A 53549-nucleotide genomic window follows, 5' to 3' on the forward strand; every position below is an offset into this window, starting at 1 on the left:
GTGGGAGATTGGTGGTGAGTTTTCCTTCTGCTCCCCGCGCAGTGGGGTGTGGTAGCTTGTCAAGCAAAAGCATTGTTTTCTATTGTTTAAGACTGTGGGTCCCGTAGTGCATCCCAGGACCCCATTTTAGCCACAAGACCAGGCACTCAAGGTGCATCCCTCTGATGGTTGCCCCGCACTCACGGAGGCGGCGGCCCTTGGCGGAGGCGGCGACTCCGGTAGAGTGGCGAGGGTGCGACAGGGGAAATGGCTCAGGGCAAGGGTGGGGCGCCGGCACTCCCCAGTAGGCTCGTCGGCGCGGCTGCAGCAGGGGAACGGTGCGCACCCAGTGGCTTTGGCTGCTTGGAGGGAGATGCGACATTGGAGCCCCCAGCAGACCTAACGTGGCAAGGTAAGGGAGCGGCTTTGCAATGGCGCCCCCACCCCTTCCTTCACCCGGTAGTCTCTGTTTCTGGTGAGAGTCCAAGAGGCCTCTTTCCTCTTTCTGAAGATGGGTCCCCTTCACACGTGGTCTGGGTACTTCTCAAACTTCCGCTTTTGCTTTTTGTTCTTGCAGCAACATCTGTAAGTCCTCTAGTCCTGTGAACGAGTCCTTTAGGAGAGGAATGTCCGTTGCCTACACCCCTAGTGTCTGGGCATAAGCCTTGTTGGTTTTTGAAGCCAGGCACTTTGTGGGCTCCATTTCCAGCGCAGGTGCTCGGGGCTGGGAGTCTGATGTGGGGCACAACCCATAGGTCTCCAGTAGGAGCTGCACTTTGTGAAATCCCTCCAGCACACGCCACTCATGTTCCCATGTCTATCTCCCCATTTGCCGTGGAGCACTTGCATCACTGCTTAGGTAATGGTGGGGTCACCCTCCCAAGGTGAGGCTCAGTCTCCCCTGCATTTACCTCTGCATTTATTCATAGTGGGGCTACAGCAGCTCTGTGGCAGCAGCTCTTTGTAGCCCCACTGTGAATAAATTCTTCAGCCCCAAGGCAGCATACATGCTCTGCTCCCCCTCCTCTAGGCTGTTGATGTGTGCCAGTATTGGTTGGATCTTGAGTGGCATGAGAAATAATTGCCGGCCCCACCTCCAGGTTTGGAGCATAGCTTGAGGCATAACCGGAGGTAGACATTTAACATCGACTCCGGAAATATTACCTCTATTTTGCTACTCAGCAGAGCCTGATCTGGACCATGGTGTCCACAGACAGGGGCTAACTGCATATGGCCTCAGGGCTATTGTCAGTCTCTGGATTATTAGCTGTTTTACACTTCAGCCTCATTCTTTAACAGATTCCCTTCATGTATGATGAACATGGCACCGGTGGACATCTGTAGTTGGTCCAAAATTGTTTTTATGCATTCCTCAGAGCTTTTCCTTCCCTAGTGCAGAACAAAGGGAAAACTTACAGAGTCCCTCATCCTGGAAATCTTTCTTTTACCATCAAACTCTGGCAACCATTAAGACATTAATATCTACTGAGATTTTTCTTTGTTTACTTCCTAGCCCCATTTACCTGGTGTTCCTGATAAAACTCCTGAGCCTAGACTGAGGCCACAGGGCCATGTTGAGTCCAGGTGGGAGAATGAGCATCACTGTGCTACTACTCTGTGATACCCCCTCTGACAGACCACCAGCATCATTTTTAATTTGGATGGTCATTCCCATCAGTGCAACCCGATAAGACATGAAGAGCCAGGGTCACTAGTTTAGCTGAGGATACAGGACAGTAGACAGCTTGGCAGCATGGCTGCCTCAGGTGAGTTCTCAGTGATGTTTGTCTTCACCGAGGTACAGGAGGTACTTTTATTCCTGTTATCTCAGCCTTTTAAGAAGCCAGAGTAAGTTAAGTGTGTGAAATACCGAACGTTACGAATGCCTAGAGCTCCAAAGCCTTGTGAAAGCTCAAGAGCACACCTTTCAGAGGCTAAAGGGTACACAGTTGTTAATAAGAGTCACAAATCCCCGTGAAAAATGAGGCCTCTGCTTACTAACTGGCGTTTACAGTCTGTTGAAAGCCTTTCTAGTCCAAGCGTACGTTACACATGAGGCCATTTTTGCTGTTAGTAAGATGGCCTTGCGAGGCGTCTGACTTTCCACTTATTGTAACTCAGTCAGTTTCCCAGAAACAAAAACAAAACGAAACACAATTTACTAGGATCAGAGTAAACCAATATTACGTTTACAGGAAGAAAGCCCAGGCCGATGCTGACCCTATGTTCCCAGGTATCTCACCTAACTGCCAGTCTTTTCCTTTGACCTCATCTTAGGTCTCATTCCCATCCCCTGCTCTCCATTTTCTTCATTTTCTAGTTCTGAAAGTTATCATGTCTCCCCGGGCAAGTGTGTGTGCATCTTACTAATCTTCCAAGTTCCACACTGGATCCATCCAACATTCCACAGCCCAGAGGCAGAGTTAATTGTGTTCGCGCTCTTCTGTGAGGGGAAAGCATGGATAATTACTCTTTACTCCTGGAGAACAGTCCCTAAATGTTACATAATTTGTGCCATATGTCATGGTCACTGCAGGCTCTCCTGATACTAAAGGCCTAGCAGTTTTCTGCAGACCAGAAACACTGATGTTTTGAAACTAGACAAGCTGAGAGGATTCCACGAACAGGTCATTTCCTCTGCCTATACAGTTTTTCTCTCCCTCATTTCCTTCATCTTCTTCGGCTTTCTATTCGACCCTTATGTTTTCAAGATGGAATCGTTGGGCAATCCTTTCTCTGCCCCAATTCTTTGATTTTGCAACATGTAAACCTTTCTAGTAGTAGAATCTTTCATATCATCTGGTGCATATATTTATTAATTTATTGCTAATATTGTGGTAATGCCCAGTTCACAATGGTTTAAGCCATCTGTTTAGACTCATCTTTGTGTTTATGGCTATTAATGCAGTTGCTAGGATATAAATCATCATCAGTGATTGGTTGATTGATCTTGCCTAATATTTTGAGACTCTTTTTCCCATGACCGATATTTATTCCATCTATCTTTCTGTATTTTAAGATGAGTTACTTGTATAATGCAGTGGGTATATTTATACTATGCGCCTCTTCACTATGCAATTACATGCATCCATTTTGGCTGTTATCAACATCCTTGGCAAATATCCAGGCGAAGGTAAAATCTCGTCATTTACAAACACAAGACTTCCCAGAATCTCCCAGCTGGTCTGGATTTGGATGCTTATATACCCCTATGTCTCTGGGTATTCGTTGGACACCTAAAGTTACTTCTATTTGTTTTTGACTAACTCAGTGATGTAGGAAGAGACCTATATCAGGTTCACCCAAAATCTGTGTATTGAAGATAAGCGATCTTTGTATGTCACTTGATATCTCTATTTACACATCTGATAAAGGCTTTACTTTTGTCATGTGCACAAATGCACTGTCCCACATTATGTCATGATAAATAGAGAAATCATTGAAGACGTACAGGAAGTAATGGCAATGGTTACACTGTAAGTAAGTGAGTCGGAGCGGGTCTCTCTGAGAAAGGACCCTGAAAGCAGAGTTAACTGAAGAGTGAGAGTGAGTCCTGTTGCTACCAGGACAGCATTGCCGGCTGACAGAAGAGCAGGTGTAATGCCCAGACAAGACAGGTTAGTGCGATTAACATCTAGTGTGTGTTTTGGACATGGGAAAGAGAAAGCAGGACAGATGGTGGGTCACACAAGGATCTTGGTAGAAAAGGCTTCAGGTCATCCTTTTGTTTGGTAAGAGTAGAGAAAAAGCAATCGTTGCACAGATAAGAATGAAATTTGTGATGTCATCCGGACCAGAGTCACGCTTTTGAAATAATTACGAGTCATCCTTTTTACCAGGTCACCAAGCTCCTTTCCTGGGTTCTTCACCTTTTCTCTTTTCCCTTCAGGATTTGGTCTTGGCCCACCTTGAAGTCTACACAATTAGTATCATTTTGTTCCTGAGTGTCTAACTCTGCCCCTTCTTAACCTTTCCAACTAGGCAAGGATCTGTGAGCAAGAGGACAGGGAGGAGCAGGGGAGCGGCTGAGATGGCTACAGGAATCCTGGTGAACATACAGGAGGAGGTGACCTGTCCCATCTGCCTGGAGCTCCTGACAGAACCCTTGAGCCTAGACTGTGGCCACAGCTTCTGCCAAGCCTGCATCACTGCAAACAGCAAGAAATTTGTGATTGGGCAAGGAGCAAGCTGCTGCCCCGTGTGCAGAGTCAGTTGCCAGCCTGAAAACCTTCGGCCTAATCGGCATCTGGCCAACATTGCAAAGAGGCTAAGGGAGATCGGGTTGAGCCCAGAGGAAGGGCAGAACAGAGATCTCTGTGTGCGTCATGGAGAGAAACTCCTGCTCTTCTGTAAGGAGGATGGGAAGTTTATTTGCTGGCTCTGTGAGCGGTCTCAGGAGCATCGTGGTCACCACGCATTCCTGGTGGAGGAGGTTGCCCAGGAGTACCAGGTAAGAACCAAGATGGAGGAAAGACAGGGCCGGAAATGGAACTTGATGGGAAATTTTGTATTTGCTTCTGATTACCCTGACAACTAGCCCTGAGGTGTCAAGGTAATCAGAGACAAATGCAAAATTACTTATCCCTGAGGCCTGTGATCACTTTTCTGTTATGATGATGGTTTGGAAGAGGAGTCACAGTCTAGAAATGCTTTAACTACATGGATAAGGGTGAGGGGATGAATGGCAATGCTAGCTTTCCCATCCCTGTCTCCATGGCTTTTTATTCTGCCTCTTACAAAACTGGCTTTTGTTATTATTATTAGTTACAATCAGATTAGTAATTACAGATTTCGGTCGATCCCAAATTCAGCCTCAAGGCCACCACCGTTTTATCAGCTACTCCCTCTTCTTATTCTTGTGCCTAGAGCAAGAAGTCCCAGAATAGGTAAGGTGCGTGTGCCCTCCCTGTAGTGTGACCTCCTTGCTCCAAGCACCAGGCATCCTGCCAGGACTGCAGGCTTCTTTCACAACACTTTTCTTTCTATTCTCACCTTCGGTTAAGGGTGGAAAATTTTCCAGTAAACCAGCATTAAGGATTTACTTCTGATTCTGTTAACCAGGGTGTGGCAATCTGCTTGCTTGATTGATGTTAACCAAATCTGCTAATGGTCATCTTCTGCTTCTGTAATCTGTTTACTTGTTCTAGGCTTTATAAACTGCCTCTTTTGGGAGCTCGGGGCTGATTCTCTAGTGGTGCGAGTCAGTCGCCGGCTGGCTATTAAAGGCTCGTAATTAATCTCGATTGGCTCCGTGGGTCTCAGATTTGAACACACCATAACACTTCCAAGGCTGAGAACTATATCTATACCTTCCACCCAGTTACAAAAGTAGAAGCTTAGTGTGCTTAAGCCTAGGCTGTTATCTAGAAGATGGTTTTGTACTTTGTGCTAATGTGGATGTGTGGGGTCCAAGCAAAGCTGTCATTTCCTCTTCGAACAGGGGTCACTGGGGAGCTGGGTGGATTGAGATGTAAGTTCCTTGCAGCAGGATCAGTGTTCTTACGGGAAAAACAGAATGCGTTTTCTTTTTAAGAGGAAATGGTGACTCTGTTACCTAAGTATAAAGAACACATTCACCACCTCTGGTTTTCTTCCAAGTCATAGATTCTAATTGCTCTTCTCATGGTTTCCATAAACTCTAGATTCTTCAGGTATCAGCCTGATTTCTTCCCTAGGATCCTCTATTCTGATGATGAGAAAGCCCATAGCTTGACTCTAATGTTATTCCTCTCTCTCAGGAGACGCTCCAGGCAGCTATGGAGAGGTTGATGAAGGAGCAGCAGGAAGCTGAGAAATTCAAAGCTCAAATCAGAGAAGAGAGAACTTCCTGGAAGGTAGGAGGAGACACTTGCTGAGGGAGTTAGAAATCTGATCAGGACCATGGGTGTTGCTCACAAGCAGTCCTTTTCTCCTTGTTCCCTGACAGTCAATATGTCCAAAGTCATTGATTAGTTGCCTTCTTTTTCCATTCTCTGATATGGGTGTGGCTAAAAAAAAAAAAAACCTGTCAGAAATGAACACAGATATTTGGAGGAAAGCATTGTCAGACTCTAGTGAGGATAGCTAGCGAATTCTGTGCACCATTCCTGCCATGATTTGGAGCCTCAAACTCTTCCAGAGGAAGACAGCTGGCAATGGCACATGGTTCTGTCCTCGGTGTTCAGTAGTAATTAGAAGGTGGATGTGGGGTTCAGGAAAAACGCAGGTGGGCAAGACTGTCCTGGGCAGCTGTGTGAAAGCTGCGCCATACCCAGGTGTCCCACCTTGGCTCAGGGTTGGTCTCAATAGCACAGCTGAGGCTATTCTTTTGTAATGTGATGGAGAGAAAATATTAGGACAAGTCAGCTTCCCCAAGAATCGCTCCCCTGCTTCCTTCTCCCTTCCCTGTGAGAACTTCCACATCAAATACTACTTTTTCTGACTCCCAGTCTCTGCCTGATCACCTGAGTCCCTCTCTCTTTCTCATTCCTGAAGAATCAAATAGAATATGAGATACAAAGTGTCCAGAATGCATTTAAAACACTGAGAGGTACCCTGGACAGTGAGGAGCAGGAGGAGGTGCAAAAGCTGAAGAAGGAGGAGGGAGAGGCTCTACATTACCTGGCAGAGGCTGAGAACGAACTGGTCCAGCAGAGTCAGTTGGTGAGAGATCTCATCTCAGATCTGGAGCGTCGGTTACAGGGGTCAACAATGGAGATGCTGCAGGTAAGACTTTGGACGAAGCCCCAGCGTCCGAGATTTGAGGGAAATAAAAGTCTTTCTTCTCTGCTGTGTTGCTGTGTTCTTTCCGGTGGTGACACTGAGGTGTCTTTGTCCTTGCAACAGCACTTCACTGCATCTATTTCGGAGGTTACAGGGGTAATTGAATGCATGAATAACAAGGCAAAATCTCATTTTTATTAATTTATCAAGTGTAGTGCCAACATTTGACAGTGATAAGGAGATCCACTGTGTCTACTCATATTCTATAGGCCCCTGTTCTCTGTGATCTAGTGTTCAGCATTTATTATATACCCTTACAGTATCCATGAAAGGAGCACGTGATTCCTTTGTCTGAGGTTTCACATGTGCCTTGTGACTCAGGATGAGAGGGGGAGCTTTGGGTGAGGGCCTGTAAGAGGGTGGGGGACGAACTTCCAGGCCACTGGTCCTACAGGTCATTTGTCTTGGCACCTTGACGTTATCTGCACTGTTATAGGATTCTCGAACAGAGAGGCCAGACACTGAGGTTAGAAGAATCTGCCAGCAGATTCCTATCCAAAGGCTGAGCTCTAATGGTAACATAATAAGCAGTTTTTACACAGTCTTGTTATTCCTACCAGCTGCAGAGATAAGAACAGTAGTTGGATAGTAAGCTATGAATCAACAGATGTGAGTTGGAGAGTCCCTGAGTTGGGCAAGGTAGTTATGAGAAAACATGTTAGCTAGAGAGTCCTGGAGGCAGGCAGAGGGCAGTCAGGAATGGACTTTAACTGGCTGAGTAGTTCATTTCCTTTGCATTTTTTCAGATTCCTTCTGTCCACTCTCAATCAGACCACTGATTCCTAGAGCTGTCATACAGATTACTAGGTATTTTATTTATTTGATTGGGCACCATCTACCCCCCATCTTTTCCTACCAAGTCTATTTGGTTTTGTATTTGGTCATTGGGAATAAACACAATGCTGAATCTTTTCTTATTTTCCCTGAATTTGTTGTGCTACAAATGGAAAGTGAGACTGAAGCAGCTCTTGTACAATCACTTAGCGTATACTGGGATTCAGGCTGTTTTTAATAAGGCTTGAATACTTGATGAATTTGCATGCAGTTATTTTGTTTAGCTTTTAGTGATGAGCTACAGGATTGAGAAATTTCAGTTCAAGTTGCTCAGAGAGGCTCCTCCATTTTGCAACAAAATCTAGCTTTTCTACTCTGAGTTACAGTTAGAGCCAGCAAAGTCAGAGAAGATGAAAGCAAAGCATGACTTATGTTTGAGACTGATGAGGAGTTAAGGACTGAGAAACCAGTCACAGAATGGTCATGTGGTGAACTTCCTACCTGTGAAAGGCTATGAAAATAACACTTTGGACGTCTGTTTATTGGGATGCAGATAGGTAAAGGAGCAAATTACCTGTTTTGAATAAACTCTAGGTTAATGTCTGAATGCCTACAAGTAAGCTAAACTCTTGGATACAAACTCCAGATTCAAAATCTGTAGGACTGGAAGAGATGTCTGGTTTTTGTGACTCGCTCATATATTGGCAATAAAAAAGCAAAGTCACGCAGCATTTTAAGGAAATGATGGCCTATGATTGTCCCATTTCTGAGGCAATATGTATACTTGAATATGCAACCTGAAAAACTGTACCTGTTGGGAAGGTATAGTCACATAATTGATACTGTCTACAATTTTCCTCTCGGGCGGGGTCTTGGGCCATTACTGACAAAAATAGATCTGGGGCAGTCATGTGAGTCAATCAGGAAACACTTTGATTTTGTTTTTTTTCTTCTTCAAATTGTTTTAACTTGTTATAATATATGCGGTGGGCTCCCAGTCTTTACCCTCCACAACTTTGCCAACTGGGAGTTGAAATGACAGTCTTCCTGTTATCTGGACTATTTGGGGGCAATGATCATTTTATCATGTATCTATTGGTTGCTGGGCTTATCACAAGGATCTGATAAGAATGGAAGCGATAGAAATGTATTTGAAAGTAGATTTGTATATTAGAGGAGAGTTTACATCTTCTACCCTTGAAAGGGCTCTGGTCCATTTCTTCTTTTAGCACCTTTATAGAGAGATAATCTCCCACAATTTATTCATTTAATTCATAACATTCCATGGCACTTCTTATTATATTACATTAATAAATGTTTTAAACAGTCGTGGCAAAACAATAACAAAAAATTTTACCTTTTAGCCATTTTAAAGTATATACTTCAGGGACATTCATCACATCCCAGTGATGTGCAAAAATCACCACTACCTATTTCTAAAATGTTTTCATCACTCCAGACAGAAACTGTAACCATTAAGCCATAACTACCCATTTCCTATTGCTCCGCCCCCACCCCAGACCCCTATTCCTAGTAACTGCTAATCTACTTTCTATCTTTATGAGTTTGCCTATTCTAGGTACCTTTACAACATAAGTGGAATCACACCACATTGGTTCCCTTGTGTCTGGCCTGTTCTGTTTAGCATATTTTCAAGGTTCATCCATGTTGTTACCTGTATCCCAATTTCATTCCTTTTTATGGCTGCATAACGTTCCATATACATATATGGAACGTTTTGCTTCTTTTTTCATATGTTGGTAGACACAGGCTACTTCCACCTTTTGGCTGTAGTGAATAATGTTGCAATGAACATTGGCATAAAAGTATCTGTTTGAGTCTGCTTTCAGTTCCTTTGTGTATATACCTCAGAATGGAATTGCTGGAATGTAATGGTAACTGTTGAGCTTTCTGTGAATCCACCAAACTGTTTTTCTTAGCTTCATTTTACATTCATACCAAGAATGCAGGATGGTTCCAGTTCTTTCATATACTCACCCACACTTGTTATTATTCAAGAGGTGGTTTTGTTTTACTTTGTTTTATTTTTTGCTTTTGCCATCCTTAAGGGTGTGAAGTAATATCTCATTGTGGTTTTGATTTGCATTTCTATAATGACCAGTAATGTTGACCACCTTTTCATGTGTTTATTGGCCATTTGTATATCTTCAGAGACATGGTTATTCAAATCCTTTCCTCGTTTTTAATATTATTGTAGCCAATATATTATAGTGAGCCATTTTTTAAAAAATAATTTGAAAAGAAGTGTGATGAGATGGCAGTCAGTTAAGGGATGGGCAGTATAGGATAGTTGTTTGTCCAACCTCAATTCAATTACTTTTTTTTTTTTTTTGGTAGTAATCTCTTGAATCACCCTTTGAGGAACCATCCCTACCTTAGTTCATATAGTTGGTTAGGGTTGGTAAAATCAGTAGCATCAGGGGTGTATACGTCTCTCAAAACTAGGTTTACTAGGGATGCAGTAATATATTTTAAGGTGTGCACCTGGCCCAATTTGGGGCAATGATTTAATATCTGAGACTTTTATTGTTATGACTAGAAGGAGAAATTCTCTTTTCTGCTAGCTAATATGTTAAGGATTATAATTTAAACCAGGATATTCAAGTTGATGTCATGTAGAGTTTGAAAAAAAAAGTCTATGCGGCAGGTAGAAAACAGAATTTTGAGAAAAAAGAATAGATTTTGATGACAAGATTTTTAACTTAAAACATGTTTATGACAAAAGCTATACCTGCCCTGTGGATTTTTTTTTTTTTAATTTAAGCCTGTATTCATTAGGTTTTTGTCATATACATAACAACAAAAAAAGCCTAGTACGGAGAGTAAAACTTTTTCTGATGATGTAGAACCAACAAGTGGTCAAGTCTTTTGTTGGTATAAAGGGGTGAGACTAGAGAGATGTATTCCAAATATATTTGTACATTTCTGTTAAAAAATTAGGCAAATAATATTATGATGAGGAAAAGAAGATGGCTAAAAAAATTGAGGTTATACATTTGACTGGCTTAATTCAATACTAGAATTCAGGGTAAGATGTAGTTTGAAGACAGTGATGGAGTGGGTATTGAATAGCGTTCTGGACAGTGAATGTGAATAGTTGAGAAACAGTAAATTTCATTTTAAGCTTTCTCTGCTTCCGGTTCCTGCTGCTTGTTTTATACTTCACAAATTATGCGGTCCCCTACCGGTAGTGTGTAGGAGGGGTATAGAGTGATTAGAGGATGGCCAGAGAAACACTTGTTTGAAGTTCTAGTTTGCTTATTCCTGCACCAAAAAAAAAGTATACTTCTTTGGGACTATAATTTAATTATTCACCTTTGATTCCCCAGAGTCTGGAATGATGTCTGACAAACAGATTTCAACATTATTTGATTTTAGAATAAATACAAGCATAAAAAATTAAGGAGGTCTTCTCATGAGTGTCTATTAAAGAAATAGTAGGTCTCTTCCCTTTCTTTGGATTAAAGTCCATTTCCAGATCCTTGAAGCATCTTTCTCGCATCCTCACATGAGTCCACTAGGATGGTCGTTCTGGGTCTTACCTCTACATTTTCTCACCCATACTCTGACTATCTATGTGTTCACAGCATATCAAGGGGTGCTGGCATGTGAGGAAGAAGATGAGTAAAAGTCTGTAAGTTGTGAGGGCTGAGGGCCCCTTTGAGGTTCACCGACCACTTTTGGGATGTGCAGTTAAATTTGAATTTTGGATAAATGACTCTTTTATTATTATTATTATTTTTTTTATTTATTAGTAGAAGAGTATCTTAAATATTGCACAGTTCGTGTTTATTCTAAAACATATTTGTTATTTATCCTAAATTAAATTTTAACTTGCCGTTTTTATTTTCTAAATCTGGCAACCTTGTGCTTGACTCATGTTTTCTCTCTTCTCCCCAGGATGTGATTAACGTTATAGGAAGGTATGTATATGAGACCAGGTTTGGTTTTTTTTTATTTGAAAACAGAATTATAGCTTTAAGAGTAATCTTAGAATCAATCAGAAGTTTTTAAAAAATCACAAACCTGGGACAGTTGCTTATTACATTGTTTCCAATGACTAATCACAGATGAAACTTTAATAATAGGGAGTTTGAGTAGTGGAAGTTGGTCAATAGAAGCATTACTAATAAGGGTTTGCAGTATCAGAACCTCATGATGTTGCTCTTTCTAGTCAAACTTTAGTGTCTGTCTTAGCTCTTGATTCTGTACTTCATAAGTACTTGTCTTATCACAGGGAGGATCTCATTTTCTTAACTACCAGGCCCCCAAATTTTCCATAAGGGTAGACCTTTGCTTTAAAATTTTTTTTTTTTTTCTTGAGGATAGAAGAAATAAGGTATTTCTAAGTGGGGTTTCAAAAAAAATAAGAATAGACTCCAGTTTCAGGGAATAGTGGTTTTGGTCCTGGTGCTAAAAATTAATCTCTGCTTACACGCTTTAGCATCTTGTAGGAAAAAGGCTTCCTTTGTCTAGAGTTACCTACCCACTCGGCAGCATGAGGTGTTTGTAAGCACATGAAATTCAGACCACTATTAATTTGGACATCATAATTCTCCTTTCCCAAATGTTTGTCATGTTTCTTCCAGAGATCATGACCTCATATGTTATTCTAGGCATCTGTACTGGGATAACTGTCTTTGGACATCCTCCAGACTTCCAGTACTCCCACATTTGATAACCTAAAGGTCTCAGTAGCCAGGTTCTAGAGTCTCGCTACTGATCATCCAGCCTCTCCCTCCTGGAGGCACCACTGAGATGACTTTGACTTGACATATCAAATACTTTTTTAGACATATCGAACAGCTTTTAAGAGTACTATTGTTTCATCTAATATTGTATTATTTTTAAGCAGTTGAGAGCACAGGTTAATTTTTCTGTTTTAGAAAGAAGAACACGAGCTTCTTTGAGCAGGACTTCCCAAGGTCACACAGAGGGTAAATAGAAAGGTAGATGGGAGGACATTTTTTCAGGCTGCAGTGCTGGGGCTCTCACTTCTCCCTTCCTCAGGCTCTTCAGTGAAGAGGATTTGGGTGCATCGATGGCATGAAAGGTGAGGGAGACAGTGGTTTCAGAGAGACACAAGTTCAGAAGTGTGGATGATCAATTTTTGTCTTTCTAGATGTGAGAGCTGGACCTTGAAGAAGCCAAAAATTGTTTCCAAGAAACCGAAGAGTGCATTCCGATTTCCAGACCTGAGTGGGTTGCTGCAAGGGTTTAAAGGTAAGGAGAGCCAGGGGAGGGGTGTGGGTGTGGGGTTCTTATAGTATCAGAGAAAAGCGAGGAGTGGATATTCTTTCTAGATGAGGACCAAAGAGAGGCGGTAGGCTTGACAGGGAGAGGTCGATACCCTGTGCTGAAGATGTGATCAGCTATAAGTGGGAATGGCCTGGTGTCCTCTAGCTAACCAGTTGATATCCTCACAGGGCTCCCCTACCCTGTCGCCATTCAAGAGAAAGGATAGGTATTAGTGTTTCCTCCTTTGCCTCTAACAACATCATTGAAACTTTTGTCGTTTCAGAGCTGACAGAAGTCCAGAGCTACTGGGGTAAGAATAAGTTGCAGGGTTTTCAAATCACCATGTTCTGATCCCTTTTCCGGAGTGTGGTTACTTTTAGGTCCCATGATTTTAGTTCCCTCCCAAACATACATATACATGACAGTTCTTAAGTGATCTGCTCAACTCTAACCCATCAAATTAAGTTGTTATCAGTCTCCAGTATTCCTCTTCAAAAATGTCACAAGACACACAAGCCCTCTATAATTCACCTGAGTGTGTAATTTTTCCTACAGTGGACATAATGCTGGATCTAGAGAACTCTCTTTCGAATGTTGTCATATCTGCGGATCAGAGACAGGTGAAAGCTCGATGCTGTTCTATGATGAAGACTGCATGTACCTTTTCTACTTTGGATGTCTTCGGCTGCCAAAATTTCTCCTCAGGGAAATATTACTGGGAAGTAGATGTGTCTTGGAAGATTACTTGGTTCCTGGGAGTATGCAGGAAAGCAAATAACTACTTTGGAGAAAATAGCTCTGGGTTTGTTTTTAGCCCAAATGTAAATTGTCGTCGCCCATTATTTAGTTATGCCTCACCTGTAAATCCTTACTCACCGTCGAAGATTGGTACTGGCCCAAATATAAAACATTCTTTGAGGCCTGATATCCCAGATGTAGATCGTTACAGACCTCAAAATGGTTACTGGGTTGTAGGGTTATGGAATAAATCTGAGTACATTGCCTTTGAGGACGCTTCCACTTCTCATCCTAAAATCTTGACTCTTTTCATGGCTGTTCCTCCATGTCGAGTTGGGGTTTTCCTAGACTATGAAGCAGGCACTGTCTCATTTTTTAATGTCACAAACCATGGGTCTCTCATTTACAGGTTCTCTAAATGTCAGTTTTCTCAGACTGCTTTCCCATATTTCAACCCTGGGAATTGCCCAACTCCCATGACTTTATGCCAGCCAAATTCCTGAACCTTCTCATTCTTTTACCCACTTCTTCTCATGCCCCTTGCCGTGGTATCATCTCCTGCACCTGAGCTGATCTCTACACTCAGAACATCTCTTCCTTGCTGTCTTCATTCTTTAGAACTTTCACTCACCTTTGGGATGTGTTCTGCTTCTGGTTTAAGTTAGAAGAGAAGCTTATTTACCCATTTACCTTTTCTATTGTATCTCAGTGAAAGATGTCTAATCCTTCCTATAGACAGAACAGTGTTGGTATAACATCTTTGCCATCTCATTTCTCTGTGTTTTCCTTTATTGCTGATTAAAGAGACATGGCAAAGCCTGTCTGCCACCATCCATTATCCTGGGACAATTCATGTCACCCTCACCCCTCAGCACCAAATAAAGGAGTCTCTGAGTGTATGTCTGTTTGTTGCCCAGAATACAGCAGGTTTATCAGAGTCAAGTAAAGGAAATAATAGACTATATATATATGTATCCAGAGTGAAGAGTGTGTGTTCTGAGTGTTTGAGTTCAAATCCTCTCTCTTCTCCTAGAAGGTGTGTGATGGTGAATAAAATCTGGGTTTCTTTTCATAAAATACAAGTTCTGTTTTTAAACTGCACCTAACTCACCCTTAAGATCGTTGTGTAAAACTAACTTTCACTCAACGTAAAGAATCTATTTCAGAGTGCTGTACAATATAATAAATATTTGTTGTCACGATTATTGAAAAGTGTAAGTGGTGTCAGTGTCCTGTGCGACAGCTTTGCATCCTTCAGAAGAACGGTAAAAAATTCTACTGAAATCTCATTTTTCAAATGCCAGGCTCTGCTGTCAAGACCACTCCAGTTTCAGTCTTTCGTAGAAGTTTTTACACAGAGTCTGGGACTGTTTTAAGGCCCTTGATTGGGAATGGGCCCGAAAATTGCAAAGTAGGAGTTTCTGAGCATTGTCCAGCAAGGAAGCCACGTCTTAGGAACAGCTGTTCTTATCAGGGACAGCCCCTTAGTGCTGAGGCCTTTTCCCTGTGGTAAAACACTGGAGTATACCATGGTATATACCACCCTATGCACTCTTCTTTAAGTTTTTTCTTTTCTTTAATTTTCTTCTCTTTAAGTCAGTTTCAAATCTATGACAAGGACTAGACTTACCCAGAAGAGCAAAGGAAGAAACTTTTCTTAGAGAAGCATATATTATAAATTCGAGCAGATCACTGCACAGAGCTCTTATCAAGATATCAAGGGGGAATAACTTGTCCTACTGGGTGCCAAGTGGGTGGGGTAGAGATTACTAATGATAGTATTTGTGATAACACTGGGCTCCCCACTGCAGTCTCCCTACTGGCTTCCACTTACGCATTTTCATTTCCTCACAAGGTGTAGTCACCTAGTTCCTGCCTCCAGGAAATTCTAGGATTTCCCAAGAAATCCTAAGAAAGGAAGCCCTGGAGAAGGAGCCTATGGAGTTCCATGAGCCACACACCCAGGCTGCTGGACCAGTTCTGCTCACAGAGCCATGCCTACCCTGCTCAGAGCTGAAAGACTTATTTTGAGATAGAAAAAGAGGAAAGTCACAAGAGTTCTTTGATTCTTAATAATTTAACACTTCAAGGGTAATAACACAGAATTTCGAAGGCTCCCAATATAAATTTCTAGCACACTGTCCTCTCTGGGATTGGGGACCTTGCGGTTGTGACAGCTGCCCTGCTTTATAACTTATTTTGTATTTACTAGTCCTACAAGATTTCCAAGTTCAACATAGGGATCTATTACACTTCCTTTAAAATTACTAACCTTGCTCATCTTCTCCTTGGACCGTATCTGCCAATTAGAAACTGATTTCTACTGAGAGATGGGAGGAGGAGAACATAGGAAGAATTTTCATGAAGAGAATCTCTGCAGCTTTTCATAAAACAAAAACTAGTGCTAATAATCTGAAAAGATATTAGAAGTGGCATGACAACAAGATTCTGAGACCCATGAGAAAAAGGAGTTAAAGCAGTGGCGCCTCTTTATGTAGCCACCTCTCCTCCTGTTAAAGATATAGGTGCACCCCAGTCTACTGACGCACTCGGATGGTACATACAGGCAAAGCTCTCTCTCTGTATTTTTCACTCTGGCTTCTCCTTATCTGACCTGCTCTTACTGGATTAAGGTTGACTTTGTGCATTATCACCTCTACGACCTCCTTTTTTCCTTTCCCTGTCCCAAGTCCTTTTTAGGCACACATCTTTTGAAATCGCACTGGTCACCTGAGTCATACCGTTCTCACAATTCTCTGTGCCACTTAACACAGATTATAGAATTGTTTAATACTCTAATAGTGAACGTTTTCCAGGAAAACAAAACAAAACAAAATGTTATATATATCCTTCATATATATGAAGATGTATTACGAGGAATTGGCCGGTGTGATTACAGAGGTTGACTAGTTCAGGACTTGCCTTCTATAAACTGGAGTTCCAGGAAAGCTGGTAGTGTAACTTAGTCCAAGTTCAACAGCTTGCGAACCAGGTGGTAGATGGTGGTCAATGCTAGTCCAGGTAGGCATGCAGGAAGCACAAGGAACACGTTTTTCTTCTGCCTCTGTTCTACTCAGGCCCTCAAGAGATGGGATGATGCCTAAAAACATTGGGAAGGACAACCTGTTTTACTGAGTGCACAGATTCAAATGTTAATGTCTTCTGCAAACAAAACCCTCACATTCACACCCAGAACTGTGGTTTATTCTGGACTCCTTGTGGCCAGTGCAGTTGAAACATATAATGAACCATCGCAATTACTTTCCAGTTTTATTTTTATTATATGAAGACTGTAGAGATTTTGTTATACAGTATCAGATGACATTGCCAACAAGTGACGCTTCATGTAGTTTCACCTTTGCAGCCCTATATCGGAAATTTAGGAAAAATGTCATTTTGTCCGTACTGGCTCCAAGTTCTGAAAGTCAGCATCCGGCTGCTAGCAGTCTGTGATAGGTCCTCTGACTGAGCAGTGGAGGTAATTCAGATTAGGATAACCATTCCCTCCGAGAGAGAATGGTTATCCTAATCTGAATTACTTCAACTGCTATTTTCTTACTGTATTTTTTAAAGATTATTTGTGATGGTTGCTGTTCTGGTTAGGATAGACTCATCATTTCGTGGTCTACTTCAGATTAAAACTAACTTGATTCCAGTGAAATACTAAATCTTGCTTCCAACTTCGCTTTATATTCTTCCAGCAACAACACAGTGATGCTTTAAATATGGGCACCTGATCCAATGCAGACAAATACTTTGTGCAGGCTTCAGAGTGTTTTGATATAACTGGGAAGAGAAGTTCTCTTTACTTCTAGAGTTGATATGAGGAGATTCATGTTTCCTTCCTGAACTAAGTATACAGTCAATATAGATGGAACGAATAGAATTTGGAGAATGACATAGACCAGATCATGATGACAGTGTTTGAGCTTCAGAATTAAGCTTCGATTAAAATTATACCTGTTCCCCAAATTCCTTTTCTCTATTTAATCTAGTTTTAATTGCTAATTTTCATATACAACTAAAAGCTTTGATACAGAGAGCAAAGCAATTGCTTTGTGTCTGTAGACCTAGCGGTTGTCCTGGTTTTTGGTATCATGGAGGAAGTAAGTCTGAGTTAAAGAACACCAAATACATTGTTATATATCTGTGCAAACAAATACATTTTTATGACAAGGAAGATCAGATGACTAGAAACTGATAACAATATGGACTAAACTGGCTTGGTAGAGACTGGAATGTAGATAAATGCTGCAGTTTTTAGGACAATGACCAAATGGATATTGGTAACATTATGGACAATGGGGTATAAGGGAGGAGACGACTTGGTCAGTAAAGAATAAGGTGCCTTAGAGACATCCTAAGTCACTGGTTCCTGTGGCTTTTTTACTAAGGAATATGTTAACTTGAATTCAAGGGAGAAAATTAAGTAAAAATAAAAAGCTTGGAAATCAATTGCACAAATGTATGTGTTGAATTTAAGGGAGTGAATGAGGTTGGTTACTTAGTGTATAAAATGAGGAGAGTTTTGAGGAATGCCTACAGTAATACATTTTGACTGTACCCTCAGCAGAAACTACATAAACTTCTTGAAGAATATTTTGATTACTCACTCATCTTTGATCCTCCAAACATTGGCACAATGCTTGACAAGTAATAGTCTATTACTTCACATTTATTCTGAATAAATGGACAAACCATTAAGTATTCAAATAATCTCATGAGGAACTCTATAAAGTGGGGGGAAATATTATGGGCCTCCTGTTTTCTTCATAAATATAGCCTGTCTTCGGGTACTCAAAGCTTCATGCTTTCAAGGGGTAAAAGCTATTTCTACCTTTTAGGAAACCTGACAACCTCACATTGAATGATTGGGCTGGGTCTTGTCTTTACTTTTTGGCTCTCATATTGGGACCATCTCTATTCCCACCACATCAGGAGGTGGTGGGATGTGATGAAGCTTTGTAAGTGCAGAGGGCTTATTGTTTCTTGACTTGTGTTTTTTTCTTTTCTTTCTAAGATGTGAATGACATCATAGAAAGGTATGTGTGAGAGACCAAAGATGGTCCTTCTATGCTGTGAAAAGTGATTTAAAGCCAATCCAGGTGTTTGGAGGTTAATTAGAATAAAATATCTCTCAGGGCAGAAAAATTTGGGTGTAGTTTTATCTTAAATTTCTCTTCACGAATAATGGTTTGTGTGTTCTATAAGAATGAACTTGATTCTAGGGATTTTGAGTGGGCAGAATGTGCAGTTTGGGTTAGTAGCAGTTAGGAATAAGGTGTTATACCTTGTACCTTCATACATTTTATTCATCCTGCATGCCTATATCGAACTCAGGTTACTGTATTTCATAGCTGCTTTATCTGTTATGAGTAGGTCAATGTAAAGGCAACATTCTTGTACTTAAATTTGCATATTTACTTGGCTGCATCAACCTATTCAGACACGTGAAATTCAGACCACACTTAGTCTGATGCTCATTATGTCTTCTTTTCCAAGCATTATAATTTTTCCCAGTGATTTTAAAATCTCAGATGTTATTCTGAGGGCCTTTCTACTGAGAAGCAGATTTGAAAGGTTTTGGTCCTCTTCAGATAGTATACCCACACTTGATGAGTCTCAAACAACAAGGGGCCAGGTTCTACAACCACACTTTCAAGTCATAACCAGGGAATACACATCCATACAGTGACTTTTCCACAAATTAATTTGTTTTGAGAAATCAAAGTTTTGCATTGAAAAAATTCATTTCATATAATTTAATATGATTTCTACGAGGTAGAGAGAGAGAGGTTAGTTATTTCATTTTGGAAGAAATAAACTGCTTCCTGAGAGGTCGAAGGCTTCCCAAGGACAGACAGAGGGTAAATGAGAAGGTGGACAGGAGAACATTTCTTCTGGCTTCAAGGTTAGGAGTCTATTCTCTCATTTCTTGCAGTCTCCAGAGAAGTAGGTTCAAATGTTTCAATAGGATGAATAAATAGGAAGTTAGTAGTTTTGGACAGACAAAATGTCACAGAGATATGTGTCATTTTCTGTTATCCTTAGGAGTAAGACTTTGAAGAAGCCAAAAACCTTTTTCAATAAACGAAAGAGAGTGTTCCAAGTTCTTGATTTGAGAGAGATTCTGCAAACGTTTAATGGTGAGGAGTGTTATGTGGGTGACTGTGAGATTCTTGTAATGGTGGGTGCACAATAGGGAGGAGAGTTTAGTTTCTAGATGTGAATAGAGGAGACAAAGGAGGATGGAGATCATGTGCTAATAACATGGTCATATGTGAAGGGAATTGTCGAGGTGTCTGGTTCATCTCTCATTCTTCCATCTACTACCACATGTCCCCAGTCCTTCCTCTCATCTGGAGAGGAAATAGATTTTAATGCTGACTCTTTTGTTTATGTTTAATATTGTGGATTTTTTTCATTTTAGAGATGACAGATGCGTGATGCTACTAGTGTAAGGAGAAATCACAATATCATGAAGCCACCCTATTCTCACCTTCTTTCAGAATTTTGCTTTTTTTTTTTTAACCAGGTCTCATTGCTTAACTCTTGTTTTCCCTCCCAGCACACACATACACACATATATTATGTTTCTGCAGTGTTATACCTCTCCCCAAGAACAGAACTAAGTTCTTCCCATTTCCCACACACATTGTTCTCAAGGTTCTTCTTCAGTGTCACAAATAAAGTTACATCATATCCCTCACCCAATCCCATGATTTTTCTATAGTTCACGCGATCTTGGATCTTCCCAAGAATAGTCCAAATGTTGCTATTTCTACACATCAGAGACAAGTGAGATATGTGTTAGTTTGCAATACAAATTACTACATCAGAACAGCAATTATAACGATTATGGCGTCCTGAGATCACCCATTATCACATCAAGAAAACATTACTGGGAGGTAGATGTATCAATGAAAGGTGACTGGATCCTGGGGATATGTGGTAAAAAAAATGTCCTGACTCCAATATGATGGGTTATATTAGACAAGGTAAGAGTTATCAACATGGTTTCTTGAGATATCAATGTAAATATTGTTACTGGGTCATAGGATTACAGAATCAGTTGGAATATAATGCTTTCAAGGATTCTTCCTCCCCAGTCCCTCGATGTTAACTCTCTCCCTGAATGCTCCTCCCTGTTGTGTTGGGGTTTTCATAGACCATAAGGCTGGCACTGTCTCATTTTTCAATGTCACAAGCCATGGGTTTCTCATTTATAAATTCTCTTCGTGTTCCTTTTCTCAGGAAGTTTTTCCGTATTTCAATCCTATGAAATGTGCTGCTCCCATGACACTGTCTTCTCCAAACTCTTAACCTCTTACACACTCACCCACTTCTGTGTGTGCCTCCGACCTTGGGTACATCTAATACACTGGGTTATCTGCACCATTCTACCATATTTTCTTTGCTGCCCTCCTTTATTCCATTTGAATGTCCTTCATTTTATCAACAGGGTGTACAATTTGCCTTTGTCACATTTTTCCTAATATCCTGTTTGCATTAGTAGAGAATCTTAATTCATCCTTTTTCATACACCCAGGGAAAGTGACTCATGCTTTAGAATGAAAAACCAGTATTAAAGAATCACCTCTCCCAAAGTTTTACAATCTCATGTCCTCTGACTGAAAAGATGAAGGAAAGCTTTTCAACTAGTTTTGTATATTATTGAAGACCTTGTAAAGGAGTCATTCGCTACAAAATTTGTCGTTAGGGAAGTGTCTGTTTACCCATGATGATCCTTATTCATCAAGGAGTGAAGGAGAAAATTTCATAAATAATATGTACTAAGTGGAAGTTTTGTGTCCACAGTGTCTGAGTTCAAATCTTGTCTCTCCAAATATCTACAGTGTAACCCTGGATAACACTTGAATGCTGACTTTATTTTCTTAAAATAATCCTGGTATAAAAACTGCAGCTCTGTTAGGATTATGGTGAGAAGGTAAATGTCATTAAATATGAAACATCTAAGTGTCACAACTTAAAAATAAATATTTGCTCTACTAGTTACTGAAAATAGAAGCTCTCTGTTCAGTGTCTCGTGAAAGAGGTTTTTGTGCTCTCGGGAGTACTAGGGTCATTTTACTGAAGTGTCATTTTTCAAATCTCATACCGTGTGCTGCTAGTCAGGGCTCCTGCAGCTCTGCCAGTGATAGATGAGCGTGTGTGTGAGACAGAATTTTATTGTAATTCTGGTGTTGCTGCATATTGACCTTAATCAAGTAAACTCAGTTCTACAGGATTCAGTTTCTCATTTGTAAAAAGAAAAAAGAAATTTACCAGATGGAGTAGTATGAAAAGTAAACAACAGAATGTTTTTAATAATTTCTGTCATTTTTTGCACATAAGCAATAATTCAGTATGTTGTCTGTTCATTTTTTGGCTTTCTCTCACTGTGAGTACAATAAATAATTTTGAGAATACATATTAATTTACTTTCAACATTATTACTCTTGCTTTGTTTTAAGAAATAACTTGGAAGAAGTACAGTTTTTTAAATTTTAGCTAATTGGAAAATAAATGTTTCTGTACAGCTGTCTAGTCTTCTTTTTTTTTACTACAATAATTCTATTTTATTGAAATGGAATTTAAATATTAGCTCTGTTTTCCCAGCATTTAAAAGTTATTTTTCATAAGGATATAATAAGAGTCAAAATCACAACTGTGAGATTTCTTAACAATGGTATTGGTAAGCGTTTGTTGCCCAGGTCAGTCTTACCTTTGCAGTGAAACGAGAGTTCTCAGGAACAAAGAAAAAAGTCTCTTCTCATGAGATAGGAGGGGCATTATTTCTGCAATGCATGCTCATTCAGGGCTTGGTAGGATCTCCATGTCTTTTTGCATTTTTATTCCTACCTCTTCTCCAATCAAGTTCAGAGCTAGAAAAAAAGAAGTGTGCTGTTTGTGCTGTTTTGTCAAGTTCCCAACTGCCCCCATCTTGGATGAATTTTGATGAGACAAGGAATACAGGGTGGATTTTCCCAATGTCTCTGTGTATATGCACATTTATATCTTAGCACTCATCCATGGAAACGAGGGAAATATGAATTTTCCCTTTGACCTCTGCCTTCCAGTTGCCCCTCCCCCATCCCATCCTCTGCCCCATTGCTAGGATGACTGAGGCTCTGAGTCACTAGTAATGTCCATTCTTGAATTATTGAAAAAAATGACTTTCCAGGGACAGTCATGTCTTTGTTTGCTGGAATACCCAATCCTCCAGTTCAGTATGAAATACCTCATTACAAGGAAGACCTGAATCGTTATATACAATAGAAGAATCTATACGACAAGGGCCGTCTGCCTTTTAACAGAGGCTCCTGCCTCCAAAAATAAAACCTTCTGTTGAAAAGAATATGAAATTTTCAGTTGCTCCTAGTTACACATTCTCTTACCTACAAGCTGCCAGAGACAGTTTCCTGGACTTAAAAAAGTCCCGTGGTCACCAAGTATAGATTTGCTCTCTGCAAATCAATTCTAGGCCTTTCTCCTCCACATCACCTGAACTTTTTGAGTAGCAATCGCCATCTTGTGTTTCTCGGACCCTGGGACTGCTTGACCATCAATGAAGCAGATTTGTATTCACAGTAGGAAATTCGGGTGAGTTCAGGAGAATCTCTGAGCATAAGGAACATTTAACCTGTAAGACCATCTGAGGACAATGTATGGGTATTTAGGGCCATCACTTAATGGTGATCAGAAGGCTTTTCATTTGAGAACCTGAGATCTTAATTGAAATAATATATTACCTGCATTCGTTCCTATGGGATCTCAACAAGCTTTCATTTTGCTTAATGATATTGTGCCATCTTCATTCTGACTGCTAATTTCTTCATGCTATCTTAGCACTCAGAGCCTACCTTTATTTCCCTCTGCTATGTGCCCACTCAGCTCAGGTAACTCATTTAATTCTCTAGGGTGGGAATGTAGCAATTATTCTCAATGTTGCTTTTCTGTAAGTCTGTACAGGTTCATTCCTAGATTCTATAAGAGTTTTCCAGAGAAAATCAATGAGAAGTGTGTGTAGATGGATGGATGAATCAATAGATACATGGTTGGTAGGTAGATAAATAAATAGCGTTTCCTCCTTTGCCTCTAACAACATCATTGAAATTTTTGTCATTTCAGAGCTGACAGAAGTCCAGAGCTACTGGGGTAAGAAGTTACAGGGTTTTCAAATCATCATGTTCTGATCCCTTTTCAGAAGTATGGTTACTATTAGGTCCCATGATCTTAGTTTCATGTGTCCCCCCAAACATGCACATATACAACAGTTCTTAAGTGTCTGGCCCTCATCTCTGACCCATCAACCCCAGTTCCTCCCAATCAATCCTCAATATTCCTCAATGTCACAAGACACTTAGGCCCTCTATAATTCACCTGAGTGTGCAGTTTTTTTCTGCAGTGGACGTGATGCTGTATCCAAGTCAATGCTATTTTGAATGTGATCATTCTCCAGATTAGAGGGAAGTGACAATTGTGCATACTTTTATTATTAAGAATATATATCCATGTAACTTTTTTGCTCTTGATGTCTTGGGCTGCCAAAATTTCTCTTTGAGGACATACTACTGGGAAGCAGATGTGACTGGGAAGATTGCCTGAATCCTAGGGTGTATAGTAAAACAAGTAATCTCAATGGAAAAAAAAGCTCAGGGTTTGTTTTTGACCCAATTGTAAATTATCCAAATGTTTACTTCAATGCGTACCTGAAAATGGCTACTGGGATGTCTTAGAAGGCAGGAGAAGACACTTCTGAACACTATAAATATTCCTCCACTACATTTCCAGCACCTAAAGATATTCCCTTGTGGGGAAAGGGAGCTGAGAGGTTTGATAGTGGTCATTTTAGAAATGAACACAGATACTTTGTCTTTAGTCTATGAGTCTTATTATTTAATAAGAATGAAACTTTCTCTCACTTTAATAGAAAAATGGGACAAAACATTTGTTTTCAGGCTCTGGGAAAATGAATGTGGGATTGTGGTTCCTGAAACACTAGTGACATCTTTGTGGATTAGAAAAAATAAAATTAAAGATGGATTATGGTTCAGGGAGTTCATAAATCCATTGACATTGTAAGTTGCAGATTTAGAAGAAGAAAGTGGCAGCCTAGAAAAAAATTAACTGTTTCTTTTTTATGTTTTAAATTGCCTTTTTAATGTTTTCAATCTCTTTGTTGTAGTTCTCACTGTGATAATCCTATTCTCCTAAGTTTATTAAGCATCTTTACAACTAGTGTTGTGAACTTTGCATCTGGTCACTACTTACAGCCAAAAATGGTGGATACAATTCTGGATCAAAAACATAAACTAAACACACAGATGTGCGTACACCTGGATCAAAAACATAAACTAAACACACAGATGTGCGTACACCGTCCCCGCCCCCCCCCCCCCCAAACTGCTGTCAACCACCTTCCAGAATTGAAATTTATGGAAAGGGATTTTTGCCCAGAGATGTGAAAGGATATAGATACATTCTGTAATCGGGAGCTGAACTCATCTTCCTTCTGTCTCAGTAACTGGATCTGTAATATCCATGAAATCATCACTGGGTCAGGATCCGAAGCCGCCACACTAAGCTTTGGTTCAGGACAGAGAGTCTAGGAGAATAGGATGAGGTAACTGGAGGGAGAAACACAGGAAGAAACTTAAAGAGAGAAGTAAGTGGGGTTTCCATTCCGAGTGATGCTGCAAACCACCAGGATATATGGAAATGTATCTGTATATATCGATATAGCTTCAATATGTAAAATATTAACTAAGAAGCAAGATGACATTAACAAAACAAAATGAGACATTTAAATGCATCTATTATGACTAGCATCTAGAGATTAAAATGAGTCAAGAATAGTGAGTTTCACACACATAACTTAAAAATTATGAAACTTGGTGTAGTAAGCAGAATAATGGCCACCCAAATGCTGTCCTCATCATAAACCCCCATGATTATGTGAGGTTACATGGCAAAGGTAATTATGTTTCAGATAACTATCAGACTCAGTAGGCCTGAAAATAGAGAGATCGTCCTGGATTACCAGGGTGGCCCAAATATAATCACAGGGATTCTTAAAAGTAGAAGAAGAAGGCAGAAGAGCAGAGTCAGGGAAATGTGAGCATGGAAGAAAGGTAGAAGTAACATTGTTGGCTTTGAAGATGGAGAAAGGGGCTTCTAGATGCTGGAGAATACAAAGAAAGAGATTCTTTTCTAGAGTTTCTGGAACAAAAATAGCCTTCTTAATATGATTTTAGCCCAGTGAGACTTATGCTGGACTTCTGAACTACAAAACTGTAAGATAATAAATTTGTGATATTTTAAGCCATGGAATCTATGGTGATTTATGATAATCGCTATAGAAAACCAATATTCTGCATTCAACAAAAAATAGTATTTTTACTTTTTTTGAGTTATTATTGACATATGACATTATATTAGTTTCAGGTGTACACCTTAATGATCCAATATTTGTGTACATTGCAAAATGTGTATAGTAAGTCTAATTAATATCCACCAAATACATAGTTAGAAAATTTTTCTTGTGATGAAAACTGTTAAGATCTACTCTCTTAACAACTTTCAAATATGCAATACAGTATTAACTACAGCCACCATGCTGTACATTACATCCTTATGACTTATTTGTTTTATAACTGGAAGTTTGTACCTTTTGACCACTTTCACCCATTTTGTGTACCTCCCAGGCACCACCTCTAGCAACCATCCATCTATTTTTTGTATCTAAAGGTTGGTGTTTTGTTTTATTTTGTTTTTAAATTCCACATGTAAGTATGATCATATTGCATTTGTATTTCTCTGACTTATTTCACTTACTATAATGTCCTCAGGGTCCATCTATATTGTCACAAATAACAAGATTTTATTATTTTTATGGCTTAATAATATTTTGTTTTATATTTATAACATGTTTTCTTCATTCATGAATGAAAACTTAGGTTTTTTTCATATCTTGCTTATTGTAAATAATGCTACAATAAACATGGGGAGCCATATATCTTTTAAGTTAGTGTTTTAACCAATTATTGAGGATACTAAAAGAAAGCTTAGATCATGTTTATGATATAAATATACAATATAAACATATCAAGTATCTCCATATTAACATAAATTTAATATAAAAATAAAAACCATGTGTGTACGTGTGTGTGTGTGTGTGTGTGTGTGTGTGTGTGTGTGTGTGTTGGGAAAATGCTTATGAACCTTATACGGAAATGCAAAGTGGAAAGAATAGCTAAAAAAATTTTAAAGAAAAAGTTGGAGATCTTACTTTCCAATATCAAGACTAGAAAATTTTGATTGTATTTTATAGTATTAGTACAAGTTTATACAAATAGACTAATTAAAGAATACCTCAAATACAAGAATGTACTTAGGCCTCTGAGAATTTATCTCTACTGACTGTGTCTGAATAGTTAATAGACTCTCCTTGGGACTCAATCTCTACAGTCTACTAAAATCACCAAGCTACTTTCCATCTCAAGGGAAAGGAGTTAATATGGTTGATTTCATTCCTTGTCTGGAAGTGGGAAAAGGAGGGTCCCGTATGATCTGAGTTCTGTCTCCTGGGTATACAGGAAATGCGTAAATGTTTTCATTTCGCCTCTTACAGAACTTCTCTCAGCTTAAAACTTTACTTGTTTCCTTTTAAATAGATACTTCCCATTAATTCTATAGAGCAAGAAAAAGACCAGTTTGGTGAGTTGAAAACTACAATCAATTAGGGAAGAGGAAAACCTTACACTGGCTCTGTGATTTTATCCGATAAGGTAGCCTTGCATTTACCCAGTGTCCAAGGGCACTAGGATTGTGTCCTTGAATGTGTGGCCCTGGGTGGAAGGAGTTATTCTGACAGTAATGATTCCATAATTTGACAGATGCTAGCAGAAAACTATTGATTTCAAATGTAGACCAACTAAAGTGACCAGTTATACAGCAGGGGATTCAGCAGGAAAGAAGCATTTTGGATAGAAGAACTGAAGTCTAAATAGGTTTTGACTGCAGCAGAAGACCTTGGTTTAGATGTTTTCTCTTGAGTACCCCCTTCTCTTTCAGTTTTAATGATTAGTGTTTCATTTTTCTCCCCTTTAAATTTACTCCCCATGATCCTAAAGAAATGTGCTTCTTGTCAGGTGGCAGTGAGACTGCAAGAGACTGAGTGGCAATCTAGCCTAAATTATAGAGAGATTTTGGGGATTCTCAGTCTACCTGCTTTTCATACCACAGAAGATGATGTCACCATCTTTTAAAGAAGGATTTCATGAGCTCTGTTGTTATCGTTAGTCTAATAAGATCAGTGTCTCTGGGATTTTAGTCTGCATCAAACTTGGAGAAGTAACTTAGAATATTCATTCTTTTAGGCGTGGGGGTAAGGATTGCCTTTACACAGTGAGAGCTAGTTCCACTTTCTGGATAGACGTTTTGTTCACTTTGTCTAATTAAGGACTCTGGCAATGTCAAAACCATCCCCTAAATGAGAAAAGCTCACTATTTAAAGTTGTGATTGGGATTCTGGGAAAGATGTTACAAAATCCTATGTCTTAATCCATTCTTCCCTCCTTTTGTACAAAACTACAGATTCCCGCCAAACACAATAATATAAAGTTGTTATGACTTATCCAACAAAATCTGCTTTTGTTCCTCAAAAGCTGTTGGGATGACTTTGTAAATTTATTGGCAAGGGTAAGAACTAAACCTTTCCAAAACTGTACTGAGGATGGCTCAAGTTATGCTGGGCCTCACCAATTGCTATGCTTCCTGGTATCACTGTTGCTGATTTCCTTTCAAATATAGCTAAAATAAAATATAGTTCAACAACAACAAAAATACTTTATAAAATAGATCATACAATGGAGTTAAATTTCAAAGGATATTTTCAATACAAAAAGATACCTCCAAAAGCAGACTCTATTTAGTACAAAGCTAGAAATTCCCAAAAACCGATTCCAAGTACTGCAGACCACAAATGAAAACATTGTGGTGAACTCAGTTGTTCTTTATTTCATCTCTAAGAGGTGAGAATCAACTCTGCTTAACTTTGTCTAAGCCAAATAACATTGATTGTTATCTGTTATGGAGACAGTGCCAGTCTGACTGATGTTTAGAGCTGTCTTTTTTACTAATATTAGGAAACAGAGATCCTGCAAGGTTTAGAGTATAACCCTTGAAGAAGTAAATCATCCTGGGAGCTCACTGCTCTCTGCCCAAGTCAGAGGAATGCTTCTTTCTTGTTCCTGTGCATTTTCTGTTAAATGTGTTCTCTTATATTCACATCCCAGTAAGCATCCATCCTAATCTGAACTGCATTTTAACCCCTGTGTAACAAAACCCACAGCACTGGAATATCTTTTTTTTGTTCCCTTTCTTTTTGATTATTTTTTTCTACTGCTTCATTGAAACTCTTCAGCTTGTTTTATAAAATTCATTGCCTGAACCATGATATTTGCTCTATAAAGGTCAGTTACTCCCTCATTTACTATTTTTATTCTCTTTTTCTCTCTCTCGCTCTCTCTCTTGCTCTTTCTCTCCTTCTCTCTTTCTCGCCTTCCTTCCCTCATACACACCTCCTTTCTTGTCTTCACACACATTTTTTTTCCCATTTTGACAGGGCTCCTATTTTATATAAACTGCATTAAGACAGGGACACAGTTATTTAGGTTTAATCATATGAAATTTGCTTAGCCAAAAAAAAAAAACAATTTCCTATGATTTATTAAGAAATGTATAATATATAAAGAAATGAAGGACCAATGGCAAAATAAAAGGGCAATGGCAAGTTAATTCCATAGGTGCTAGCTCATCCAGGAGACAGGAGGTGCTTTTCACGTAGGAACCCTGAATATGACAGTTGCAGTCTTCGACCAAGTGCAGCACCAGTGTAGAACTGTTGTCTTTAATTGCACATTCTGACAGCTGATTTGTTCTCAGGGCTCAAAACCCAGCAGATCCCAGACTGAAGAGACTATGTATAATTTGAGCTGTTACAACCCAAGTTCCTTTATCCTTGTTGGAATACCTGGCCTGGAGAAATTCCACATCTGGATAGGGATTCCCTTTTGTGTCATCTATGTTGTGGCTATTGTGGGCAACTGCATCCTCCTCTACCTCATTGCAGTTGAGCGCAGCCTCCACGAACCCATGTTTTTCTTCCTCTCTATGCTGGCTGCGACAGATCTCATCTTGTCCACTGCTACAGTGCCCAAATTGCTCAGTAACCTCTGGATGGGCTCCCAGAAAATAACCTTCTCCGGCTGTCTCACCCAGATGTTCTTCCTCCACTTCAGCTTTGTAGTGGACTCAGCCATTCTATTGGCCATGGCATTTGATCGCTACGTGGCCATCTGCTTCCCTTTGAGATACACCACCATCCTGACTCCTCAGGTGATCATCAAGCTTGTGGTGAGCATTGTTGCAAGGAGCTTCTCTGTCATCCTACCAGACATTTTTCTGCTAAAACGGTTACCCTTCTGTAAGACACGTATCATCCCACACACCTACTGTGAGCATATAGGGGTTGCTCGCCTTTCCTCTGCTGACATCTCCATCAACATCTGGTATGGATTTGCTGTGCCTCTTATGACTGTCATTTCAGATGTGATATTTATTGCTGTTTCCTATACCTTCATCCTCCGTGCTGTCTTTCAACTCTCATCCCAAGGTGCCCGCCAAAAGGCCCTCAGTACCTGCGGCTCTCATGTCTGTGTTATCCTCATGTTTTACACACCTGCCTTCTTCTCCATCCTTGCTCATCGCTTTGGGCACAGTGTGCCTCGAAATGTGCTCATCTTATTTGCCAACCTCTATGTGGCTATTCCTCCTGCTCTAAATCCTATTGTTTATGGCGTGAAGACCAAGCAGATCCAGGACAAATTTATCGTCCTTTTTTCTTTGCAAAAGAAATAAGGAGTGAGGAGGGCCACCGAAGGAGCTATTGAGGTAAAATTGAATAGGTGAAATTTTATATAACATAGGAAGATATGAAAATAAAGCTATAACTCCTACTAATTTGAAATTTTAGAGTTCTACCCATGTGCAAAGTATAGGCAGGAATGAGAAGGGAAAAAGAAATTCTTTGAGACTACGAGAAAACCAAGGGTTTTCTTGATTTAGTTTTCTCACCATTTGTATGAAGAAGGTGATGATGCATGTAGAATAGTACTAAGACTAAGTTTTACATCTTTCTTATTGCTAATTTTGAGATATTTGAAGGTTAGGAATTTCCTAACATGCAACTCACCCCTGTGTTTCTCAGTTTCTGAATTAAAAAAATAAGTCTCCTGCTTTCCCTCTTTAAGTTGCTATCAGTTCTCTCTGCTACAACTATCAAACACTGCTTCACATTTTATTCCTGATGCTATACATTATTAATCCTCTTTTCTGTGTCTACTTGCTTTATTTTTTCCCTGCTCATCTCAGATTAGAGTTGATTATCTTCTTCATCTATTTTAAATTGTGTGCTCCAAGCAATTTTCACTACCTTTGGTCCATATATTATAAGTATTAACATATTTAATTAAAAATAATTATGAGAGTTATATTAGTTAATTCATTTCACAGATGAGGAAACTGATGGTTATAAAGATTACAGAAAAATAATTAGTAGATTTAGGATCAAAACTCAGGCCTATCTGATTCTGAATTTTTTATCTGATTGCTTTCCAGGTATCTACTCAGTTGAATGGCTTACAAACTTCTCAAACTTAATTTCTCCAGAACTGACCTGGAAACTTACTCATTTCCTCTGTAAAAAGTGCTCTCCTTTTTCCGTTTTCCTTTACAGTAAATGGCACCATCGCAAATATGAATTCCTAAGCTGAAAACCTGTGGCTTCTTGATTTATCCTATATCATCTCCAACAAAATTATCTCAATATTTGAGTTGAATATTTAACTTTGAAGTGCTTATAAGTCATTCCAGTAGATAAATACATTGCATTCTTACCTTAGTCATGGCCATTGACCTGGTGTGGACACTTATCTATTATTTGTCTCTCAGAGAGTATTTCCAAGTTATCTTTTTAAAGGATTTCCAGCCCTGTTCCATCCAGTCCACTCACTCTATAAAAGTCAGAGTGATCATTTTGCAATTTATATGATTGTGTCACTTTGTGCCTTGAAACTCTTCAATAATTCTATTGTCCTTAAGATCATACATAACTATCGTCCTCAGGATCACTGCTGGGAATGGAAGATTTAATGAGAAGAACAGTCTTCCATGAGACTCAGAGCCTTGCACTTAATTTACATTTATTCACACTTCATTTATGTTTATTTTCACTTCATTTGCACTTCTCTAACCAAGCTAGTAATTTCAGAAGTAATATTCTTTTTCGTTGTCCTACTCAGTGTCCTGTTATTTTACAAAAAAATAAAATTTGGTGTGAGTGTAGTGTGCGTTGGGTGGAGTTGGGTGAGAGCCATCTCTATGTTTCTCTTAAGAAACTGCTCCAGGACAAAAACATCCATTTTCTAAACTCTCCACTAGAAAGAAGCTATACATTTAATCAAGATGGACATATTAAATTACTTGGGAGTAAGAAGTAAAACTCCAAAGGTGCCTACATTTTGTAGGCACTCGGTGATTTGCTAGGGACCCGAGCACATGTGGGTTAGACAAAAAAAAACTATGCAGCAAAAGGCAGTGGTAAACCACTGCTGTATTTTCTCTTCTCAAAAGACAATGTTCCTTGTCTTTTTTACCTTGAAAACCCTATGAAAACTCATTCGTGTCAGGAGTCGGAGCTGACTGGACACCAGATAACAACAAAAAGTAAAGAGTACAATTGGCATAATATGATAAGATCCTATGTGTATATAGATGTGTGTGTGTGTGTGTGTGTGTGTGTGTGTGTGTTACATTTTCTTTGCTTTCTGCAGTGCCCTTTCGACAGTTCAGAAGAGACACACGCAGGTGCTGCTCTACTTATGCCACTATTCTAAACTGTCATACTTATTCGCTTATGTATTTATCTATCCGCTCCTATATTATGAGTGCCTTGAAGGCAGAAACTTAGTCCTAGAGATCTTATGCTCTGTCTTATGAAAATACACGATATATTGTGGGTTCTCGATAAAAGTTTCATGCATATTCAAACTTATCATAAACCCCTTCCTCTATGCCATCCCTAACTTTTCCTTTCTTCCTTCTCTATCCAGCTCAGATTTCATAGTATACTATTTTAACTGTTGTCTTATTTACCCTAAACTCAACTTGTTTTAAATTCAACTGTCTCTTCTACATACTCAGTTGAAAAAAATTCCAGGAATCTTAATGAAGTTAGCTCTATATTTTGGAGAAGTTGGATAAAATGACACAAAGGGGCTGACTGATACTCCTCTTAATGAATTAAGACAATATATCACCATACTTGCCTGGTTTCACTCCCCAAATGCATCAAATTTTTCTTTTCTCTACCACTTGTGCTTTCTCTTTATTTTTTGTTTGGCAGTTCCTATTTAGGTTTCAATTAAAAATCCTTCTTCAGATATTTCTTATTTAATCTTGCATATTAGATTAGTATTTCATACACATACTTATTGCACAACATGCTTTTTATTTAAGCATTTATCTCAATTTTAATAAGGTGAGTGTTTGTATACTTAGTTGTTTAATGTCTATCTTCTCTGTATGTCATTGAGGACCAGGTTAGCATCTGCCTTGTTTATATTGCATTCTTATTACCTGCAAAGCTCCTAGTTTATAATAGGCATGCAATAAATGTTTTCTGAATGAAAGAGTTGAAATAAATGAGTTTTAATTAATTAATAAAATCTCTGTTTTGCATGGTGGGAAGCTGCCTGGGTGTATAACTCAGTCTAATCAGAGAGAAACTTTTGTAGAGTCATGGAGACTTATTTTCCCTACAGTAAGGTAATAGTTGTGTCTCCACTTATTCTTCAGAGTTCTTCTTTAAACATTTCCAAGTTATTATTCATTTTTCATAAAGAAACTGATTTCTAGAACAGCTAAATATTTTGTTAGAGGAAAAAGGAAGGGATGAGTGAAACGAGGGGTAAGTCCCAGGTTTTTGGCCACTAGACATTGAAAATAGACTTCCTCATGGACCAATGAGAAGTTGTATGGAAGGTTTTCCTGTTAGAAGGATAAGACTGTACCCAGGATGGCTATCTATAATTTTAGATCTGCATGTACTTTGTGTGAGAAATCTGACCCACACAAGTAGATTACTAGCTTGTACTCTATATAATGGACTAAACTCAAAGTTAGTGATGATTCATCACTGAGGGAAGATGAAGAGAACTGCCAAGCAAGAACTAAATTAAAGTGGTGGTGAAAGTCATAGTGAGAAATATCTCTTGGGTTTTGTTATCTAAGGCGAGACCCAGATTCATTTAATTCAACAGATATTTCTTAATCATCCTCTATGAAATAAGCTCTGCCAGAGATTCAGAAAATGAAACAGTTCTTGAACAAGAAATTTTAGAAGTTCTAGACTGGGCCTGGAGAATGGTAGAGCTGAATATTGTCAGAGTTTTTATTTTTTTGCCTTTTGGTTTTGCTTGCTTTTTATCAAATTACTGATCAACCTAGATCAAGACCTTGCTGAGACTCACATATGCTATCATTTTGGATTCCACAATTCCCAAGCCACCACTTATGAGCAAAAGTGTAAGTTTCTAAACTGGAAAAAAATTAATTTGTTTGAATCCTTGCTCATGTCCTAGACTGACTTGGGGCCATAAGACCTGAAGCCCATAGGTCATTCTGGTTCCCAGGCCCTCTATTCTAACCTGTCTCTAATATCTGGAGAAGACAAGGTCAGCACATTTCCACTCTAATTCTCTAGGCTCTGTGAACTGGATCCTATGCCTGTCTGTTATGTTCCTGTGTCTAACCCTGGGATCGCTTCTTTTGTTCTTGGGTCTGTATTTTGCCTGCTGATTTTCTGCATTCTCTGGTCTTTACTCTGTCTTTGTAAACATTTCTAGGACCAGAACCTCCAAGATGTAAGGCAGTGGTGAACAAGGTACAACTATTAGGGGGTAAAGCCTATAGAGGGAGTAAAGATGGTGAGAAATGGAGCTGGTGGAGAGGAGAAAGGGAGGTGAGAAAAGAGTGGACTGCAAGAAATTGAAAAGGCCAAGATTAAAACTTGGAATAGAGAGTCTAGAGTTGACACTCATGGTAGAAAATGATGTGAAAGAGCCGTGTCTATTGAAAACTTAATTCATTTTCCAAAATGATTCCAGTTTTTTTCCGAAGGTCAAGATTTATAATACTAAGGATGTAAAAAATTAAAATGGTCACAATAGATTTAGGACTAGCTGTGCCACCCTTGGGTCAGCAATCTGAAGATTAAAATTTGATATGCCTAATTGTATAAGTATGTATATGTATAAATATGGGTTTGTATTCGTGAGTGCATTTATGAATGAGTGTCCTATTTTGCTTTTGGGATGATAGAGGAAAGTACTAAGATATCTACTCACCCTGCACACCACAGGGGGCACAAATACATAAGGAATTTGAACAGTTGCTGTCTAGATTGGGTCTTACAACAGTTTTTCTGTGACCCATGGACAAACCATGGATATTTTTTCCCCTAAAAGTAGCAAAAGAGAGATCTTCACATAGACATACTTGTCATGAAAAAAGAAATAAGTACAAAGTACAGATTATGATACTTCATGATCAAGTTATTACTGAAAAACCTGTCCTATATTTAGTTTAGCACTGGGAGAGGTAAAGCACGTAGAAATATACAACATGTTTTTGCAATTTCTTAGTCTGAGGTGAGAGGAGAAAAATGCTCAGCAATCAATCAGAAACCAGTAAATAAGATAGAAGTAGAATGCTTGCTAAAGACAAAACCCTACTCAGAATTCTGTGATCAAAGACAGAGACAGTACTAATTAATGAAAAATAATGCACAATTAGTGACAACTGGGAAGTTACAACAAAGAATGGAAATGTAAAGCCACGAACCTTTTTTTATATCTAGAACTTTGAAGGTGGGTGAGGAAGGTGCTACCTGTTTTCTCACATCTGTGTTCTTTCCAGACCATCTTTCAGTAGTGTTTAGGAACTATAGAATCCCTAGGTTTGTTTGATGGGAGTCTTCATCTAATTTGAACATTTTAAAATATGGGAAACAAGTATTCATGCTTTACATATCTTCCATTTTTCAGAGTTGAAGTATAGGAGCCTATCTTGTGTTAATATGGTAGGCTATGAAGATGCAAGATGGAGGGAGAGGTAGGCAAATGGTAGGGTAGGGAACATGAGTAAACTGTATTTATGACACAAGTTAATTAGTGTGCAGTCCAATGGGACCTCTGTCAGTCATTTATTTAACAAGTTTTGATTGAACAATACAGCACACACTATTCTAGGGAGATAGAACAGTGAAATAAACAGACATGGTATCTGTCCTCTTACAGTTTACTATTTATAAAGTGAGGAAGCAAGTAAATTAAAATGAAGGTAGCATGGTAAGTGACCTGAATGGATGATGTGGAGTGCCAGAAGTGCACCTGGAAACACTCCTTAATTTGGAAATAGTTTAGGAAAGCTTAATGTGACAGGAGATGAAGGGAAGTTAGCTAGAGGAAGAGAGAAAATGGACTAAGCCGAAGAAATGTCCAAGATCAAATGTAGGTGGAAAAGAATTCAGACAAGAGAATTTCTAGAAGGCAAAGGTCAAATTGAGTACAGATAAAGAATTATGAACCAAAACTGAAGTTATTTAGTGTTCAAGCAGAATTTAGAGTAAGCACAAAGTAGTCACAGCTCTATAGGTTCAATAAAAAATTGACTCGCTCTCCCTACCCTCCAGTCTCTCTAAATGACAAAGGACTCTCTCAAAGGAAAAAATTGGCCTCAGGATATAATATCATTTCTAGGATGAGGCAGTAAGATCTTTTGCTAAGCATAGGGAAATATTGAAGGGTATGCCTAATAAACCTTTTCAATTAGAAAAAGAATCTTCTAAGAATCTTAAGGGTTTTTTTTTTCCAGATAACCATAACACCCAGCCAAAATCATACAGGGAGTTAGTGCAAAATAAAAAGAGGCCTTTAGATCTTCAACTTCATTAGGCTGAAAAATGTACTTAGATGTAAACACAGATAATTTCTCATTGAGAAGCAAATATGATACTGAATATAAAGCCAATCGCCTAGAAGTGGTTGTAGCTAAGAGCCACGGAGATTTATTCCCAGAGAGTGGGATTGAGTTCTTATTAAGAAACTGGTGATACATCTCTGGCTGGATTTCATAACCTTTAATAAACTAGTTATCAGCTAGTAATATGACTCTCAATACTTAACATCTGAGCATCTATTGCAGTTATTCTATCTCTCTGTCACATTGTATATTAACTATATAGGCAGAGAATTTTCTTTTCTCTCTCTCTCTCTCTCTCTCTCTTTTTTTTTTTTTTTTTTTTTTTTTACTGCACAGGTCTTCAGACTGAAAGGAACCACATTCAAGGAGCTCTATTCAAGGAATTGAGCCCAAAGAGCCTATTGAAACTTTGTCTTGGTTTAGAGGCTAAGATCCTGGACTTTGATCTAATCCCAATGATGGAAATGAGTCTTTGGAATTTTAGGAAAGAGATTAATTTATTTTTCATGTAGGAGAATATTAACTTTTTTCCTGGTTAGGGAGTGGGCTGTTGCAGATTTTATTTCCCAAAGATGGCCAGAATAATATCCCATATATTTTCTACAGTATCATCTTGCCACTCCCACAGGAGGTGCAGTTTAATTCCACTCCCCTTTCATCTGGGTTAATCTTAGAGATTTTTTGAGAAAAGAATACAATAGATGTGCCATTTCAAGATATTCAAGGCTTGATTATAAGAAGCTTACATCTTCCTAATTTGTGTCTTTCGACATTTGTTTTTTTTTTTTTTGAACACTCTCTCTGGAACACAGCCATCATACTGTGATATTCCCAGGCCACACGGGAATGCACATGGTTGACAGCCTGGCTGAGCTCTCAGTTAATAGCCAGAATCAATTTTAGGCAAGCTTAAAGATGACTACAGCTCTATACAAAATCTGATTGCTGCCACATGAGACAGAAGGATCTCAAATGACAATTGCTCATCTGATCCCAGTAACTCTACAAAATCACGATATAATAATAAATTGTTTTAAAACACTACATTTTGGGGTAGTTTTGTTACTCAATAGTCAACTAGAACAATTTAATTCTCTGTACCCTTTTTTCTCCAAGGATCTTGATCATCCTGCCTAATCTTCTTAAGTCCTTGGGGATAACTTAGAATTTGTATTGATAATAAATTGATCCTATTACCTTATTACCTTTTCACATTTCTTCATTTTCCTCATTTCTTATTTCTCCTTATTAATATCCATTTTATGGTTTATTCTTAGAGTTATTGTTTAATATAAATTCTCTTTCTCTGCTTTTCTTCTTCCCTCCCTCTCTAACATAAACATACATACACTAAACATACATACACGCTTTATTGTGCTTTTTTAGCAACTCTCTCCAAATCCACTCTGCACTCACTTTTTGCCTGCAACCATGAGATAAAAGTTATAAATGTGCTGATACCTTATTTTAAATTTAGAATTACTAAACTCAAGAACATTTTTAGTTAGAAAACACATAATTTGAGAATAAAAGTAACATTACTACTGGTAATGTCATTTAGACAACAAATATAAATTGTGACTTTCCTGAGCAAATTGAGATATTTAGCTACCTAATTTTTGGGTTTCACAGCAATTACATTTCTCTTTTCTTTTTCTCTCACACTCTTTTAATGATTACCTTATACCATTTTTCTTTTCTCGAATCTTTCTTTCCTGCCATTATTGTCAGTCATAGAGTACATTGCTTTTACTTGCCTGGAATCATAGAGGCAAAAAGGAAAAAACTTCCATACACATCCACAAATACACCTACTCACGTACCTACATCTTAATTTTTATTTCTATTTTTCCTGGATGCCAAGATCAAACTGTCCACTTGCACACTAACCTCCATTATGTAATGCCTACCTAAAGCAATCATCTCAAAAATTCTCTCTTCTAATTATCACTTATTCTTCTTACACTATTCCAAAAAATTCAAGAAGAAGGAAGGCTCTCTAACTCTTTTTATGAGGCATCATTACCTTGATTCCAAAACCAGGCAAAGACATTACAAAAAGAGAAAACTAGAGGCTGATATCTCTTATGAACATGGATGCAAAAATTCTCAACAAAATATTAGCAAACTGAATTCAGAAATACATTAAAAATATCGTACACTATGATCGAGTTGGATTTATTTTTGGGATGCAAGTTTGGTTCAGTAGCCTCAAATCAATTAATGTGATACACCACATTAACAAATTGAAAGATAAAAACCATATGATCATATCAATAGATGCAGAAAAAGCATTCAACAAAATCCAGCATCCATTTATAATAAAAACTCTCAGCAAAGTGAGAATAGAGGGAACATACCTCAACATAATAAAGGCCATATATGACAAACCTAGAGCTAACATCATACTCAATGGGGAAAGGCATTTCCCTTAAGATCAGGAACAAAACAAGGATGCCCACCTTCACCACTCCTCTTTAACATTGTATTGGAAGTCTTAGCAACAGCAATAAGACAAGAAAAAGAAATAAAAGGCATCCAAATTGTAAAGGAAGAGTATAACTCTTGTTGTTTGCCAATGACATGATACTATATATAGAGAACCCTAAAGATTCCACCAAAAATCCATTAGAATTGATCAACGAATTCAGTAAAGTAGCAGGTTACAAAATAAATATTCAGAAGTCAGTGGCATTTTTATACACCAAAGATGAACTTTCAGAAAGAGAAATTAAGAAAATAATCCCATTTACAATTGTGTCAACAACTATAAGATATCTGGGGATCAAATTAAGCAAGAAGGTAGAAGACCTGTTTTCAGGAAATTATAAGTCATTGAAAATAGAAATTGAAGAAGATACAAGAAAATGAAAGCATATATCCTGTTCATGAGTAAGAAGAATCAACATTGTTAAAAAGGCCATATTACCCAAAGCAATCTATAAATTTAATGCATTTTTCAGAGAGCTAGATTTATATGGAGACAAAAAGCCCTAAATAGCTAGAGCCATCATGAGAAAGAAGAACAAAGTTAGAGGTATCACACTACCTGATATCAAGCTATACTACAAGACTAAAGTAATCAAAACAGCATGGTACTGTCATAAAAACAGTTACATTGATCAATGGAACAGAATAGAGAGCGCAGAAATAAATCTGGGCCTATACCCTCACTTAATATATGATAAAGGAGGCAAGAATATACAATGTGGTAAAGATGTGCTGGGAAAACTGGACAGATACAGGCAAAAATAAGAAACTAGACCACCTGCTTACACCATATACAAGAATAGACTCAGAATGGATTAAAGATTTCAATGTAAGACCCTAAACCATAAAACTTTTAGAAGAAAACATAGGCAGTATACTCTCTGATATTACTAACAGGAATTTCTTTTAAGATATAGCTCCTTGGGCAAGGGAAACAAAAGAAAAAATAAACAAATGGGATTACATCAAAATAAATTTTTTTTTACAGCAAAGTAAACCATAATCAAAACAAAAAGATAACCAACCGTTTGGGAGAAGATATTCACTAATGATACATCTGATAAGGGGTTAATAACCAAAATTTATAAAGACCCCATACAACTCAACGACAAAAAACAAACAATCCAGTTTAAAAATGGGCAGAAGACCCAAACAGACACTTTTCCAAAGGGGAAATACAGATGGCTAACAGAGACATGAAAAGATGCTCAAGGTCGCTAATCATCAGAGAAATGCAAATTAAAACCACAATGAGATATAACCTCACACCTGTCAGAATGGCTATCATCAATAAATCAAAAAACAGCAAATGTTGATGAGGATGTGGAGAAAAGGAATCCTCATACATTGTTGATAACATTGCAAATTGGTACAGTCGCTCTGGAAAGCAGTATGGAGGTTCCTCAAAAAATTAAAAATAGATATACCTTTTGACCCAGCAATTGCACTTCTGGGTAGTTATGCAAAGAAAACCAAAACAATAATTCATAAAGATCTATGCATTCCAATATTCATGGCAGCACAATTTACAATAGCCAAGATATGGAAGCAACCTAAATGTTCATCAACATTTGACTGGATAGAGAAATTATGGTTCATATATACAATGGAATATTACTCAGCCATTAAAAAATGAAATCATACCATTTGCAATGACATAGATGGACCTAGAGGTTATAATGCTGAGTGAAATAAGTCAAACAGAGAAAGAAAGAAACCATAGGATTTCACTTATATACAGAATCTAAATCCAAAAAAAACCCCCAAACTTATCAAAAACAGACACAAATATAGTGGACAATTTGGTGATGGCCAGAAAGGAGGAGGTTGGAAGGCTTAGAGAATGGTGTGAAGGATTAAAGTACAAAATTAGTGGTTGATAGTTGGGCGAGGGGAGAATGGAAGAGGAAATGCAGTTAGCATTAATGTGATGGCTAAGTAGAAGGCCAGGGGAGGGAGGGAGAAATTGGGGGGATCATTTTATGAACATTATAGATGTCTAACTAATGTACTGTATACTTGAAACTAATTTAAATAAATAAATTTATTTTTAAAAACTCCGTTTTTAAATGATCAATTCTCTACTGGATCTTTATCCATCAATATAGAAACTTGATAGCATTTCTCTAACCTTAAAATTCTTTCTTGACTACAATTTCCTTCCAGCTATTCCAATCTCTACTTCCCTTTGCAGCACAACTCCTTGAAAAGTTGTCTATATATACTAGTTCTAATTCTTGTCTCCCATTTTGTCTTTAACTCATTTCTTTTCGAATTTCATATTACTACTGTACTATTCTATCCTTGTCAAGGTCAATAATGTCTGCAGTTGCTAAAAATAGTTGTTTCAGTCCTTTTACTCCTTGACTAATCATCAGTACTTCATATAATTGATTGTTTCCTTCTTTTTGAATGACTTTCTTCACTTAACTTCAGTGTTTTTTCTCCTACATCATATCTACTGCTTACTTATCTCTTTCATTAGTTCTTCCTCATCAGGTAATCTCTATTAGGGATAAGTTTTTGGTGCTCTTTAAATATATTTCACTTAAATTTTATTTTAATCTCATTTAACTTCAGAACTTTACATACTGTCATTATGGTGCTGATTGCTTAACGAATGCGTACTTCCTGTGTGGAATTTTCTCTCAGGTTTTCACTGCGGCTTTAAAGTCCTATTCACACTCATGACCCCTTCTCCTGCCTTAAAAAATGCCTGGCCTTTAAGACAAAACTCTTACATGACTGATGTGTCTCCCCAGAGATCTTATTTGCAAATTCGTCTCCAGTTTTAGCAACTGAGACCATTGGTGCTCTGAGCCAACCACTGCCTCTCTGGACCAAAAATCCTTCAGAGGATGGAGATAAATGGTACCAAATCTCAGATCTAGGAGCTATACTACTTGTGCTGGATCAATTTTTTCCCTAGTACTGCTAACCACTGAGGCTGGGGTGAGTATTTGATAAATGAGATGAACAAAAAATTATGATTAAGGACAGTTCTGCAGAGGTAGGGGAAGACAGAGAGAGATGACAATCATACAAAGATATTGAGATCAGGTACATTCAGGGTGGTATAGCCATAAATGTTGACGGCTGCTGTATACCTGAAATTAATATACTTGTAATGAAAACACAATTTAAAAAATAAAAAATAAATAAGATGTTGATGTCTTTGGTTACTCTGGAGGGCATCTCAAAATACCTCCTGAATTCTATTATAAGATGTACAGTTTCTTGAATCCCTCAGGTATCTGGATAACCTTATTGCATAACAAAAATTTATCTTCAGTAAATCCTTATTTTCCATGCACCAATTTTTTTTTTCTGCTGCAGTTAGAGATTTTATTTTCTTGCTATTTTCTTCATGGTTTCAAGACAAACCAGTCAGATAGATCTCTAGAAGGAAGCTTTCTTAAAGTATTGCTGATGTCCAAATTTCTTCACTATAACTGTATCTTACTCTCACTTATATTGGTGAGGCCAGACAAACAGGAGTAAAGCTATATATATTTGTAAGAGAGTAACCTTGTTCTTGAGAACCTGGGACCTTCATAGTGCCCTTAGAGAGGTAGGAAGATCAGAAAACTTATCTGATTTCCAGCTCCCCCTGCGTCTGAGTATAACTGATTTCTTCTAACTCTAATTTTCCAATTCCCTCCTATAATTTCATATGCAGAAAACTTAGAAGCCCCTCAACCTTGGAATCCATACTTCAACATCCCCAGGTTCCTGCTATCTTTTCCAGGGCAAAATCAGGTGATTGCCTAATCAAATGGCCTAACGGAATTTTTTTTTTTTTAACAGAAATAAGGTACGCATAACTTTATTTTTATCACTTAGTGGCAGCACAGAATGTGCTCACTCTTAGTACTGAAGGACCCAAATATCACAACTTTTATTTCCAAAAAAGATTAATGAGGGGACTTCAATGACATTGGCATATTGATAGGATTGGGATTATTGAGAAGCCAGTCCATCTCATATCTTGCAAGCGTCTATCTAACTCAGCTAACTGAGGACCAGTCTTGAATATTTCTGAAGATAGTTTTTTATTTAAATGAAGGTAAAACCCTCAGGGCTCTCACCATGCGATTACAGATTCAAGAAAGGCTAATATGACTTTCAGCTTGAAGAACTAAATGAAGTTTCCTCTTTTCAGAGGTACATAGTGAGAGAGTATATAGTAAGACCAATGGACTCGGAGATATTCAAAGTCATGAAAAATAACAGTATCATAATTACTATTAATTCACAGAGAATGAATTATGTACTTTACATGATTTTTTTCAATCTCTGAAACCCTTATGAAGTATTATTATCTCAACTTTACATTAGGAAACTGAGGACAGAGGGAGAATAAAATAATTGCTTAAGGTAATACAGTTAGCAAGTAACAGCAGTCAGGCTAGATTTTGAACACAGGCACTTAAGTCTAGGCTCTCTCTGATCTCTTATTTTCCAGACTGGACCACATAAGGAGGGTGATGATTCTTGGAGTTGAGCTACACAAGAGATGTTTGAGGCATTTGAGGAAGACTCATATTTGGAGACTAAATTTTATTTCCTCAGGGAGGCTTTCTCTGAGTATATGTAATGTGCTGCTGAGTCTACTGTGACTCCTGGTGACCATATAAATAAGTGATGTTCGCAATGTCCCATCCTCAACAGCTACTCAACTCTTGTAGACTCATGCCTATGACTTCTTTTACGGAATCAATCTGTCTCTGAGTAGGTATTGTCTTATGTAACTTTTCTTCATAGCATATATCAGTGTAACATTTTAACACACATATTGAGTTTTATTTGATTAAATGTCTTCTCATTAGATAAGTTTAATATATTAAGGAACATGAATGTTCTTACTCTCTAGTATACATTAAATATCTAGAAGAATGCCTGGTACATAGTAGACTCTCGATAAAAATTTTGACAAAGTAAATAAAATACCTTAAAGGGATATTAGTGTTCATAAAATAAAAGCTTAACACATTGAGAAAAATTATGCCTGTTTTATGTGGATGGTGTTGACAGAAATTGACTTAATGAAAAGAAAACATTCTCAGAATCAGAGGGTCTAATGTTTAAAATGGGGGCCTCAAAAATGCATATATTCTCCACCACTAGATTGTATAAGCAACTGCCATTCAACTTTTCAAGATATCATGCTTGGGAGTCAAGCATTATATAAGTATTGAACTATGTGATTTATTTTCCAACTAGATAAAAAGATTATATTCCACTGATTTATCTATTATTTTAAAATCTCTAGTCTTCCCAGGATAGAAGTAAAAAATATTTACACTTTTCCAAGATGGGCATTGATATGTTTATAATAATTGTCTTCTAACTTGATTTTTGACTTTTTAAAAATATACAAAATTACAGTAGAATTTACAGTAGATTCTCTTGTTTGACTTTAAAATTCAGACAAAGGAATAATTACATTAGTAATTAAAACTTGTAATAACATTATGACTTATGTAATTTATAGCTTTAGTAACTGTTAGCATAAAGTAGCAAACTTGCAGTAATATAGAAGAAATACATACAGTATTGCAATTAATAAAACAAAGAAAATTAGTTGATTTTTAATAATTCAGTTGCAAATGAATAAGGGATTGAAGGAAGGATAGTCTTTTAAATTCTTATAGAATTTTTTTGATCCTATCATTGATTCTAAAATTTGTTTTAAGTGAGAATCATTGAATGAATTGAATGTTGCTGTTCCTTCTAAACATAAGGGTGTTTGAGTCCTGATGACCGAACCTCAATAAGGTAAGAATAATGACTCTGACTTCTCCTACAGGAATCTCTCAAGGTAATATGGCTCCAGGAAAAAATGGCTCTTTTTCTCTTTTCTCCTTTCCTATTGGTATTATCTTAAATCCATGGCTAGTGACAACCTACCTTGATTAAACTCATCACTAAACCCCTGGTCTCTACCTTTCTTCTTTTCTTCTTATGACATGCTTCATTTTGACGTTTTCCTGTGTAGCTCCTGGCTTAAATTGTCATATCAGGGTTCATACTTAAAGTAGACAAAACAGACTAAGGCAGATATGTTATATAATCAAGTTAATACATCTGGCCAATCAAGAAAAGCAAACAGAAATGTGTTATATAGTCAGATTAGATTGGATTATATTAGGTTAGGAAATGCATTATAGAGCTTATAAATTGCATCTCTTGGAGTATATAGAGTGAAAAGAACATAATGTGCATTGTAGATCTAGGGGAAAAAGATCTTATCTGATCCATAAGGAAAGCTCCTAAGAAGAAACAATGTTTTCAACCATGGCTACGTACCCAAATCTGTTTTAAAAAAATGTAATTGCAGCATTCAGTTCTTTATTCATTTACTTGTTAAGTTTATTTATTGCTCTAAGGCATATAAGGTTTTGATGCTGAATATAAAGGGAAAAAATGAGATACAAAAATTTCATAGTGGAATGGACAAGTAGAATACACATAATAATAAGACAGGTTTGTATTTCCTAAGGGGAGCATGTTAAAGATGTTTAGCTTTCACTTCACAGCAGAGAGGATCATACAAGGGCTTCATAGAGAAGAATGCACTCAGCTTGGCAGGTGACCAAATGGGAAGCCATTCTGTACATTAAAAACATCATATGTAAGGGCATATAGGTGTGATAAAACATGCTTTGGGATATTTCAAAATGTCCAAAATTAGATATACTTAGATATGGCTGGAACATGAAGCATGTGATGGAATGTAGTGGTAAATCATGTTAGAAAGGTGGACAAGATCAAGAACAAGATCAAGAAGAACTTTGCAAGCCATTGTACCAAGCCCCTACCAAGAAACAGATTGCACACTCAAATTAGGTATATTTGAGTACAGGGTAATACAAAAAGACCTTTATACAAAGTGTGGGTCAGTGTAGGGAAATCGCAACTGCTTGTGAAATCCCTGGGTTAGTGACAGCAGACACTGTTAGAACACTTAAAATGAAGGGAGATGAGAAGCATGTGGTTACCAATGGAAACCAGAGCCAGAGAAGGCTGTTTACAGAGAGATGCAGCCATTTGTAGTAATCCTGCTGAGAGGGAAATGAAATAATAAATCCCTTACCACTCTGCAATCTCCTTTTGGTGTTTCCTATTGAAAAATCCAACCAGAAGTAAGGGTAGGGGAGTCTGTTGATGTAGTCCGGTGTTTTAGGGCACAAACATGATGGAAAGTAGTGGAGAGTAGACCAGATGAGGTTAATGCAAGATATCCTGCATAGCATACAATAAGAAAAGTTATATTTATATTTTACTTGACTATATTCATTTTAGCATATTTAGGCAGTGATATAGAGGCTTTACTGGAAGGTGGAAATCCTGGAAGTGGACATATTAGTTACAAAGCCATTTCAATAACCTAGGCAAAAAATGAGGAAGGCATAATTATAATAGAATTGGTGGGAATGAAAGGCAAGAAATTGAATGGGTACATAGGAAGTATAAATGACACCAAGGATGACCTTCTCTAATTTTCTATACACTTTTTTTTGATAGTCATTCTGACAGGTGTGTTCTATACACTTTTAGGAAAAGAAAGTCTTCTGTACTCTGTATCATTATGCTCTCTTCATCTGTTCCCAATGATACTGCTTTCCACCCTTCCACATTTACTCTACTTGGAATCCCTGGGATGCAAGACCAGCATATTTGGGTTGCCATCCCTTTCTGCTCCATGTATATCCTTGCTTTGGTTGGCAATGGCACCATCCTCTACATCATCATGACAGATAGATCTCTGCATGAGCCAATGTATCTCTTCCTGTGTCTACTTTCCATCACTGACCTGGTACTCTGTTCAACCACATTGCCCAAGATGCTAACAATCTTCTGGTTTAGGTCCCACATAATTTCCTACCATGGTTGCCTCACCCAGATGTTTTTTGTTCACACAGTCTTTGCCACAGAGTCGGCTGTTCTGTTGGCCATGGCTTTTGACCGCTATGTGGCTATCTGCCGTCCACTTCATTATACATCCATCCTTAATGCTGCAGTGATTGGGAAGATAGGTCTGGCATGTGTGGTCCGTGGCTTTCTCTTTGTTTTCCCATTTGTCATCCTCATCGAACGCTTACCCTTCTGTGGACATCATATCATTCCCCATACGTACTGTGAGCACATGGGCATTGCCAAGCTGGCCTGTGCCAGCATCAAGCCCAATACCATTTATGGTCTCACTGTGGCACTTTCAGTCACTGGCATGGACGTGGTCCTCATCGCCACCTCGTACACCTTGATCCTGCGGGCTGTGCTGCGTCTGCCCTCAAAGGATGCCCAATTCCGAGCATTTAGCACTTGTGGAGCCCACATCTGTGTGATTCTTGTCTTCTATATTCCTGCCTTTTTTTCCTTTTTCACTCACCGCTTTGGCCACCAAGTACCTCCTCATGTCCACATTGTACTTGCAAATCTCTATCTCCTCGTGCCCCCTGTTCTCAATCCCCTGGTCTATGGCATTAATACCAAACAGATCCGGCTGAGAATATTCAGCCTTTTTATGCAGAGGAGGTAGCTATATTTTCTCCATACCACAAAGACCAGGGCAAAAGGTTATAATTAATCTCCCACCTTCTCCAACCCTTCTGTTCTTTGGACTAGAGGTTGCTGCTTCTGCCAGTATCATGTGTTATCTGAGAGTTTTTGAAGTATTTAGAACAACTTATCTATATCTTCTCAATCAACAGAATACTATTTCCCCATAATATTATATGTCCTGTTAATGGGCATGTAGGTCTTGAATCTTCCTAAGAAACAGTTGGGAGGCAATGTAGCACATTCGAAAATAAGAGCCAAGAAGATTTATTCTCTCAATGTACAGAGATCCCATGTGCTAGAAGTAGAAGAAAAGTGGTCATAAAAGAACTACTTACTTATAGCTTCAAGAAATTGAGAACACACACACACATTTATTAGTTGATTGCTAGTACTTTTTCATACTAAGTGTATTTGCAGTAAGAGCATCAACCCTAGACCAGAGAAGGCTGTGAGAACCCATGACCTTCTGGATCTGGGATTAGATTTCAAAGAGATGAAGATGATAGCTGGTGATTTATTGTGAGAAGTTTGGAAGCACAGATATAAATGGAAAAGCCATAGCACAACTTTCTCAAGGAATGACTTCAAAAGATGAAAATTTGTAGCTAACATGTTTACCTCATGATTGAAGACTTTTGCATTTCCCTGATGTTCTAAGAGTGATGTGCTTTCCATGTAAATTATTTTCGGCCCACTGTGGACTTAGTCTGACCTTTCGTTTACCTCATTTCATGAACAGCCCTTTGGGTATATAAGAATTTCCAAGACACAGAGTTTCCTGCTAATGTTATCCAGGATTTCCTAGGACATTCAGAACAACTGGCCTTCATGCTTTAGCATGAGCTACCTTTTACAAAAGCTTTTTTGTTTGTTTATTTGGGGGTACCTTGAAGAAATAAAAGCAAGTAACCAGCTTACCCTCCTACACAATATATTAATCTTCTCTAGAGTCAGTACTTCATTATATGTTGTTACCAGGAACTTTCAATCTCCTAAGCCATTCATTCTACTTTTCAACTTCAGAATCCTTATCTCTTTCTCTAAGTCTGAGATTCAGCCTACACAGAAGTGATCTAGTTTGTAATGTGGTGTTTGAAGAATAAGGGTCATATAAACAGAGATCAGAATTTTTTAGTGTGCTATTATAAAATATATATTACATAATTTGGCATTTCAACCCATTATATTGAGCAACCATCATGACTATTTACAAAACTTTCATCACAACAAACAGCAACTCTGTAACCATTAAGCAGTAATCCCTCATTCTTACATCTACACAGTCCTTGGAAATCCCTAACCTACTGTCTAAAAAGTAAAAAAAAAGCCTTTGGCAACAACTTTAGAAACACTTTTTATTTATCCTTGTAGTTGGGCATTCATTCAAAAGTATGTTTGAGGAACAACTATGTACCTCATACATTTGGACATCAAATTTCACTAGTGAATAAGACACATGCCCAATCAGGAAACTCACACTCTAAGGAAAGAGGAAAGTAAGTACAATAGAATATGATACTTGCAATGACAAGAAGTAAAACATGTTATTAGAGCAAAGATGAAAATACGTCCATGTTAAGAGACTTCTATCTTTTTTCTCATAGTAAAGTAATCATTATTGTATGATCCATATTGATTCTAGGACCTCTTTCCATGAGCTGAGGCAAAAAAGTGCAACCTATTCATAACTCGAGAGTATATTTTTGTTTTTTTCATTGGATAACTAAGCCATTTCTATGGAACAATAATATCAAAAGTTGATTGTAATAAGATGCTTCCTACATATTGGGGAAAGGGTATTTAAAAAACTGTGATGACTACCTCTTCTGTTGGAAGTTATTAAAACTCACCAACCTAAGACCACCAGGAATTTATTTAAGTCAAATAGTTACATTAATTGATCCTGTTGCAGAAAGTGAGAAAGCAACCAGGAAGAATTGTTGTGAAACTCAATAGAGAGTTAGAAGGGGATTTTTATCAAATGAGATTTTGTGCTTCATAGTTTTAAGGATGGATCTTGGAATTATGATGGCAATTCTAGATTAGATGTAGTCAAGAAATGTATGTACTTTGGTGATGGTATCAACATTTTTTCAAATCTAGGACTGTGAGGACAAATGTGTATTAGAGGTCACATTGGTGAAGAAAAAGCTGTACTCGTGTTTGTTAAAAGTCTTAAATCTAGAATGAACTTCTCTCTGTTTTTTCCAGACTTTGTTACAGAGTGGCCTGTCCATGCATTGTTTATAAACTTTAGGCTTCGTTTATGTTCAACTGGGAATAATATGAACTGCAGGCAGGTGTTTGTTAATTTGTTTGATCTTAGTATCCTCTTCTGACTAAAAGCAGATAAGATCAGCCTGAAAAATATTAATTTGTCTAGATCCAGACTTTATTGGAATTTTATTGATCAGAAGGTTGTCCTGAAAACATAACCTATAGTTAGTCTTGTATATTTATTTTGTTAAGGGATACAACTTTTGTTTATCTGATGTGACAATGGCTATGCAGTAGAATTTAAGACTCCAGACTAGGTGCATCGGACAAATGCAACACAATTACCAGAAGTTAATGATTCTTAGTCCATGTAATAGGCTGTAGAGCTAAGCCCTAAATGACTCAATTCAATCCACAAAAACCATGACCAATATCTATTTAACTATATTATAGAACACCTAGACTATTTGTTTAGCTTATAACAGTACTTTTTCTTAAAAGGTGGTGTTCACATAGGTGCAACAGAAAGTCTTAGGGCAAAAACATCTCCTAGGATAAAAGGAAAACAATTAGTTTTATTTTTCCTATGATTGGAATGGCAACTTGAGACAGTGCAAAGGAAGAAGTGGTTACTTCTCCTGGGAGCTTCCTGAGTAATCTATACTTATTCATTTGGGAATCTCTGGGTATCCTTTTTGGAAAAATATGGTCTATTGAAAAGTTATAGGTTTAAAAAACCTGGAAGTCTCTAGGAATTACCCTTGATATACCAGGTAGACTTGTATGTTTCAGGTAGGCAAAAGCCCTTCCAGGTGAACACAACTGTGTTGTGATTGTTAAGTATCAGGTATCACAATAAGAGTGAGCTAAATTTTGATTTTTCAATGAGAGAAAATTATCCAGAGAATGAAATATTGCCTGTAAAGCAGTCTGGAGAGAATATGAAGATACTCTTTACTGTAATAAAAATTGTCCCAGTGTCGGTGCTCATCCTACTAAATTCGAATCATTGCCAGTGATGTAAAAAATTCAGCTGAATTATTGTGTTGACTCCGGGTCAGGATCCAATCTTTAAAATACTAAAATCTGAAGTTAACAATGTGAGAAAAACGCAAATACCTAAAGAGGCTTGGGGAAAAAAATCTGTCTTCTGAAATGTTTAAAGGAACAGTTAATTAAATTTGTTGCATGGGAGATGATAAAACTCAGCAGTTGGATAAATCAGAGAAGCATCTGTGATCTGAAACTCTCTCTCTCCTCCCTCTCTCTCTCTCTCTCTCTCTCTCTCTATCACACACACACACACACACACACACACACACACACACACACACAGATCTTTGATTTACATTAGATAGCAGAGAAACACTATATGAGATTAGGTTGCAATTACTGTAAAAATAATTTCAAATGGATTGAAAAGCTCTTAGGTAACCACTAAAATTTGTCAAATCATGATAATAAGCACAATTTGTAGTAAAACAAAGGAAAAAGAAAGAAGACAGAAATAGCAAAGAACTAAAATTTTTTCATTTTCTTGGCTAGAGGCTGTGCATCTTGTGTCATCATCTGCTAATCAGAAAATTCTGGGTTAGCTGTTGTCTTCCAAGGAGCACCTGCTTCTGGAAGATTCTTAAGAATCCTCAGTTTATGGTTCCAATTGGTGTGTATTTCCTAATTATTCTCTTTGGAAAAGGGACAATGAATGACATTGTTAACTGGAAACATACAGGCAAAGAATAATCCCTTAGAACTTCGCTGCTCTACTTGTTGTTAATAACACTTGTTGTTAATAAATCAAGGAGTTAATTTTTGAAGCAGATGTGCTTGTAAGTCTACTATTTTAAATTTAGAAAAGTAGATCATTGGCTATTTTGTTAAATTTGAAAACATTTATCTATAAAGATATATGTACCCTGATGTTCATTGCAGCATTATTCATGGTGGCCAAGACATGGAAACAACCAAATGCCCTCTGATAGATGATAGGATAAAGAAGAGGTGGTGCATACATACAATGGAATATTACTTGGCCATAAGAAAAGATGAAATGCTGCCATTTGCGATGACATGGATGGATCTTGAGATTCATCATGCTAAGCCAAATAAGTCATACAGAAAAAGTTGAGAACCATAGGATTTCACTAATATGTGGGATGTAAAACTGAAAGCGACAAACAAGACAAATAAATAAAACCTCATAGACACAGACAACAATTTCTTTGTTACCAGAGGTAAGGGTGGAGGGGAGAAATAGGTAAGAGTAAAGAGGGTCAAATATATGGTGACAAAAGAAAATTTAATTTTGGGTGGAGGACAGACAATGCAATATACATGTGATGTGTTATTAAATCGTATACTCGTTAGGCAGATAGACATGAACGATGGGGGAATGAAGGCCCAACCTAGAGACCTTCCTGAAACACTCATTTTTCAATTAAAAATTACCATTACATCCTGGAATACAAGGAAATAAAAACTATAATAATAATTGCTGGTTTAGTCCAGTCATAAACACTTGTGCAGTTAGTACATGTACTGACCTTCCTTGACTTTAGCCTTATTAATACCATCATTACAATGTCATATATATGTCTGGAATTTCATGAATCTAAATATAACAGACTAAATTCTGGGCAACCGCATGCACAATAGACAAAGGTTACATAACAGCTAAATGTCAATCAATTGATTTCACATGCCAATCATGTAACACTACTCTTGTAATTACCCATCACTGGCCAATGTAAGGCACACTTCCTGAATTATGTAGGGCTATGGCCATCTGTGATGTAGCCCATTTCTCTCTTGATATATACTTTAATAAATCTTACTTCTAAATTTTGCTGATCCTTAATTCTTTACTGTGTTGGCGGAACTAACCAAGCTCTCTCAGCACCCTCTATGGTGACACACTTGAAACCTATACAATTTAATTAACTAGTGTCACCTCAATAAATTTAAAAATACTTTTTGTTTTAGACACCTCACAAATTAAAAATTATGTGCACACCCAAAATTTCTTCAAGGACTAACCATTAGCCAGTTTATAAGAAAATGTTGAGAGAAGGTTCTTAGGATATTTTTTATTAGTCAGAGTTCTCTAGAGACACAGAAGCAATTTGATATACATAGATGTATAAAAGAGGAGATTTATTATAAGAATTGGCTAACAAAATTATGAAAACTTAGCAAGGATCTGCCCTCTGGAAACTGGAAACCTGAGAAAGCCAGTGGTATAATTCAATATGGATTTGAAGGTCCTAGAACCAGGAGCTCTGATGTTCAAGGGCAGGAAATATTGTCCCAGCTCAAGCAGAGAGTAAGTTCATTTGGCCTTCACTTTTTTTGATTGTCTGCTTTTTTTCAGGTTCTCAGTGGGTTAGATAAAGCCCATCGGCATTGTGAAGGCAACTTGTTTACTCAGTCTAGCAATTCAAATGGTAATCACCTTTAGAGCTGCTCAGAGAAACAACCAGAAAAAATGTCTTAGCAGCCTTCGGAGCATCCCTTAGTTTAGTCAAATTGGCACATTAAATTAGCCATCGTGAATTCTTACTGGGTTTGTAATTGTGTTTGTGCTAGATTATTTTTAAAAAGAATAAGGAATGATTCTGGATTGGAGTACTGGAAACTTTATATATCTATATTTTCATAAC

The 53549-nt window shown here is 37.9% G+C and overlaps 3 protein-coding genes and 1 pseudogene across 6 annotated transcripts in view; all 4 read left to right on the forward strand.

Annotated features, from left to right (window-relative positions):
• Positions 1 to 14727, forward strand: part of LOC107505610 (tripartite motif-containing protein 5-like) — a 16158-nt gene extending 1431 nt beyond the window's left edge. Inside the window, exons 1-9 of one of the 4 annotated variants that reach the window (XM_036221645.1) lie at positions 1 to 14; positions 1493 to 1563; positions 3961 to 4429; positions 5718 to 5813; positions 6454 to 6684; positions 11437 to 11459; positions 12659 to 12759; positions 13058 to 13084; positions 13330 to 14727. The exon at positions 1 to 14 is cut by the window's left edge and continues 1431 nt beyond it. In XM_036221645.1, coding sequence (XP_036077538.1) covers positions 4010 to 4429; positions 5718 to 5813; positions 6454 to 6684; positions 11437 to 11459; positions 12659 to 12759; positions 13058 to 13084; positions 13330 to 14015 — 1584 coding nt within the window. In that variant the 5' untranslated portion in view covers positions 1 to 14; positions 1493 to 1563; positions 3961 to 4009 and the 3' untranslated portion in view covers positions 14016 to 14727. Of the gene's footprint in view, positions 392 to 1492; positions 1564 to 3960; positions 4430 to 5717; positions 5814 to 6453; positions 6685 to 11436; positions 11460 to 12658; positions 12760 to 13057; positions 13085 to 13329 lie in introns of those variants that run through there. The other 3 variants (XM_036221643.1, XM_036221644.1, XM_036221646.1) reach the window with 3 other exon arrangements.
• Positions 14728 to 19951: 5224 nt separating this feature from the next.
• On the forward strand, positions 19952 to 21291 carry LOC118602970 (annotated as a pseudogene).
• Positions 21292 to 29372: 8081 nt separating this feature from the next.
• LOC107505596 (olfactory receptor 52H1-like) lies at positions 29373 to 30435 on the forward strand. Its single transcript, XM_016135856.2, has one exon. It carries the CDS (start codon positions 29497 to 29499, stop codon positions 30433 to 30435), a length of 939 nt encoding a protein of 312 aa, XP_015991342.1. The 5' UTR covers positions 29373 to 29496.
• A 16264-nt stretch (positions 30436 to 46699) lies between these two features.
• On the forward strand, positions 46700 to 47650 carry LOC107505603 (olfactory receptor 52D1-like). Its single transcript, XM_016135861.1, has one exon. It carries the CDS (start codon positions 46700 to 46702, stop codon positions 47648 to 47650), a length of 951 nt encoding a protein of 316 aa, XP_015991347.1.
• Positions 47651 to 53549: the final 5899 nt, after the last annotated feature.

Source organism: Rousettus aegyptiacus, unplaced genomic scaffold (genome assembly GCF_014176215.1).
Source record: "Rousettus aegyptiacus isolate mRouAeg1 unplaced genomic scaffold, mRouAeg1.p scaffold_m13_p_5, whole genome shotgun sequence".
Lineage (NCBI taxonomy): Eukaryota > Metazoa > Chordata > Mammalia > Chiroptera > Pteropodidae > Rousettus > Rousettus aegyptiacus.

Excerpts from the sequence above, each read along its gene's own strand:
- LOC107505596 (XM_016135856.2), top strand. The coding sequence starts at position 29,497 with ATGTATAATTTGAGCTGTTACAACCCAAGTTCCTTTATCCTTGTTGGA.
- LOC107505603 (XM_016135861.1), top strand. The coding sequence starts at position 46,700 with ATGCTCTCTTCATCTGTTCCCAATGATACTGCTTTCCACCCTTCCACA.